This window comes from Urocitellus parryii, chromosome 12, assembly GCF_045843805.1.
Source record: "Urocitellus parryii isolate mUroPar1 chromosome 12, mUroPar1.hap1, whole genome shotgun sequence".
Taxonomy (NCBI): domain Eukaryota; kingdom Metazoa; phylum Chordata; class Mammalia; order Rodentia; family Sciuridae; genus Urocitellus; species Urocitellus parryii.
In genome coordinates, this window is record NC_135542.1 from 29,360,774 (window position 1) to 29,432,862 (window position 72,089).

Consider the following 72,089-nt stretch of genomic DNA (forward strand, 5'->3'; position numbering starts at 1 on the left):
TGCTCAGAACCAAGGTGGTTCCTGAAGGATTCTGGGCTACTGCAGGAGGACCCATGCCCTGATGCTTCAGCCGTCATCCAAGACCATGGACTAACACAACCTGTACAAGGATGAACTTGGGGAATATGAGACACAACAGATAGTTTCAGGGGGTCTCAGCAGAGAAATAGCATCATGGAGAAATTGATGCCAAATGGGGAGGTGGTAGCATATTGGGGTCAGTACCACTCTTAGTCTCAGGTCAGGTCCAAGAGCCTTGGTCCAGAAAAATTCACCAAGGGTGCAGTTGGCCCTATACAGAAAGCAGCCTTTCCTGAGCAGCTCAGGATGTCTCCTCACTGCCCAGCAGCTGAGAGACCTCCCTACCATGTGTTCTCGCCTGGCCCTAAACAAGCTTGCAAAGCCAATATTACAAAAGAGCAAAGAGAAAAGGCTTTTACAAGGGGCAGGGTGGCCCTGTGACTCACTGGAAGAGATAATTTCCACCTAAGATGGAAAAATGTACATCAGATGGAATCATCACTGCTGTGGACCAAATTATCACATGCTAAAACTTGTGCATGGCATGAAAAGATCTCAGTACAGGTAGCTAAGTCAATACTGTAGAAACAGGAAAAAGGACATAATCCAACACAAGTGGACAGGGAGGAAAGGACCAAGAAGAAGATATAGTACCCAGGAGTATGCCCACAGTGACATACTTTCATCAGCCATGCCCCAACTTCCTCCAGTTTCCACAACTCCCAGTAGTTTTTTTTTTTTAGTTGTAGTTGGACACAATATCTTTATTTCACTTATTTATTTTTATGTGGTGCTGAGGATCGAACCCAGGGTCTCGCACATGCAAGGTGAGTGCTCTAACTCTGAGCCACAACCCCAGCCCTCCCAGTAGTTCTTTCACCTATCAAAGTATGAGTCCACTGATAAGGTCAGAGCCCTCATGATTCAATCAGTTTCTACATTTCAGCATTACTCTATTGGGAAACAAGACTTTAACACATAAAACTTTGGGGGCACATTTCCACTCCAAACTATAACCAGCTCCAGGCCAAGTTGGGACACTCTGGAGTCCAAGGCACTTGTAAAAGAAGAGGCATTTGGTGTGTTCAGGGCCTCAGCACAGTCTGTTTTAAGGCAGGAGTCAGTGCAGGTAGCAAGCCAGCAGGGGTCTTGGAGCTGGATTGGAGGAAATCTCAGGTCAGTGGCTCAAACCTGTTCTTAAGGAGGTTCTCAGATGTGGTATAGATTGTCCTGCAGAGTCCCCAGTGAGCACTACTGACTACCTTCTGCCCCAGTCCCACCAAAGCAGAAAACTCGTGAAAATGCTAACATATTCTATGCCATGAACTCTCATGATAACTATGATTTTTGCCTGAAGAAGTAGACCTTCACCTGGGGGTATGAAGGTCCAGCATAGAGCCAGTTCAACCCTCCCTCACATGAATCAGAGACAGCTCAAGATTGTCAAGAGCATCTTCTGATGGACATCTCACTGGGGACTGGATGGCCAGTGGTAAAGCACTTTCAGATTATAGTGTCCAGGTCAAGTAGGCTCCTTCTGACAACCTGCCATTAAAGGTGATATACTAATTAATCTGGTGGGTAAAATTTCAAGGTAGCACAGCATTCAGGTAATGTCACAGATATTGCTGGAGGCTTTTTGCCAAGATTATTGTGAGAATCAAAAGAAAGCAGAGCAGAAAGATTTGAAAAACTTGTAGTATCCCCCCAAAAAAGTAGAAGTAAAACTGGGGCTAAGGAAGGTGTGATTGTTGAAGATCACAAGCACTAAAGACATGCAAAACACTTTAAAGAGACAATAGGAAAGAAGGCTTGAGGGCATCTTAGGAATTGTGGGAGACAACATCTATCTCTAGCTCAAGGGTGTAAAAAAATCCTTAATAAAAGATCCTGGGAGACCGGAAGAGGAAGCCTGGCCCAGCCCCCATGCAACCAGACTGGAGGAAGCCCATCAACCCTTAAAACCCATCAACCGGGTACGTGGCTACCAGCATGGTTCTACGGCTGATCCAGGTACCTGGTTTCCAACTCCCCCACCCTTAGCTGTGATAACTCAAAATTTTTCCCACAAGCTTTTGGGGGGTGTAGCTATCAACACAAAACAACAACTGTACAGGCACCTGGTTTCCATCTCAGAGTCTAGAGTAGGGAGGCTACAGGTGGAAGCTCATGTCCTTTCACACTGGCTACATCCACCACCCTGACCTCAGGGGCTCAAGCTAGGAATAGACAACACCACCTATTGGAAGAAAGGAAAACAGAGTTCTGAGAGACTTTTTTTTTTTTTGCTTTCTTTTCTTCTCTCTCTCTCTCTCTCTCTCACACACACACACACACACACACACACACACACAACCTCAACATATGTGAAACCAAGAACTGTGCATGGAATAGGACTTTAACAACTGAATCCCCAGAATAATATAATATAGAGGAATTGCATATGCCCCACCTCCCCCACTTTTTTCTTTCTTATTTTCTTTTTCCCTCTCTCTTTTTTCTCTTTTCTTCCTTGTTATTTTTTTCTTCATTCTTACTCCCTCTATCCCACTTTCAACCCCCTAACTTTTACCATCTATATGTAGGGTAACTTTCTAAATACAGATAGGAGGTTGAATCTATACATTCTTCTGTAAATTACCCATCTATTGGTTAGAGTTCTCCAAACTTGCTAAGTTATATTAACCTCATACCCTCACTCCTTTCCCCCTAAGCATAACATCCTACATCTGAAATTCAGTTTTCTATATGCCACCAGAAATGGTATGCCTTTTATGAAACTAATGACTATATTTTTAAATAATAATTGAAGCCAATATCTGTAGACTTAGAGTCTAACTATAAATGTATTAATAGTGAAAACTTGTGCTTAGATGATGTACTATTGATATTGGGAACTGTTAACATTGTCTTTCTCCACAAAAGAGAGATTTTGGAGCTATACAAGAGCAATATAAATATGTAAGGGGAAAATAATTAACACAAAAGTTTCACAAAGCTGGAAAGAAACATGAGAAGTATGAAAAGACAAGGAAAGAAAGGACCACAAACAATGCAGGTCAATTCAACATTTGAAGAGGTAATATCTGCAGCAGATAGAATGTCAGATAAAGAGTTCAGGATATACATGCTTCAGATGATCTAGAGTCTCAAGGAAGACATTATACAGCAAAATCAGACAATGAAAGATCACTTTGACAAAGAATTACATAAAGAAATCCAAGAAGCAAAAGATCAACTCTATAGGGAGATAGAGGTTATTAAAAAAAAAACAGAAATCCTGGAAATGAAGGAAACAATAAAACAAATTAAAAACTCAAATGAGAGTATTACCAGCAGAGCAGAACACTTAGAAGATAGAACATCAGACAACAAAGACAAAGTATTTCAACTTGAAAAGAACATAGACAGCTCAGCGAGGCTGTTAAGAAACCATGAGCAGAACATCAAAGAAATATGGGATAACATAAAGAGACCAAATTTAAGAGTTTTTGGGATACAGGAGGATATAGAGGTCCAAACCAAAGGAATGAGCAATCTGTTCAATGAAATAATACTAGAAAACTTCCCAGACTTGAAGAATGAAACAGAAATCCAAATCCTAGAAGCCTACAGGACGCCGAATGTACAAAATCATAAGAGATCCACACCAAGACACATATAGAATAAGGAGAGAATCTTTTTTTTTTTTTTAGAGAGAGTGAGAGAGGAGGGAGAGAGAGAGAGAGAGAGAGAGAGAGAGAGAATTTTTGATATTTATTTTTAAGTTCTCGGCGGACACAACATCTTTGTTGGTATGTGGTGCTGAGGATCGAACCCGGGCCGCACGCATGCCAGGCGAGCGCGCTACTGCTTGAGCCACATCCCCAGCCCCAAGGAGAGAATCTTAAAAGCCACAAGAGAAAGGAAGCAGATTACATTTAGGGGTAAACCAATCAGGATAATGGCTGATCTTTCAACACAGACTCTGAAATCTAGAAGATCCTGGAACAACATATTTCAAACACTGAAAGAAAATGGGTTCCAACCAAGAATCATGTATCCAGCAAAATTAAGCTTCAGGATTGAAGATGAAATAAAAACCTTCCACGATAAACAAAAGTTAAAAGAATTTGCAGCTAGAAAACCAGCACTTCAAAACATCCTTGGCAAAACATTACAGGAAGAGGAAATGAAAAATAACAATGAAAACCAATAGTGGGAGGTAGTATAGTAAAGGAAAAACTAATCAAAGAAGAAAAACAAATCATATTAAATAACAAAAATAAACAAATATGGCTGAAAGTACAAACCATATCTCAATAGTAACCCTAAATGTTAGTGGCTTAAATGTACTCATCAAAAAACATAGACTAGAAAACTGGATTTTTAAAAAGATCCAACAATATGCTGCCTACAGGAGATTAATTTGATAGGAAAAGACATACACAGACTGAAGGTGAAAGGTTGGGAAAAATCATACCACTCACATGGACCTCAGAAGCAAGCAGGGGTGTCCATACTCATATCAAATAACATAGACTTCAAGCCAAAGTTAATCAAAAGGGATTAAGAAGGACACTACATACTGCTCAAGGGAACCATACATCAACAAGACTTAACGGTCATTAATATATATATGCCACAAACAATGGTGCAGCTATGTTCATCAAACAAACTCTTCTCAAGTTCAACAGTCAAATAGACCACAAAACAATAATCATGAGGATTTTAACACACCTCTCTCACCACTGGACAGATCTTCCAAACAAAAGTTGAATAAAGAAACTATAGAGCTCAATAATACAATTAATAACTTAGACTTAATTGACATATATAGAATATACCACCCAAAATAAAGCGGATACACTTTTTTCTCAGCAGCACATGGTCCTTCTCAAAAATAGACCATATATTATGTCACAGGGCAAATCTTAGCAAATACAAAGGAGTAGAGATACAACCATTCATTTTATCTGATCATAATGGAATGAAATTGGAAATCAATGATAAAATAAGAAAGAAAAATTCCTACATAACATGAAGAATAAACAATATGCTACTGAATGAACAAAGGATTACAGAAGACATCAAAAAGGAAATTTAAAAATTCTTAGAGGTAAATTAAAACTCAGACACAACATATCAAAATCTCTGGGACACTATGAAAGCAGTACTAAGAGGAAAATTCATTTCATGGAGTTCATTCCTTAAAAGAAGAAAAAGCCAACAAATAAATGACCTCACACTATATCTCAAAGCCCTAGAAAAAGAAGAACAAATCAGCAGCAAGTAGAAGGCAAGAAATAATTAAAATCAGAGCTGAAATCAATGAAATCAAACAAAATAAACAATTGAAAAAACTAACAAAACTAAAAGTTGGTTCTTTGAAAAAGTAAATAAAATTGATAAACCACTAGCCATGCTAACAAAGAGAAGACGAGAGAGAACCCAAATTATTAGCTTATGGGATGAAAAAGGCAACATCACAACAGACACTTCAGAAATACAGAAGATAAATAGAAATTATTTTGAAACCCTATACTCTAATGAAATAGAGGATAGTGAAGGCATGGATAAATTCCTTAAGTCATATGATCTACCCAGATTGAGTCAGGAGGATATACACAACCTAAACTGACCAATATCAAGTGAGGAAATAGAAGAAGTCATCAAAAGATTACCAACCAAGAAAAGCCCAGGACCGGAAGGATATACAGCAGAGTTTTACAAGACCTTTAAAGAAGAACTAATACCAATACTCTTCAATCTATTTCAGGAAATAGAAAAAGAGGAGTACTTCCAAATTCATTCTACAAGGCCAACATCACCCTGATTCCAAAACCAGATAAAGACACTTCAAAGAAAGAAAACTTCAGAGCAATATCCCTAATGAATATAGATGCAGAAATCCTCAATAAAATTCTGGAAAATCAGATACAAAAACATATCAAAAAGATCGAGCACCATGACCAAGTGGGATTCATCCACGGGATGCAAGGCAGGTTCAATATATGGAAATCAATAAATGTAATTCACCACAACAATTGTCTTAACACACCTCTCTCACCACTGGACAGATCTTCCAAACAAAAGTTGAATAAAGAAACTATAGAGCTCAATAATACAATTAATAACTTAGACTTAATTAACATATATAGAATATACCACCCAACATCAAGTGGATACACTTTTTTCTCAGCAGCACATGGATCCTTCTCAAATAAGAACCATATGATCAACTGGATAGATGCAGAAAAAGCATTCGACAAAAAATAGCATCCCTTCATGTTCAAAACACTAGAAAAACTAGGGATAAAAGGAAATTATCTCAACATGGTAAAAACTATATACGCTAAGCCTCAGGCCAGCATCATTCTAAATGAAGAAAAATTGAAGACATTCCCTCTAAAATCTAGAACAAGACAGGGATGCCCTCTCTCACCACTTCTATTCAATATAGTTCTTGAAACACTAGCCAGAGCAATTAGACTGACGAAAGAAATTAAAGGCATAAATATAGGAAAAGAAGAACTTAAATTAGCACTATTTGCTGATGACATGATCCTATACCTAGCAGACCAAAAAGTTCAACCAAGAAACTTCTAGAACTAGTAAGTGAATTCAGCAAAGTGGCAGGATATAAAATCAATACCCATAAGTCAAAGGCATTCCTGGATATCAGTGACAAATTCTCTGAAATGGAAATGAGGACAACTACCCCATTCACAATATCCTCAAAAAAAATGAAATACCTGGGAATCAACCTAACAAAAGAGGTGAAAGATCTATACAATGAAAACTACAGAACCCTAAAGAAAGAAATAGAAGAAGACCTTAGAAGATGGAAGGATATACCTTGCTCATGAATAGGCAGAATTAATATTATTAAAATGGCCACATTACCAAAAGCACTTTACAGATTCACTGCAATTCTCATCAAAATCCCAATGGCATTCCTTGCAGAAATAGAAAAAGCAATCATGAAATTCATCTGGAAAAATAAGAGACCCAGAATAGCTAAAGTAATTCTAAGCAGGAAGAGTGAAACTGGTGGTATCGCGATTCCAGATTTTAAACTATACTATAGAGCAATAGTAACAAAAACAGCATGGTTCTGGCACCAAAACAGGCTGGTAGACCAACGGTACAGAATAGAGGACACAGAGACAAATCCACAAAATTACATCTAGCTTATATTAGACAAAGGTGCTAAAAGCCTGCAATGGAGAAAGGATAGCATCTTCAACAAATGGTGCTGGGAGAACTGGAAATCCATATGCAACCAAATGAAATTGAATCCCTTTCTCTCTCCATGCACAAAAGCCAACTCAAAATGGATCAAGGAGCTAGGAATCAAACCAGAGACTCTGCGGGTAATAGAAGATAAAGTTGGCCCTAATTTTCATCACGTGGGAGCAGGCCAAAAATTTCTTAATAAGACACTTATAGCACAAGAGTTAAAACCAAGAATCAACAAATGGGATGAATCCAAACTAAAAAGTTTTTTTCTCAGCAAGAGAAATAATCTATAAGGTGAATAGGGAGCCTACATCCTGGGAACAAATTTTTACCCCTCAAACATCAGATAGAGCTCTAATCTCTAGAGTATACAAAGAACTCAAAAAGTTAAACAACAACAAAACAAATAACCCAATCAACAAATGGGCCAAGGACCTGAACAGACACTTCTCAGAAGAGGATATACAATCAATCAAAAATACATGAAAAAAAGGCTCACCATCTCTAGCAGAGAAATGCAAATTAAAACTACTCTAAGATACCATCTCACTCCAATAAGAATGGCAGCCATTATGAAATCAAACCACAATAAGTACTGGTGAGGATGCGGGAAAAAAAGGTACACTCATAAATTGCTGGTGGGACTGAAAATTGGTGCAGCCAATTTGAAAAGCAGTATGGAGATTCCTTGGAAAGCTGGGAATGGAACCACCATTTGACCCAGCTATTTCCCTTCTCGGACTATACCCAAAAGACCTAAAAAGAGCATACTACAGGGACACAACCACATCAATGTTTATAGCAGCACAATTCACAATAGCTAGACTGTGGAAACAACCTAGATGTCCTTCAATAGATGAGTGGATTAAAAAAATGTGGCATTTATACACAATGGAATATTACTCAGCATTAAAAAATAACAAGATCATGGCATTTGCAGGGAAATGGATGGCATTAGAGCAGATTATGCTAAGTGAAGTTAGCCAATCCCTAAAAAACAAATACCGAATGTCTTCTCTGATATAATGGGGGTGACTCAAAATGGGATAGGGAGGAAGAGTATGAGAAGAAGACTACCACTAAATAGGGAAGAGAGGTGGGAGGGAAAAGGAGGGAGAAGGGGAATTACAAAGAAGATGGAAGGAGACCCTCATTGTTATACAGAATACATGTATGATGTTGTGAGGAGAAAAAGAAAAAAAAAGTGTGTCACATTAGATTGGATAGAGATAATGGATGGGAGGGGAGGGGAGGGGAAGGGGGAATAGGAAGGGCAGCAGAATAAAATAGACATTATGATTGCTGTATATATATAGGTGACTGTATGACCAATGTGATTCTGCAATCTGTACAATCAGAAAAATGAGAAATTATACCCCATTTGATTCAAATGTATGAGTTGCCAAGATCATTGTAATGTCATGTATAGCTAATAAAAAAAGATCATAGGGGCACCCTACTTTCACAGGAGTAACTAGAAATTTTTTCACCAAGCTCAGCCACACAGACACTCAGAGGCTGCTACAGTCATGATCCCAGGAGGCCTGGCTTCTGCACAGGAGGCTGGCAGTCCTTGGCATCAGCCACAGGGTGCTAGTTATTCAGGAATGCAGGATGCAAGGGTCAGGGGGTCATTGAGGCTTCCATTGAGATTTCAAAGGCAAAACTGGGAGGTCAACCAAAGTATAGCAACTTTGGAGTCCTTGAAGTCTTCCCTGAGAAGGTGATGCATGAAGTTGTGAAAATAAAGCCAAATCTGCAGCAGAGACTCCCCAAATATAAGAGATGCCAGTAAATTTGGACACATTCTGAAGACAGCTGCAAGAAGCAAGCCAAAGCAAGTCAAAAGAAAGGCCTTGTGGGCTTCAGCAAACCAGGTCATAGGCACAGAGCTACACAAACCCTTTGGATAGAACATCGCAATGCCTTGTGCCCCAGCTGCAAGACATGGAGCTACAGAACTTGTTTTTCTAGCTAAATTTTCATATTCCTTTGGTTCTATTCCTTATTTCTATGCCCCTATTTCTCCCTCATAAGTGGAAGTGAAAATGTTTACTCTGTGCTATTGTATATTGAATATATATATATATATATATATATATTTTTTGCTTTTCATATTTATAAGGGAAGAGCTTAAAATTTGCCTTGAGCCTCCAAAGAGATTTTGTACTTGGACATTTGGGTCATGTCAGAACTGTTAAGGCTGTGAGGACTCTTGGAAACGGACTAAATGTCATGTTTTGTTTTTTGTTTTGTTTTGTTTTGTTTGGGTTTGGGTTTTTTTGGGTTTTTTTTTTTTTTTTTTTTTTTTTTTTTTTTTTTTTTTTTGGTTAGATGGGCATGAGCTTTTGGGAGCCAGGAGCAGAATGTTATGTTTTGGATATAGTGTCCCCAAAAACCTCATACATGAGATAATGCAAGAATATTCATAAGTGAAACAATTTGATTATCAAAGGTATAGCCTAAATATTGGGCTAATCCATTTGAATTGTTTAAGTGGCTGAGAACTTTGAAAAAGCAGACTATGGATGGAAAAAGTAAGTCATTGAGAGCATGTCTTTAGGGGTTCTATTTTGTCTTTGGTGAGCAAAACTCTCCCTCTGATTCCTGGTTGCTTTCTGTTTACATCTGCTGTGCCCTGCACCACAGTGTCTGCTCACCTCGGACCCAGAGCCATGGAGTCAGCCAAACATGGACTGAAACTTGGAAATAATAAGCCAAAATATACTTTTCCCCTTCTAAGTGGTTCTTGTCAGATATTTTAATCACAGCAATGAGAATACAACTAAAATATCTATGTCATTTCTTACCCAATTTCTTCTTTGGATAATAGAGTTGTTAGAGATCATTAGTAATTTTACTATATATTGAATACATTTTTAGTATACATTGAATACATACTTTGCTCCTAAATTTTTACTGTTACTGGTTGTTACTCCTTCCTCTCAAAGTGATACTTTGATTAAGCTGATCCTGTGTTCCTAGACCAGGGTTTATTTATTATGTTTTTAAAAACTGCTCACTAAAGACCCTCACAAAAAAGAGGAAAATAAGTCCATCACAGCAGATGTCCAAATACAGGACCTCAGAAAACATAGTGAAACAGATCACTAGATACCTCCAAAAGTTTGTAGCTACTCAATAACTGAACCCATATATATTGAATTGAATGAATCCCTAGACAACAACTTAATGACTTAAAATATTATCAAAGGAATTAATGGATTAAAATAAGCCTTAAATAATGAAAAAGGGAGAAAATACAGATTGTTAAGGATCATTTCAATAAAGAATCTGGAGAGAAACAAATATAAATATTAGAAATAAAAGACTCAATAAAATACAGTTGATGATCTCTCCAATGGACTAGAACAACCAAAACACATAATCTCAGATCTTGAAGACATATATCTAGTCTTTTATATTCATATAGTATTTAAGAACAAAAACTATAATTGGAATATATAAGAAGTCTGGGACAAAACTAAGAAACCAAATTTAAGAGACATTGGCATCAAGGAAGGAGTAGAGGTAGGCTATTGGCATTGGTAAATTCATAGCAAAAAAGTTTCCAAACCTTAGGAATTAGATAAACATCCAGCCACAGATTCATTTAGAACCTCAAATAGATAAGACCCCAAAAATAACGTTTCCATGGCACATTATAAGTAGAATGCTGAATATGCATAGTATGCAGATAGTATACTGAGAATGTACCCATGGAATAGTAAAAGCCTCCAGTAGAGAAACATTAGGTCACTTTTGAAGGTAAACCAATAAAAAAAAAATCTGATTTCCTAGTAGAAACTCTAAAAATCCAGGAGTGCTTAGATAAGTCCAGATCATGCTGTCTTGAGGGACATGGGCTTCCACTCACGGATACTGGTACACAGGACAGGCTGGTGTTGACCGTATAAGCCACTTTCTTGTATGTACACCAGGACAGTTGCTCCTTGGGATGTTGATCAGAAACACGCACCTAACAAGCTAATTCTGATGAGTCCCAACATACAAGATCTCTCTATAAATGGGACCAGATGTGGGACTGAGGACACTGTGGAAGGATACTTGTCAGCTGTCCAGCCAGCCACCACTGTACAAAATGCCATGAATAAGGCAGGCACACTTGGCAAAGCACCGTGAGGGATGGGGAGGGGGCTCTCTTTCAGCCTGTGGCCACTGAATTCTCCTTGGAGTGGCCACTGACTCCTCACAAGCTTTCTCCAACAAGCCACAGCTCTCTGGTGCTATCTCCAGGAAGTTTCTCTGGCTTTGTCATTATGTGCTCCACTGCCCCAGCACAACTGGGCTGCTGAGACTGCTTGCCCCACAGGAGCAAGAGGGAAGAATAGGGTGGTCTTTGATGAAATGATACAACCTACAATTTCTAACTGGGATGGAGGTACAGAATTTCCATGCACACATGTGATTAGAGCAGCACATCCCACAACAGCCAAGTTATACAACCAGCCCAGGTGCCCATCAATAGACAAATGGATAAAAAATTAGCACATATACACAATGGAGTTCTGCTCAGAAAAAGCATAAAATTAGGACATTCGTGGGTAAATGGATGTAAGTGGAGAACATGCTAAGTGAAACAGGCCAGACACAGAGTCAAGGGTTGAATGTTTTCTCTCGCATGCCAAAACTACACAGAATAAAAAGAATTAAAAGGGTGATATTGTAAAACAGAAGGGAGATAGAGTAGATTTGAGGTAACAAAAGAGAGGGTGAAGAGAAAGGAAAGGAAGAACAGGGGAATAAAGTCAATCAATTATACTAGGAGTATGTGTGAATATGTCACAATGCATTCCAATTTTATTTATAACTATCATGATCCAATTTAAAATAAACAAATAGAAGTAAGACCAATAGAGTAGAGAAAGGGGGTGAGGGGAGAACGGAGGGGTAGGAAAGGGGTTGTTTCAACTCTGGGCTGAAATAGAGAAAACTATGTTATATGCATTTATGGATGAATCAAAATGAACCCCACTATTATGTATTACTATAATGTATTAAAATAATAAATAGAAATGCAGATTTTCAAGCCAGGAAAGAGGATGGGGCTCAGAATCAACTTGGATCAAAGGGAAACCTGGAGAGTAGAATCCAGGATTATAGCTCCAAGTTAGAAAGCCATCCCCTTTCCTTCTCTGAGTCCCATGGAAGCACTCTGGCTGTCCACCCAACAGAGCAAGGAAGACACAACAGTAACATCAATCACAATACAGATTTTCAATCCTGCACCTACTGGCTCTTGGTGTTGGACAAATTAATTAATCTTAATTAACCAGTGTGCCTGAGCTTCGTTGCTAGAAGGAGCTAGTGGCACTGTGTCAGTCCAGTGCTGCTACATGTGAAACCACCAAGTAAATGGCAGGTCAGTAGGCAGTCACAGGGGCAGACCCCAGGCCAGTGAGAAGGACAGGATCTGCACAGTGGCAAAGGAGATAGCCTCATAGTATCCTGCAAGGGCAACACATTGAGGCTGTCAGCCCACCTCATCAAATATGTACAAACCGTCCTGCAGACCTCTCCATGAAGGTCAGCACCCCCGCAAAACTCACCAAAGCTCAGAGATCTGCACTCCTAAGAGCTGGAGCCTGGAGAGGAAGCTCCCACCCCAGAGCAGTGACCATGGGTATCAAAGAATGAACACTAATGGAGGACTTCCTGGGCAGGTGCCACCTTCTACACAATCCCTTCAGCACCTACTAAGTGCCTGCTCAGTTCTAGGCACTTTGGGTTCCACAGTGAGAAAAGTAAAAATGTCTCCAGCTCAGTTAGTGGAATTGGATGCAGCACATAAGATACTGATAGATGAAACATGATAAATAGATTCATAAATGATAATTGATGATAGATGACGGATATTTTAGATGATACATTGATAGCAAATAGAGTATTAGAAGAGTGGAGAGTGATAGATGATGGATTGATAGATAACTAACAGGTGACTAAAAGACAGAAGATAGATGGTACCACAGTTCTCCTTCCTTCCATTAGCTCAGCCTAGGACTTGGGGGCCTTTCTCCACCCTTCCTCTTTAACCAACTTCACATCCTTTCATCAACTAATCCTCTTGGCTGCTTCCACAGCTCTTGTGGGACTGGTCCCACCTTCCATCTCACCACTGCCTTGGCCCAGGCCACCCTGCCTGCCCCAGGATCCTGCTGTGGCCTGTGCTGGCAGCCCTGCCTCTGCACATTGGGGTGTCCTCCAACAGGGCAGCAGATGAAGAGACAAACTTTATGGACCTGCTTGACCTCAATGACCAGCAACCTGGCTTCTCTACATAGTGGCAACAGAGGTGGAGTTTGGCCAGCTTGCCTGGTCCTGGAGGGACACAAAACTTCCTGATGGACAGCGGGCACATCCTCATGCCAGGAGGCCTCCCAGGTGCCCCCAGGCTTCTGTTGCCAGACCAGCACTCCTCCGCCTCCTTTGCTTCTGTGACAGCAGCCCTGTGCAGCCTCACCTGCAGCCCCAGCAAGGTCCAAGCTGCTGCTTAGCTGCAGTTGGGAGTCAGCTCCTGACAGCAGAGTAAATGGCTCCTGTGCCATCTGTTGTCTGGACCCCAGCTTTTGTCACCCTGCAGAATGAGGACACCATGCTTACTGCTCACTGCTTTTGTGTCCTGAGTATGTGACAACCTGTCTGAATCATGGGGTGGGACAGCCCCTCACAGCCCACTCTGTGGAGCACCACTGGCCAGTGGCTGGTGCCATATGTTCCCCTAGAGCCCCTAGGGCCACCACACTGCTGTCATGGGCACACTTAACGGTAGACACAGAGATAAATCCATGTCCCCAGGTCCCACCACTGCTGGAGCCAGGTTCTATGGTGGGTGGTCTGACTAAAGCTAAGCTGTTATCTGGTAATACAGTAACTTAAAGTGAAGGCCATTCCAGAAAATAAGAGGCTTGTTCTAGTGCTTTGGTTGCCTCCTTGCTGCAACTGTACTCGCACTGGGGACTTCTGAGCAGTCAAACTCTCAGAAGCATCCTGCAGAAATGAGGACAGTGGTCCCCAGGGAACTTCTGGGTGGTCTTAGGCTGTATTGGAACGCTGTCTCCAAGATTGCCACCACAGTTTCCAAGACAAGAAGCCTTCCTCCATGAGGGACACTTGCACTGTGGCACCTCAGTCTGCATTTCCCTGCCACCCTGACCTTGGGTCACTTCTGTCCTGAAGATAACAAGCTGACTCACTCCTGAGACAGGCAGCAGACCCTGAGAAGCCTCCACTTGCGTTTGTGGTACTAGACACGGTTGAGTGGTGCTGGGGGTGAGCAGGGAGAGGTGTGCAAGGCAGGGCTTGTTTCCCTCTTGTTCTATGAGACTGGGATCAGCAATGTAAAGCAACTCCATGTTGTTACGAGGCTGTCATGACACAGGACCAGGCTTGGGAGGCAACGGGCCTGGGAACAAATCCCAGAGCAGACCCAGTCCTCGGCCTGAGGTTGGTCCAGCTTGACTCTGAGCCCCGTGAGTGCCAGCTGGCTGTCAATGAGCAGAGATATAATCATGATGGCACCTGGCAGCTTCATATCTGCTAGGCTCCAGCCCCTGTCCAGGGAGAAACTGTCTGGGAAAACACATATCTCCCTGGGTGAGATCCCTGGGCTCCAGAGAGCTGGGCCCCCAAAAATCAGATTTTCAGGAAGCCCAAATCAGCCTCCACCCTCAGGGTTCCCACTGAATGCAAGTTCCTGGGAGAGAATAAAGCTTTGGGGCTAAGGACAGATGGGCCCTCGCTCAAAATCTAAAGAGCTGGGGCTGTAGCTCAGTGGTAGAGCATGCCTGGGTTCAATCCCCAGACTATGTGTGGAGAGCACTGACACAGATTCTGGTCTTTGGTGGCCTCCTAGCCCCAGCTGTACTTGCACTGGGGACTTCCTATGTAAGGTGCAAAATTGTTCAGCAATTCAATGCATAACACACTTCTAACCTACTGACTGCCACAGCCTTTCCAAGCCTGACCTGAGCACACTGGGAACACACACGGCACCTGCAGTGGAGCAGTCAGCAACACAGCCAACCTCGCCCTGCAGTATTACTCGTCTTCCATTGCTGTGCCAGGGTGGAACTCAGGGCCTGGCACATGCTAAGTGAACTCTACCACTGAGCCTCTCCCCAGCCCACAAAGTGCTGACTATGTTATGCAGAGTGCTAAACACTGACCTAAAAGCAAGCACCAGTGGTTGTGTGGGGACAGTTTGTACCACTGTAAGTCTGGAAAACAGAAGTGAGGAACTACCTACATCTGGTGACCTTTCTGAGGTTTGGTAGGTTCTGGGGTCAAATGCAGAGGCTCTCACACACTGAGCACATTCTCTGCGCCCACTCCTGGCTGAGGTCTTAACAGACCAGATGCTTTTGATGGTGCCCAGAAGTCACTTCCTGACTTCAGCAGTGTGCCTCCTAGGGAGACAGATTTCTCTAGATCATGACTATCACCCTCTCGTGGTACCAGGGATTAACCCAGAGGCACTTAATAACTACATCCTCATGCTTTTTTTAAAAATAAATTTTTTTGAGACTAGGTCTCACTAAGTTCCTGAGCCTGTCTTTGAACTGTGATCCTCCTGCTCCAGCCTCCCGAGTCTCTGGGATTACAGGTGTGCCCCTTGGCTCCTGTAAAGAAACCAGTCCTTCCTTCAACTCAACTTTTTCTCCTACTTCAAACAGCAGCAGGAACCACAGGCACCCCTTCCCCTTACCTGTCACTCCCCACTCACCCTCCTGCCCGTAGGCCCTGACAGCCACTCCCCTGCTCCGTCTCTACAGATCTGCCTGCTGGGAACTCTTCCTGTAAATGGCATCTCAACATCAACAGTCTTTCATGACTGACTTCTTTCCCTTTGCATAATGTCTATGCCGTTCCTCCAGTAGCAGCATGGAACAGTTCATAATGTCCTTGCCCAGTACTACTCCATTGCAAGGACCTGCCACATCTCACCTGCCTACTCTTCAGCTGATGGGAACCTGACTTCCTTGCTCTTTATTGATTCCATGACTACTGAGAGCCTGAGGCTGGCCTACAACGGACTTCCATTTGGCCATTGTCTGTTTCTGAGTGTTTGTGATTATTATGGGGGTGGTTTAACTATGACCTCATGGTGTCCCTCCCGTTTAACCTTTTTCCCCAATCTGTGGTGTGAACTTCATCTAAAATTCATGTTTTGAAATTTAGTGCCCCAAGGTGGTATTAAAAGTGGGACTTCTGGGAAGTGGAGCCTCATGAATGGATCAGCACCCTAATCCATTAGGGAATTAAGAAAAGCAGTGTAGGCCCCTTCCCTGTGCCCTGCCACCCCTCTGCCGTGAGAGGACAGTGTTCACATCCCCATGGAGAACCAGCAACAGGCACCCTCTCAGAGGGAGAGACCAATGCTCAACAGATACTGGCTCTGCCAACACCTTGAACTTGGACACTCCAACCTCCAGAACTGTGAGAAAACTAACTTCTGTTTTTATAAATTACCTAATCTCAAGTATTTTCATATAGCTACACAAAAGAACCCAGACATCTATTAACCCAGTACATTCAACTTACATGTCAGAGGCCAGATATGATGCACAGCTGTAATGCTAAGTGGCTGGGGGAGGCTGAGGCAAGAGGATTACAAGTTCAAGGCTAGCCTCAGCAACATATCAGGGACCTAAGAAACTCAGTGAAACTCTGTCTAAAAGCAAAAAATAAGAAGGACTGGGAATGTGACTCAGTAGTAATGTGCCCCTGGGTTCAATCCATAGTAACCAAAAAAAAAAAATGTAAAAAAACATTACCCAGTGAGAATGCCTCCCTGGTGCCACAAGTTTCCCACCCATAACCCTCTGAAGGCCCACTGGCCCTTGTTCTGCCCTTCCCCCTGCCTTGGCCAGGCTCTTTCAAGTGACTTTGTGTGGGCATCTGTGCACACTGTCCCCTTCTGCTGGGCGCTCTGAGAGCAACAAGCACTTTTACTGTGTGTTCTTCTCCAAGTGTGATTTTTAAAATTATTAACATTATATTTCATGTTATAATGTTAGTAATAAACCACATTCGAGGTAGAACAGTCTCTGCATTTTAGGAGCTTATGAGGATATGAGATGGTTAAATGAAACAAATATCACAAGGGACTAGCCAAGAAACCAGGGTGGTCTTAATCATGTATTCTTGATATGATCTTATATAAATGTTAAAAGTGATATTCACATTATTCAGAAATTTTAAATTTGTTCTTAATCAAAGTAACATATGCATATAGTTTTTAAATTCCGATGATGGCTAAAAGTGCATAATAAAATCACTGATCTGCTTCCCTTCTTTCCTGTTTCCTCCCCTCCTCGACTCCCCAGAGGCAGCCAAGAGAGTCGAGAGTCATTTTAGTTTTTAATTTACCTGCATTTCTGTGTTTTCAAACGCCCATTCTGCCCCCTCCTCACAGCAGGTCTTATTGCTATTCATTCCCGATGGCAGGAGAGGGTCTGGCAATCTTCCTGCCTCCCGCTCCAGCGTGGGTTGACCCCAGAGCCTCACCTCTGAGCCGCTCCCCAGCCCTGTGTTTGGCTCCGAGAGCATGGGCTGGGCTGCAGGGCTGGCCTGACCCGGCTGCCCGCGCCAGGTCCTCGGTGGAGCCTCTAGAGCCCACTGTCCCACCCATGCCCAACTCTGCAGTGGGCCACCTTCTTGGTGAAATCCTCCCTCTGTCTCCGTGACCGGGCAGGGACACTGCTCCCACGGGGCAGGTGGGCGTCTGGGAGGGGGTAAGCACAGCGCCTCATCTCCCTGCTCATATAAATTACAGCTTCCCCGAGGATTTCTTCTGCTCAGCCACCCTGAATTTGGCCATGCCCCCTCCTGATTAAAATGACTGTTGAAGTGATCTATGCTGCGACTATGCGGCCTCAGGGCACCACAGTGAGGCCACTTGATGACCCTCAAGCCTAGTATCCATTGTAGTCCCCAAGGAGCATCTGATCCTCAAATGAGCTGATGAGCAGGCCAGGGAGACACCTTCCAGCTCCCTGGAGGTCACTCAGCACTGAGGCCTCCAGGGAGAGGTGACCTGCCTCTGGGTCTCCCAGAAATTAAGTCAGGAACAGTCCAGTTCCAGTCAAACGAATCTTGTTAACCTTTTAAATCATCATTTTCCTGCCCCCCCCCGCAAAAAAAAAAAAAAAAAAAAAAAAAAAACCTCAAAAGCAATGGACATATAAAAAATAAAGATATGTGCATGGAAATAAAATTCTTGCCCTGGTGACAGACTTGATTAGAGTGTTTTTTTTTTTTTTTTGGTCTCCTGGGGCACCCAGGACCCCACTATTTCTAGCACACAAGGCATGGAACAGCCCACAGGCTGCTCTGCCCTATGCCTCCAACACATCCTAAGGTGTCCATGGAGGGCTGTGTAGCAATGGGAGTCCACTGGTCCCAAGGCCTCTGCTGAACCAGTGTACCAAGAACTCACTGGGGCTGCTCCTTCCCTGAGGGATGATGGCTCTGTCAGCTCACATTCATCAGAAGTTCCTGCTGCCTCCTCAGGTGCATACTGCACCAGCCTTACATTTTCCTGGAGCACATGGGATAAGAAACTAGTGTGCAAAGTCCTCTTTTTCCGAAGTATGTCCCCACGTTGCTGGGGAGGTGTCTGGGCTACGCCTGTCCAATTCCTGCACAGTGAGAAGTGCTACAGGCAGAGAAGGCAACACTTTATCTAATTCTCCATAGTACACCGCCTATCTCCAGGGCACCCTGGGTTTCTTCACCAGCTGTGAGTGTTCTGCAATCATTGTCTCAGGGAGGGTGGGAGTGACAAAGGCCAGTCATTCCATCTCCTCTGGAGAGCAAACACTGCTGTCCACCCCAGTTCCAAGGGTGCAAAGCCCACGATGCCAGGGGGTGTTTCTCTTCCCTCCTGGGCTCCTCCTTCTAAAAGCCTCATTGCAAATTCAGTGGGGACAGAAATCTCCTCTGCGCCCTTTGTAAAGGCCTGGGAGTTAGACCTGGTTGGGAATTTGTTTTATTTCTACAGGTGAGCCATCAAGACACACAGAGTCAAGGTCGCTTTTAATGATGTTTAATTCAGTGCCAGCTTAGGTCTCACACTATTTTATGTCTGGGAGTGTATGTCAAGTCCTATAATGTATTTCCCACTCTTCTCCTTTTCTTCCTTCCAGTATGAAGGAAGGTGACTGGTCTTGTTTATAATGCTAGGCCTTAAACCCACAGGCACTCTGTCCCTGAGCTCCATCCCCAGCCCTCTTCATGTGTTTTATTGACTCAGAGGGAAACACAGTCCACATTCCAATTATACAAGTTCAATGTCAGGTTTGGGATGGTTCTGTATCCTATTGGAGGTCTGTCAGGGAGTGGCAGTACCTTGTCCCAAAAGAAATTATTCTGCAGGGCTTAAGGCCTAAGGAATGATTTTCTTTGGCAACTAATGAGCATTATTAGTAAAACTGGGAATCATGAAAATAACGCAATGCTGTTCTCTTTCTGGTGACTGTAGTTTATGTGTTTCGGCTCATGTGTTGAGGAAAGGTTCCAAGGCTCAGCTGGGAGTTGTATCAGGTTACACTGTTGCTCAGCTTTTCCTGGACACAAGGAAGGTATAGCTGCAGAAAGTCCCTCAGGCAGCAAAGAAGCTGCTAGAAAATAAAACAGAATCTTTGTGCCATGGGCAATTCTACATTTTACCCTATTTAATTCAGCGATTGTGATATTGGGCCTGGCCACACACACACACACACACACACACACAAAAAAAAAAGTACAAACAGGAACTATTATATTTAGCAGCCTCTTGAAGTCAGCCTTTTTTTCCTACTTCAAGAGGGAAGCAGGAGATAGGGATAAACTTTCAACCTGGTGTACAAACTAAGTGCAGATAATAAATGAGCAGGAAGGTGACAGGAATGCACTCATCAGGGGCATATGGAATCTTGCAGGAGGACGGCTAGGGAGATGAATGATTTTTACATTCATCCACAGAGGACTTACATTTAAGAGAAGAAAAAAATATAAAGACAAGACGGTAGAAGAGGGAAAGTGATGGGAGGGAGGGAAACATGGAAAAAAGGAAGGCAGCAATGCTGACAGAAAGAAATTTAGATGAACAGAAAGAAAGAAAATCAAATGTCCTCACCAAGAAAGAAAGAAAGGAAAAAAAAAAAAACTTCCCTCCCTGTGGGTCAGCAGCCCTGCAAAACTGCCCACATGGGAAGGTGGCTGGTGTGGGGTTAGTTGCTACTGAAATGCGTGGCAATCCAGGGCTCTGGGCACTTGTAGCATGTGCAGGAAAGCCAGCAGGTGCTCTGGGGTGCTATGGTTGGGACTTCCATTCTCTCCTGCACGAACACTCTGGTGTTTAGTAAAGGACAAAGGATCCTTAAAAGCTTTGTTAGATTCCTTATATTTGTAGGGCTTCTCTCCATTATGAATTCTCTGGTGTCGAGTAAGATGGGTTCTTCGAGTGAAACCTTTCCAACACTGTTCACATTTGTAGGGCTTCTCCCCTGTATGAATTCTCTGGTGTTCAGTAAGATTTTGTGTTTGAGTAAAACACTTCCCACATTCTTCACATTTGTAGGGCTTCTCTCCTGTATGAATTCTCTGGTGTTTAGTAAGGTCTGAGGTTTGATTAAAGCCTTTCCCACATTGTTCACATTTGTAGGGCTTCTCTTTAGTATGAAATCTCTGGTGCTGAGGAAGGTAACCTCTTCGAGTAAAACATTTGCCACATTCTTCACATTTGTAGGGCTTCTCCCCTGTATGAATTCTCTGGTGTTGGGTAAGGTCTGAGGTTAGATTAAAACCTTTCCCACATTCTTCATATTTGTAGGGATGCTTTCCGGTATGAATTCTCTGGTGTTGAGTAAGGCATGCTCTTCGAGTAAAACCTTTGCCACATTCTTCACATTTGTAGGGTTTCTCTCCTGTATGAATTCTCTGGTGTTTTGTAAGGTTTGAGCTTTGATTAAAACCTTTCCCACATTCTTCACATTTGTAGGGCTTCTCTCCTGTATGAATTCTCTGGTGTTGAGTAAGGCAAGCTCTTTGACTAAAACCTTTGCCACATTTTTCACATTTGTAGGGCTTCTCTTTACTATGAAATCTCTGGTGCTGAGGAAGGTAACCTCTTCGAGTAAAACATTTCCCACATTCCTCACATTTGTAGGGCTTCTCTCCTGTATGAATTCTCTGGTGTTCAGTAAGGTCTGAGGTTTGATTAAAACCTTTCCCACATTCTTCACATTTGTAGGGATGCTTTCCAGTATGAAGTCTCTGGTGTTGAGTAAGGTGTGATCTTTGATTAAAAGCTTTGCCACATGTTTCACACTTGTAGGGCTTCTCTCCTGTGTGAATTCTCTGGTGTTGTGTAAGGTATGCTCTTCGAGTAAGAACTTTGCCACATTCTTCACACTTGTGGGGCTTCTCTCCTGTATGAATCCTTTTGTGTTGAGTAAGAGTTGAAAACTTCTTAAAAACTTTTCCACATTCTTTACATTTGTAGGTTTCCTCATTGCTATGGCATCTGAGGTGTTTAGAAAAGTTTGAACAATTTTTAAAGGATTTGCCACATTCTTCACATTTGTAGGGTTTCTCTCCAGTATGAATTCTATGGTGCTTACCAGGGGATGGTTCTTGACTAAAAGTTGTGCCACATTCTTTAAATTTGTAGTGTTGATCACTGCTATGGTACCTGTGGTGTTTAGAAAGGGGTGAGCAACTCCTTGCTTGGACACACTCCTTAAATTTGGGGGGCTCCCTTCCAGGAGGAGCTCCACTGTATTGAGGAAGGCTAGCCACTAGGTTAGAAGCTCTCTCACATGCCTCACATTTGCAAGGCGCCTCTTGGCCCTGAGTACTTGGATGGGTCATCAGCTTTGAGCACTGAGGAAAGACATTCCCACATTCGTCATCTCTGTAAGGGTTCTGTGCACAATGACCAAGCTGATGTTCTCTCATATTGCAACCAGAGCCAGAGTTCTTCTGTGTTTTGCTACATTCACAATTGTTTTCTTTAACAGAAGCACACTGGTAATTGCTTACAGTAGAGACCTGACTAAAGGTGTTGCTTGTTTCATTATGTGTGTTGCACACTTTCCTGAAATTTATATCTGAATTTAGATTAAGCAATAATGAGTAAACAGGGGCCTCTCCACAATCCTTACAGATGTATGTTTGGGCACAAGAAGACATTCTTTGTTCATTGCAGAGTAATGGATGGTTTCCAATGAAATTTTCTAAGTGATCACTTTTAGAAACTTGGCCTTTAGTTATAAATTGAATACTTTCTTGAGCTATTAAATGTTCTTCAGTTCTGTTGACAGTAGAATTTTCATTATGGACAGTCACTACTAATTGGTCTTGTTCTTTATAGTATGATTTCTGACCTTCATTCTCACCTGCAATGTCCCATACTTTCTTTTGTTGTAAAAAGTCAAGGTCACAATTTCCACATCTTCTCTGTATGACTTTTTTAAATAAATGTTCTATGCCAGGCTCTGGTGAAATTTTCTGGGTATGATGAGAGGTCATGGCTGAAATAAATAAAAATGACAATTATTTTACATATTGGATTGGAAATAAACTTTGTAAATAAAACATGAAGTCATAGCAGTTGGGACATCAGCAGGGTGGCAGAGGAGTACACTGAAAGCCATCCTTACTCCAAATATATGTGAGTGAAAGAATAACAGACAGACAAAATTACTTTGTGAGAATTAACAAAAACATCTGAGCATTTACAGTATTCAAGATGAGCATATAATTAAGGACCATATATATACCATAGAAAAGGAATGCATGTTACTTTTATCCACTACAGGCCTTCCTACTCCAGAATACATTATCATACAATTGGGGAAAATCCACCAACTTCCTTCATTTCTCAATAAAAAAAGGGAAATGTGAAACATGAACATTTCTGGCTTTTTTGGAGACTGTCTGAAAATCATTTTCTGTCTACCACGACAGAGACCCAGATATAAGAGATGGAATTTGGATGACAATAACACAGATATTCAATAGGGCTAAAGAGCATAGGGTCCATATGGAGAAATATGGATAAATCTTTTTAATGAAAAAAATATACACATCCATGCATGCACCCACCCACACAGCCTATGTCAGTATTATCAGAACAAAGTAAACACATGGCAGTCAATAAAAATGATTTGTCTTTCATTTTTATAATTTTGGTTATTTACTGAATCATTTAATTGACAAAATCAATTTTATGTATTTAAGTATATCATGGTATTTTAAAATTTAAATAAGTGGAGGAATGACTAAGTCTAGCTAATTAATAAATGCATTATTTTATATAATTATCACATTATATTATCAGTGCTAAGAAAACATTGCATTCATTTCTATTAGCATTCACCAAGAATATAATACATTAGCCAGTGCAGTGAGACAAGCCTGGAATCCCCACACGTTGGAAGGCTGAGGCAGGAGGATTCCAAATTCAAAACCATCTCAGCAACTTAATGGGAGACCATAAGTAACTTAGCAAGACCCTGTCTCAAAATAAAAAATAAAAAAAAGAACTGGGGATGTTTTTCAGTTTTTCAGTGCTTCTAGTTTCAATACTGGGTACCCCCCTGCAAAAACAAAGATATAATACATTACACTCACCATGAGACCAATGGATCTCTTAACTTTATGTCCATTACAATAATATTTTGCAGACTGAACAACACTCCCCAAAGCACAACAGCAGGTAAACATTTTACTCTCTGCACTTTTTAAGTTTCACATTGAGTCAAATGAGGCTGCAAATTACTGTGTCTATTTCACATAATTCCCAGTTCTACATATTCATCTCATGTCACTTTAAGTGTCAGGATATCTTTTCTAATGTTAAATTGTGGATTAGAAATATCATATCGTTTACTCACTCAATCACTGATAGGCAAAAACTTTGAGTCCTTGTCTTGACTACTGTAAACAATGCTTCCAATGAAATGGTAGTGGAGATATCTCTTCCATGTGCTTATTTAATATCCCTGGGATACTTCTTTAAAATGTGCATTTCTGGATCACAGGGTCATTCTACTTTTAATTTTTTATGTGTGATGCTTAAGATTAAGCCCAAAGTTGTTGTACCACTGACTTATAAAATAAGCCCTTTTAAAGTGGTTTGAGACATGGTGTGACATACCTCAAACATTAAATTCTCTTGAACATTGTCCCAATTACCTGAAGATATCAGAATGCAGAACCGTGCTTCCCTATTTCTCAATTCTTTACTAATTTCCTATTGTTTTACAAAATGAAAATTAATCTACTAGAGACTCTTTTTTAAATGGACGAATAAAATATAATAAGTACACAAAGAAAAGGGGGCACTTGACTTAATCCAAGAATCAAATAAAACACTAGGCATTGAACATCAGGAAAGTAAGAGTTGTGAATTACCCAAAGAAGCTAAATAACCATTTGAAATAAATTTAGTGAATTATACCAGAACACAGAATGTTGACTAAAACACGGACCAAAATCATTAGTAGAAATAAGTAAAAGTTATGTACTTGCAGAAAGTATTAAGTAATAGTGTTCAGTCAGGGGTGGTTGTACATAGCTATAATCCTAGCCACTTGGGAGTCTGAGCCAGGAGGATCCCGAGTTTCAGGCCAGCCCCAGCGACTAAGGGAGATATGAAAAACAAAAAGCAAAAAGGCCTAAGAAAAAGGGCAGGGGAACGGAAAGTCTCCAGTGGTAATAAAAAGTTGGAGATGTGGTGAAATGAGCAATAAATAGGATAACAAAATTCAAGAAGCTCATTATCTCCCAAGTAGGAAAAACACACACACACACACACACAAAAAAAAAAAAGACTCAAAGCACATTTTACTCAATTTTTCAATATTCACAAAGAGAGAATCTTGAAAGCACCAAAAGAAAAAGATGTGCCACTGAGAAAGGCACTTGAATATGATTATAAGTCAATTTCTTAGTTGAAGCCTTTCAACTCAAAAAGGAACTGGGTAATAGTGTCCAAAACATCAAAACCAACTAAGAACACTGCAACCCAAAATACTAACCTTCAAAAAATAAGAAAACAAAGACTTTAAAAATATATAAATTTACCCAAACTTCATAGCTACTGACCTCTCCTTCAAAATATAGTAAAGTGCACCCCTCATATTGAAAAATGAAATATATGTGCACAGCAATAGAAGTTTTATGAAATTTTAAAGTTCTCCTAGCAAGGAAAACCCATATAGCAATATAGAATTCAATTTTACTGGAATGATTGGGCATAAAGCACTCACTTTTTTCAACAGAATTTGAAAGAGAAAAACATAAAAGTTATCATAAACCTTTTAATGGGTATGCAGTATAAATAAAACTGCCATTAATAACATAATGTTCAAAGGATAAATAAATATACTGACTTTTGTTATGAAATTGAAGAAAATTTATTGTCAGTTTGCTTTTTTGTTTTTAATATAAATAGTAGTTTTATTGATTACATATAATTTTAGCTATACTGATATATATTGTAACTTTAAGAATTAGAAATAAATCATCCCAGCTTGACTGACAATATAGTTCCCCACACACTGAATCATAGAGAAACAAGACAGGTTTCCTTCTCCAGTAAACACTCCTTTTTGTCATAATGACATTCCCCAAATAATCTTACCTATACAATGTACAAAACTTAACTTTTTAGCCAGAAGAGTTGTCTCAAGTAGCTTTCATTTTGGAAAGTTATAAAGGTATAAGACAGCAGCAAAATGACCCTTTGGACTTCATTCTTTTGAGTTTTTGTTTTTGTTTAGAACACCAATTTAAAATTAAAACAAAATCATTCCCACATTATACTCATGTAGGAAGTCTTTCTATGTATAAGTCAGAAAATGTCAAATTACGCCTTTTTATTATTTTTTTTTTTTTTTGGCAAATCACTGAAATTAAACAGTGTCATCAGAAAGAAAAACATTTGCTTTAGTGGTTTTGTGTTTGTTTGTTTCTTTTTTAATAACCAAAGAGACTGATGAGTGTCATTCAAATTTCTCCTCTCTCAAACTGAGTACTTCCAAAGCACCTTTGCCTTTTGTTTCCTTTTTTATTAGCAATTTCTCGGAAGCAGCCTTGGTCAGCCCTACACACAATTTCTAGCTGCTGGCTGTAGTTTTCACTTTCTATAACCTTGACCAAGGGCCTGCACTCTCCTTCAGCTTCTTCCCTTCATTCACTGGAGGAAAGAACCTAGGCCTCATGTGACCACCTTCCATCTTCGTTTTCTCCTTCAGCTGCCTTATCCCTTCCAAAGCCTGATGTGTTGTACTCTTGTTGGGTTTGACTGAATAGTGGATGTCCTTCATGGCTCTCCCAACAAGGACAACGGTGTAAGGTCTTTTGTTTCTGGGTTGACACACCTGTCCGCCAAAATGGTTGAAATATCCCTGAACATCTGCTGCAGCTGTATGGTGCCTTCTTTATCTGATATCTAAACCTCTCCTTTAGTCAAAATCTGCTTACAGATTTCAGGTTGGGCATCTGTTCCAAGTGGACTAATGAGATCCTCCTCCTTTGCAACCTGACCTTCACAAACAATTACAAACACAGGGTAGGTTTGCAGGACATCATCTAGGTCTGTTTCCCTGAGGAGGGTAGGTGAGAAAGTACCATGTGAACACACATGCAAGCTTGTTCTTGTAGCAGGCAATCTCTAAGCACTTGCCCAAGCACTTCATGCAAACCACCGCTGGGCTGGTCAGGCAGATGGCGTGGAGATGGTGGGTGTGGCGGCCTGGGAACCAGGATTCTGTGCCTCACAGTCAAGGGCCCCACCTCCAACTACTCCAAGCGCACAACAGTAACGACCTTGTTGCCAGTTTAAAATGTAATGTAAGCTTAAAATGATTTTATAAAATGCCAAAATAAATTTTAAAATGTTCATAGAATGAAGGAAATTGAAAGAGGAATCAAAAGAATGTCACCATAAAAATGAGTGAACCACAAGTTAAAGTCAGAAGAAAAGGAAGAAACAGAAAAGAAGCAAAGGAAACTTATAAAAATAAAAAACAATATATGCAGTCTACAGGAGATTAAAAATCTAAGGATGCAAGATGAAGACAAAAATATGTAAGAATGACCAGAAACTGGAGTGGCAATAATTTTCATATGCCAAACATGCTTTAAAAGAAAAATTTATGAGGTACATTTTATCTCAAATATGATTTTATTGGCAATAAAAGCAAAAAATAAAAATATAGAGGCAAATATAATTTACTGGCAATGGAAGCAAGGATCAGGCTTATCTTAACTTCATCTTACATTGCCCTAATTTGTGAAATATTATAAATTGCCATTGAATCATAAAATGTAGGTTAAAAAAATAAAAATATCATTAACTGATGTGAGGAAAAAGCTATACTACAATGTGAAACTTACCCTGGAAAATGAAACACAGAAAATAAAAAAGAAAAGGAAAATTTAGCCAACAAAATTTTAAATAACCATGGTTGTATTATTTTACAAACCTTTATATAACTACAAAATTCACCTTGACCATATACCCAAAATGAGCAGCCACTGTGAATCACTGACATTCATTTTATATCAGAAAAATTCCACAAAAAATTCATTGTAAGTATTCATAATAAAATCTGATAAGAAAATTTCAATGAATAAATATATATGTGATATTAGAGAAACTTCTTTATGAAACTAATAAATTACAATGCCTCACCTAGAGGTATCCAGATTTCTGAGAGATGCCCCAAATAAAGAAAATGCTGTCGGATCATGATGACCCTCACAAGCAAAGGGGAGTGTTTGGGCTGCTTATTTCAATATATTGGGGCATCCCCACAGGAGGAAGAGACTGAAGAAATCAAAAGCATGCTAAACATAGGGCAGTACCTGTCCTTGTAGGATAGCAAGAGAAACAAACCTAAGCTTCTGGAAAACCATTTATGTGGCATGACTTCTCCCCCAACATTTGGAAGTTTGGCTACCTCCATGACCTTTGGACCTCTCAACTGTATCCTCTGCTTCATTAATTTTTACCCACCTCTGCTCCATAGGAAGGTGCCCAAACATGGCTTAGATACAATGAGATGTGTTCATTGGAAAATGTAATGTCTATTTGTTGGGAATCTCCCTGTGAAAACAGATATTCTATTTTGGTACCATAAAGGGGAGAAATTGGACTTTGATGTGTAGCTCACATCATTCCATATCACTGAATTACTGTAAACCTGAAGGGTATATATCACCTCAAGAAAAGGCAAGAATAAGGACTAAAAACAATGGCATTAATATTTTCTTCTCTGTAACAAAAACAGCCTGAGCCTTTTTCTTGAATGACAGAATCTGAAACTTATTCATTAAGAGCAGAAGCTCCCAAAAGATATTCTGCAAAGGAAGAAAACTATATAATTAGGAATTCTGAAGGGAAGCTCTGCTCACCCAGGAAGACCAGGTTTCTGTAGGTCTCTAGCATCACGTCTCTGTATAAATTCCTCTGAGAAGATTCCAGGCATTCCCATTCCTCTTCAGAGAAATCAATGGCCACATCCCTGAATGTCAACAGTTCCTGAAATAAGAATAGATAAATTAACAGCACATTGACCATTTGATCATTCACACAGCTTGTAAGTTGACTGAAAATAAAATGAGAGTTAGTAGAACTGGTTCTCAAGTTGGTAAGTGACTTTAATTATTCAAGAAAATACCTGGTAACACAGTGATACTCTCTAACTCTGAGGAAAGAGTATCATAAGTCAAAAAAAGTGTATATACTCCACTTGTAAAAAGAGTGATTCTCAAATTTTTAAATGCACAACCATGAATCAGAGATTCAGACTCAGGTTCAGTAGTTCTGGGATGGAACTGGTTTTCTGACTATATAGCAATAATCCCAATCTACTGATACTAGGGCCAGTGGGCCAAGATAATTCTTCTATTTTTTTTAGTATATATTTTTTAGTTGTGGGGACACAATATCTTTATTTTATTTTTATGTGGTGCTGAGGATCAAACCCAGTGCCTCATGAATGTGAGGTGAGCACTCTACCACTGAGCCACAATCCCAGCACGCCAAGAGAATTCTTGAATAGCAATGAGGTAGACAACTCTAGGGAAAACATCACTGATGAATTTAAGTTCAAGTATTCTAAGTGATTTATGTATTTTTATTAAAATAGCAATGATCAATAACAATCTTTCTTGACCGTTTCAAATATATACTTCTCACTGTAAGAGTTTTTCATGTTTTTTTTTTTTAAGAGAGAGGGGAAAGAGAGAGAGAGAGAGAATTTTTTAAATATTTATTTTTTAGTTATTGGCGGACACAACATCTTTGTTTGTATGTGGTGCTGAGGATCGAACCTGGGCCACACGCATGCCAGGCGAGCGCGCTACCGCTTGAGCCACATCCCCAGCCCAGTTTTTCATGTCTTAATGGAGAAAACCAAAACAATATGATAGCAGTAATTGTGTTCAATATTTATGACATTTTGTCAAACACCCAAAAATAATATAGCCTAATTTTTACCCACTTTTATTTGACCTCTAACACAAAAAGAGAGGAAAAATTAAAGTCAAGATAACATGTGAACACTAGAAAAGTTTTAAGAACACAGCATTTATTGTAAATGAGAAGACTAATAGAAACATATTAGGAAGAAACAAGATCAGGTTGATCAATGATATTTATGATCCATGTATGCACATAGGAATGTCAACTTTTTCTTCAAAGTAAGGATCTAAAATTCATTCACTAAGAAAATAAGCTCCTAAAAGATACTCTGCAAGGCAAGAGAATTACATAGTTAGGAACTCTGATTAGCTGGGGACTCTGGAGGGGAACTCTGCTCACCCAGGAAGACTTTCATGGAAATAAAGACAAGTCATTCCACTTTGTAAAATGTAGACTTCAACTTGGATGCATATTATCTTAGAGGACATTGTTGAGATTTACACACTTAAGGGTAGGTGATAAAATAAGAGCCATAGTTACTGAGTCCTGTGTATGTAACATTTTCCCTGTCATTGAAATTTTATTTTGAGGTACACTTTATAATTTTCAGACTCCTGGAAAGATGTGATTCTTGTTCCTTTCACTGAGAATCCAAGGACGTTATGAGGTATACAGCTGTGAGCTGCAGGGAGATGAGATGAAAGCCTCCAGGGCGGTGGTCTCTCCAGGAGATCCACAATAGAGCCAGTGTCTCTGGTGACAAGGCTGAGGCTGCTTTCCCCAAAGTAAGGTGAAAAAAATATTAAGAAAGAAGAGTTTCTGTTTCAAATATGATGGTTTATGTAGATTATTTAGAAATATTCTACCAAGATACCTAAAGACAAAGAGAAAAAATTAACTTTAGAGGGAAAATTAGGCAGACAGTATTAATTCCAACAAATAAGGTTAAAACAGCTGTAATGGAACATATTTATATGAAGTGTCAATAAACATAAAAGGACACATCACTCCTGTGACATCAGTGGGCAAATCAAACAAAATGTCATAATAGTGTACATCAGTAGATTTTTCTTAGAATTCTAGAGTTACAGTTTCTTGTAATCATTCTGGGTTTTTTTAGGACTTATTAAGATATTAGGGGCAATGAATGCACGTTTTATTAACACTCGTGCATTTGTAGATGATAGAGCATTCAGATGGGAAGAAAACAAAGCATGGCTCACTTTTTAACAAATTTAATGATCCAAAACCATCAACAAATCTAGGAGACCAAGATTTTCCATTGTTTATCTGTCAAAAAGAAAACCTTTTGAAGCCTGCAGCTCATGCATACATAGCGTGGCTCAGAAGAAAGTGTAAGAACAAAGCCCCAAACATAGGAGGCATATATGAGCTTATATATTTTAAGGAGTTAAAGTTGAATATTCACAACTTAATGGGTAAAAGTATTAATACTCAGTGGGATTTTGTCTTGTAGTTAGGATTGAATCCAGGGACTAATTACAGATTTACCACTACCAACAATCATAACATTTTTTTTACTTTTTATTTTGAGACACGGTCTCTCTTATCTGCCAAGGCTGATCTCAAATGTGCAATTAGCCTCCTGAGTAGCTGCCTTCCCAGGCATAAACCACCCACCATGCCCATCCAAACTCAGTGTTATGTCCACAGGAGGCAACAAATATGTAAAGCACTTACATTCATGCCACAATAGGAAAACCAAGACCATCCATCTTTTTTCAAAAAATAAATGTGATATTTGGTTGCTATCTCCATGATAACAAATCATTTACTAAAACATAAATCCTGTGTATAATTCTAGGATTTGCCAAACCTCATCTCACATGTCTTTGTATTAAACTCCAACATCCAGATAATAAGATCTATGGTTTTTAAAAAATATTTTTAAGTTGTAGAGGGACACAATATCTTTGCTTATTCATTTATTTTTATGTGGGCTGAGGATCAAACCAGTGCCTCACATATGCTGGGCAAACACTCTGCCACTGAGCTACAGCCCCAGCCCCAAGATCTATGACATTTTGACTGTCACAGGCCTCCATGGACAAGGAACTAATGACTTGGTGAATCTGAAATTCATCTATGCACCTAACACTCAATTTTGAAAAACTGCAGTTATTTTTTCTTAGTCATAATGAAAGAGAGACTTTCCCTATTTATTATTTCTGGTAAAATTTCCAAAACTAATGCTATTTGAAAGCACTTCCCAAAACACAGAGCACATGAGAAACGTATAAAGGATACTCCAGAAAAGAAGATGAATAAAACGTTTAAACAAAGTAACATAATGCTGACTTCCTTTTCTAAAATCCAACTCTATCCTGTAACTTTTCATATGTTTGCTTATGTTTGAAGCTCTACAAATAAACACATTTTACAGATAGGGAAAAGTTGAAGCTGAAGTAAGTAAAGACATCTTTTCAAAGTGACAAGCCCGGGAAGAGCAGAGCTGACTGTAAAACAGACAGGTCAGACCCAAGTTTTTATGTCAGCTTGGACCTTCTCCCATCCCTATTTTTACTCACAAGGTACATTATGGATTCCTGTACACCTGAAGAGTGAGGGTTTTCCTTTAACTTTGGGCTGTTTTCCTTACACTCATAATTCAGAGAAAACACAGAGAGGAGAATGAATTCTGTATTTCCCCTTCAACACCATGAGCCAATCTGTAGGCCACCAAAAATCTCCATAAAGTGGAGGTTATGGGGAAAATACTCATGTTCCAAGGAGTTACGGGTATAGATAAAATGGACAAAGGAGACGCCTCTCTCATTTATTCTAGGACAACCAGTTTTTCCCTCAAGGCTGCACCACAATCCTCAGTCTGTCATCTAGGAAGAGATGGCCAGAAGGTGATGCTTTATAGACGATCTAAGAGATCTGTAGACAATCTAACACCCCCTGGGTACCAAGTGCCATCCCCAGGCAATTCTGAAATCCAGCACTAGTGAAAAAATAGGACAGTGGATAAGGACATGCCACCTATTAACATTTCCATTATAGTGAGCTTTTCATTTTGGTGACCTAAATAGCTAAAATAACAACTTAGGAGTGGAAACATTTATTTCAGCTCACAGTTTCAGAGCACTCAGGCCATGGTAGTCTCACTCCAAGACAAAAACATCAGGGAAGAAAAACATGGCGAAAAGCTGTTCGGCTCATGGCAGCCAGGCAGCAGAGAAGGAGGAAGGTGCTGGGAGAAGATGATTCTGTTCAGAGCTACCCCAGTGATCTATGTCCTCCAACTAGTTCTCTTCCCAGTAGTCCAATCAGTTGTTAGTGGACTGGTCCACAGAAGAAGTCAGAGCCTCCGTGATAGTCATAGCATAAAAGCTCATCTTTCCACCTTGCTGCATTTGGGGACCATGTTTCAACAGGTGAGATTTTGGAGACAATCCTGTTATAAGCCAGAATACTTGTCAAAGATATGGGGGAAAGATGACTGTGCCTAAGAAAAGAGGAAGGCACAAAACTTTTTAAAAAATTATTTTTTATATATGACAACAGAATGCATTACAGCACAAAAATTCTGTCAAGCAGAGTCTGGTGATTATTCTCTGCTGTCTTCTCATGTTAAAAATTAACCTCCTGAAAACAAACATTTTCAAAGGTATCATCCATTACCTAGGAGTATATGGCAATTAGAATACTGGATCATCTTCAAATACTGCATGGGTAAAAACTGTTAATAACTCTGTAAACTGCAAAGGAAAAATTGATATTTTGGAACCTGTGAAAGAAACTAAAAAATGAAGGATTTGTTATTAGCCCTGTGAGCTGAAGAGAACCTGAGAGAACCAGGTCTAAGTTTTGAGGTCCTGCCTCTCATCTTGTGGAAGAATCAGAAAAAATGAACAACTCTGGGGAGAAAGGAAGAGCTGATGTCTGCAGTTAAGACAGTGCCTCCCACACAGGAACCATATCCACGAAGGAGGCTTCTCCCAGGACGACGCTTGTGTACTCTGCACAAACTGGGGAGACCTAGAGATGCCCAACGGTGGCTCTTGTGGGGACACAATGCCCAGAGGTTCCAGCTGCTGGCTAGTCTTTCATTCCATGGTCCAGAGGAGTCAAAGGTCCACAATGCCACAGCAGTGCTTAAATCACCTGCATCGGGAGCTAATTTTAGGCAGGACACAGTCCCTCCGACAGTACCAAGTTGAGAAGATTCTACATTTTCTGGCATTCTAGGAATCCCAGCACCTTCCTAGAATTCTTGCATGACTTTCAGTTCAAAGGGTGATATAGGCCCCAGCAAAGCCACTTGGACCTCACAAGAGCTCTGGAGGCAGGACAGATACACCTGTCTAGGGACAGCACCTCCTTTCTGACTACAGGCCTGATTGAGCAGATCCCACCCAGAGTCCATGATTGGGAAGAGTATCAGGCCCACAGTGGCACAGAGTGCCAGAAGGGACATCCAAACCCTGGCTGAGTGGCGTCAGAATGACAGAATCTTGGCTGCAGCATTCTCAGCCAGTTTGCTAATCACAGGGGACCTGTGCATTTTGACACAGCTTCACTCTGGTCTTCAAAAGCTGGCAAAGCCCAACCCCCCACCCTTGTGTCTTCTTTCTGGACACGGAGTCACAGGAGTAAGTGCACTGTATGTTCCTATTTCACAGTGTGCAAATGCTCCCTCTTCCAGGGTCACAGTTCTCACCACTGACCACATAGCTAGAGTCAGCTTACCATCCTGACCAATGATATCTTTTTTGTGCATCCACTTTTAACAAAAGTATGAATTTGCAGAACATCAACCAATGTTCTAACAATGCATTATCCCATAATTCAATTTCACACTCTTTGGTGGAAATATCATAAGTTTGGGGCTCAACCCTGAAGAATTTCATCTAATTGGGAATCCAGTTACAAGATTCAGGATATCATCTACACCTCTTGTCAACATCCTATAAAATGAGGGAACCTACAACTATCTAACATGTTCAATAAAGGAAAACACTTGACTATGTGTACCAGCTTCTCATAACTCAGGAAGTTAAGCAATAGAAAAGATGCACAGAGCATAGAAAGAGCCAGAAGAAGATGTGGCAGGTAGGTAATCCTAAGAGACGAGTAAAAATATTCTCCCATCCTTCTTCTACAGCAGCTTACTAGAGAGTCTTCCCTTCCTGAGCCAAGAGTTGATGGCTTCAGAGGCTGAGGAAGGAGGATTATGAATTCAAATCCAGGCTCAGCAACTTAGAGAGGCCCTAAGCAAGTGTATGAGACCCTCTCTCTAAGTAAAATATTAAAAAGCACAGGAGAAGTGTCTCAGTGGTTAAGAGCCCCTGGGTTCAATCCCTGGCATCCAATTGGAAAATAAACATTATTCTTTTCATTATGAGTTTAATGGTCCTGTCTTAACAACCCCAACATTCATAATTAACTGACCAGTTCACTTTTAGTGGTAAGAAATATTTGTTAACTGAAATTGGCTTAAGAGTCCCTCCTCCTACAGCCCCAGGGAGTCTGACTCACCTCGGCCTCAGACAACACACTCTTTTCCATGAACCCTCTTAAGTACATGCTGGCTTCATGTTAAAGGATTCTTTGATCTGACATTTGAATTTTTTTATTTATTTTTTTTTAGTTGTAGATGGACACAATACCTTTATTTATTTATCTTTATGTGGTGCTGAGGAGGAAACCCATTGCCCCACACATGCTAGGTGAGTGCTCTATCACTGAGCCACAACTCCAGCCCCATGACATTTGAGTTTTTTTATGTGGTATTAAAGACTTAACCCAGGGGCACTACACAACTGAGCTACATCCACAATCCTCCTATAATTTTGATCTTTCATGATTTCACTAAGTTCCCTGGGCTGACCCTCCACTTGTAATCACTTTGCTTCAGTGAGTCCCTGGCTGGCTGGCATCCACCAGAATACCCAGCTGGAACTGAGTTTTCTATTCTTCATCAACCCCACCTCTCCCTCCTGCCAGGTGTTTGATTTGCTTCTCTCTGGGAATGTAAGAGAGTTCACTCTATGCTTTAAACATAATTGTTGCTGCTCTATGATGGTGGCTTATTTTAAAACTCACTTATTTTCTCCTTTCTCTTCTCCCTCTCTGCCTCCCAAATTATGGGAAAATTTAGATTAAACTTTTGTCTTAAGTCAGGACTTAAGCCAGGTGTATGTCCTTTAGCTCATGCACCACAGGAACCGAGAAATCCAGACTTCAAGGCTGGCACAATAAGTTCTAAGAAATAACTTTCTCGAGGCTACAAGAGAATTGTGACTCCTGGCAGGGCACAGCTAGAGGGTAGTCTATGATCCACTGCATTAAAGGTCCTCTATTTACCTGGCAATTGGAATCACAGTCTCTGGGAAAGGAGTCCCCTGTGTCTCTCTTTTGGTAGCAAAGCAATAACACTTTATTTTCCTTTTTCTCAAAACCTTATAATCATTATTGGATCAGAAATGGGGAAAGGACTAAGGTTTCACTATCAAACTTAGTCTCCAGGAGGAAAACGGAGAGTGCCCTCCTCCAGCCCTCCTGGGCAGGTCTGGCGCTCTGAGCAACCCCACTTCCACACTGAGGAGTTGGAAGCTGGCTGATGAGCTCACTGACAGCTGAGCCTGGAGAATTAGGAGACAGGTGAATTGCCTCAGGTTGCCCTGGAGGAGCTGTTCCAGTAAGTAAAGGGAGAGTCTGAGGGGCCTTCCCAGCAGCTGCCAAGGCCCCTTGGCTTCAGGGGCCTCTTGCTCTCCCTGAATGGTGTGGGGCTCCACCATGGGCCTACTCTGGGAAAAGGAAACTGAATGCAGTGACGATCCTCCAGTGTGCACACGAAGACCCTAGATTCCACACTCCAATCCCTTACAGGGAAACACCTGGTTCTTCTTTCTGTGGACATCTATGGTATCAATGCTGTCAGACATTTGGTTAAATGGGAGCAGGTGACTTGAGAGACTTCCCCCTACCTGACCTATTTTAAAGGTTCCCTTCTGTTGGTCCTGACTGGGGGCATCCACTCTGGTTGTCTCTGTGTTTCTGAGTGAATGTTGCTGGCCCTCTAAGACATAGGCAATGCTTCATTGATCCCAAATAGAGACTCTTGGGAATAATCTGGGCTGAGAAGGCCACAAGAAAGGTATACATCTGTCTTAAAAAAAAAAATGTTTTACTGTAACAATCAGGCCAAGATTATTTCATAATCTTCCTATAGGAATTGGTCTGTCAGAGGTAGGTAAATGGAAGAAATTCTACATGTGCAGGTAATCACGCAGTCGCATGAGGCGTCTGACTGGCCTGAGACTAAGCAGATGGTGTAAAAAGACACTGTCTCTGGTGGGCAGGGATAACAAGAAACTGGAAAACAAAACTTTGCCCAGTACTGTTTCTTAGCCCAGTTGCAGACAACCACAGATCATGCCACTGTGGATCAGGAAAATCAGCCCTCTGTCAAAATAACAGTCCCAGAAAATGCGCTGAGGTTTAGAAAAGTGAAGAGGTCATGATGTCCACCTCCTTTGCCCAGGCTAGGGAAAGAACCAAAAGGACACGGAAGTGGGTCTTAGAACCACTAGAAAGTAACTTGGGGACAAGGATGGTCTCCTGTTTAAGATTGAGAGGACAGCCCATGTACTCTGGGGACACTCAGCACAGTGCAGAGCAGTTTTTCCTATGCCAGTATCCCTAACCCTAAATGTACAGGAAGAACAGGATAAACAACTGCAGTCAGGCGAAACACAGCTGTGGATAACAGCAGGTGGCCAGAGAAGAGAGAAAGGTGCAGCTTCACAGGCTCTGGACAAAACCAGTAGCTAAATTCTGACTACAAAGGGTTACAGTCCTGGGTTACCCATGAGCGCCATCCGTGAACTTTATGTGACCAAATCAGCAAGGAAGCCCATTAAATAGGAAAATCTGGTATTTGGGAACTTCCAGTGGAAATCTCACTGGTAAGATTGCCCAGATACATGTGAGTCCTATTAGTTCTGCCAGGTCCCACACAGCACCAGAAATGGGGTGACCTATGTAGCCACACAGCCTCTCTGAGGTGGGTGTAGCCTGCCAAAATGCCAATCAACCTGTTGACCACAAGACATCATGAAGCAAGACTCCACCTCTGAAACCATATCTCTGCCTTTGATATACCCCCTTAAATAAATCACCACAGCCATTTTCTAATAGTTCATCTCCAGTTCCTGTGTAGGCTGGACCTATCAGGTACTCTGTCCTTAAAATCATTTTTCTGACTTTATCTTTTAATTCTTCACTAATAATTTCAGACTTTATTTTCAAAAGTGGCTCACCCCCTCCTGAATAGGAAAAATTACCCTGGCAAGGAGCTGGCTGCCTTGTGATAGGCCACCTAAGCTGTACTACAGCTGCACCAACAGCAGCAGGGCTCATGTCCATGTAGAGATAAACAGGAGCCACCTGACTGGCCTCAGAGCCCTGGTCAGACCCCCATGGCCCTTTCACCCAAGGCCAGGGGAGCTGAGAAGAGGAGGCAAGGCCTTCAGCACAAGCTCCCCTACCTTGTACAACCTAAACCTCTGAGTTTTGCCTAAAAGCACATGGCTCTAAATGGAGTCCTTCCTTGCACACAGAGATCAGCAGGTACAGTGGCCCCCTGGAGTCCCCCTTGCATGCAGGCACCTGCTTCTTGGCCCTGCTGGTTTGTGCAGAAGGAGGCCACTAAAAAAATCTCCATATGAATTAGGTGTGGTTGTGCATGTTAAAAAAAATAATAACCTCACATCAGGCACAGGACAAAACCACCAGGGACCTGACTGCCAGTCCAGCCTCACCATGAGGTCACAAAGAACACAATATTAAGATGTCCCAGCTTTGAAATAGAATTCACACTTAATACCTGGCCTTAGAAAAGCCCAGGTCCCCAGAGCCAATTCTATCTGCTTCCAACCAACTCTAACCCCCTGTACACCATTTTATGGCTTCTGCTGTGTCCAGGCAACATCTGTACAAATCCTCCAGCACCTGAAGGTCAGAGTGAAAAAGCCACCCACATATCAGAGAACCTGAAGATGGACTCAAAGCTTGGGTTGGGCTAGAGACAGAATCTTACACATTAGAAATCCACCCCGTTACCTGTCTGTGCATCTGATTTGTAATTCTCATCCCATCAACACTGTGTAGACAGAGCTCCAGACCCAGATTCCTCTAGCCCTGAGTGGCAGGTGAAGAAATTCAGTCTGGCTGCAGACAGAGATTGACAGATTCTTGGCTACAATCCTTTTTAGACAGTGCTAACTACCTTGAAGAATAGCTGATCTTGCACAGGGCATGTGAAGTTCATCAAGGTTTTATCAATAAAAATATCAATAACATAAAAGTATCAATAATATATATTTGCAGGTGTAAATAATATAGTGAGAATTAGTTTTAATTTGCAGGTTTTTATTAACTTCATGTTTTGGTTATGTGTGTGAGTGTGTGTGTTTGAAGCCAGAGGCACTTTGTCACTGAGCTGTATTCCCAGTTATTATTAAAATTTATTTTCAGACAGGGTCTCACTAACTTGTTGAGGCTGACCTCAAACTTGTGATCCTCCTGCTGTACCCAAGCAACTGGGATTACAGGCATGAGCCACCACACCCTGCTCATCCTCTCATGATTTGAAGAGGCAGTCTGACCTCTGCAGAAGGAGGCAACCTACTAGAGCAGTACTGTCCATGAAACAGAAATACAAGCCACATGTATAACTGTGAAATTTTAGTGGTCACATATTAATTGAAAAGATAGAAGTAAATAGTATGTAATAATTTCTTTAACCCAACATATCCAAAACATTTTCATTGTAATGTGGTCAAGGTAAAATTATCAATTAATTATACCTATATTTGACACTAAACCTTTACATCTTGCTCTGTTTTAAGTTTCTAGGACTTCTCAACAAAAACCAGCTCTATTCAGGTGCCATACCCCAGGTGACAAACTGCTGCCACATTACAAGTGCAGATCTGAGGTCTCTGACCAGACCCAAGGGAAGTGAATGACCTGAAAACCCCATTTCCGTCAGAGGTGAGGAGACATGATTTCCCTCTCAATATCAATTCTTTGGCCAAGCAGGGAAGAGATAGTGCCCTGAGAGAAGAAAATCCCCAGAGTGTCACATCCCCCTTGTAAACATCAGGCAGTAAATAAAGGATGATGTGGACCCAGAAGGAATGAATCCCCTGTAGACCTCAGCTCTGTTCCCTCCTTGAACACCAGGGTTCAGATGTGAAGGGAACAGACTAGAGACACACTTCTTATTTTGCACTTTAGCCCTGACCCTAATCTTCAGTTATGGTTTCTGTTTCGTCCTTGGGTGTGGAGTACTGTGTGAGTTCAGCACTCTTCTGTGGTTTGCATCTTAATTTATCTAATGCTGAGAGAGGAAGGGACTAAAACACACAAGTATCAAGATCACAGGAAAAAGTGATAATTTAAGGACATGCTAACACTTCCATGGGTTTCATCACCTGGACCAGGGAAGACAATGGGTTAAATCTCAAAGGTGTCAGTTTATCCCCAGAAGGGCTCGGGGTCTGGCAGCCTGAGTGGGAGTTCGGCGCTTCCTGAGCTCTCTCCCCCACTTCACCCCAGTAATAACTCCAATTCTTCCTACAAGGAGTCTGCCCATGCACTGACAGCCTCAAGTTCAACACCTTTTCTTCCTGGGTCTCCATCCCAGCCTCCTGAGTTCTGTGAGCAAAGGTAAGTGAGCATGAGCAAATCTCCACAGATCAAAAACAAGTGGTTTTACATTGAAGGGCAAGTACTTCTTCAGGCACAATCCCCACCATTAGTGACAAAGAGGTTATAAAAAGCACAGATTTCAGAAAAAGTCACAATGCACTCTTCTAGTGGCAACTAGACAGGGTGGATTCTAATATGCATCAAGGACTTAATGCACCGGTCAAATAGCAGACCTCCTGCAGAATGAGCGGTGCTGTTAAAATGGCCACTGTCAAAAGTTGCAAGATAACAAGTGCTCCAGAGTACACACCTGTGGGAAAAAGAGAGACTAGAATATTGGTTAGAATATAAACTTTATATGATTATTTTAAAAATAACAGCATACAGGTTCTTCAAAAAACTAAAAGTAGAACTACTATGTGATCCACTAACAATAATTCTAGGTACATATCTAAAGGGATTGGAATCAGTATGTCAAAGAAATGACTGTGCTCTCATTTTCATTTTAGTGCTATTTATGTAATGGTACCCCCTTTCTCCACAAAAAAGTCTTAATTGGGCTTCTCCAGAAATCTTCACCATAGCTGATTTTAGGACTGTAAACTAAAGAGTCTCTACAAAAGAGTTCAATGTAGATAAACTTCCTATTTTCCTGTTGCCCAGTCTTACTTGGCCACTGGCTGGGAAGAAATCAGCACTCCAGGTGCTGGATACCCCTTACTCGTTTTTCACAAACTACTATCCAGTATAGTAGTTTGAAGAAAATGTGTAAACAAGGCCTCTGGCCTTGAGCTGGGTTTCACAGAGATGTCTACATTTTAAGATAAGTTACCAACTGGGCTCCATGGCAGGGGGAGAAAAGAAAGGGGAGAAGAAGCTCTCCCCTTCTCAGGTGTTGTCCTTGAAGGGTTAACTTGCCCAGAACAGTGAAAGAAAAGCTGCTTTTATGTGAACTTCTACAGACTATGAACTTCTGAGCCCCTCCACTTAAATGCTGAGTATAAAATTCTGAAACTACATGAACTTGGGGTTTAGGGGATTGATTACAGCAAAAGCTGTGCCCTCTGAACCTGGCTGCAGCCATATAAAACTGTTTCCTGCTATCTTCGGTGCTTTGCCTCATCTATCCCTACAACATTTTTGGCAACCCAGATGGGACAGAGGAGGTATGGATGTCTGTTCTGCCTCTCTTATCTCCAGGGACTGGCTTCCCCAGGGTGGTAGTGGTCAGTGTTTCCCCTTAGTGCACACAGGCAAATCTTGGCCTGAAGAACGATCCACTCACCTGGTGCCCTGGAGCTGCCACCCCAAAGTACAACGGAGCCCACAGGCAGCAGGAACCAGATTAGGGTTTTGGAGCACCACCCAGCTGAACAGGTAGGACCCGGGTCCATTTGTTTTTGCAGCCCACCCGATTCCCCTTAGAGACCTAAGAAGGTTGAAGAGAGGCTTGATCAACCTCTGTTGGGTCCCAAGTACCCTCCAAAGTGGTTGAAGCTCAAATGAACCTGGGGAGTCAAACCCGGGGAGTCGCCCAATTTAGTCTCTGTTCGGGGTCAGCAAGCAGAGGGGAAATCGGGACTCCCTTTTTGTTTGGTTTGGAATTATTGGAATTTGGGCGGTATAGAAATTCTGTCCTGGCCATGTCTGTGTGAAAGTGTGTGAAAATGTGTGAAAGTATGTGAATGAGACGGACAAAGGGACGGATTCCGACCCAACCTGAGGCCGAAGCGAATACAGAGTCCTGATCCGTGGTTCCGTGGCCCCTCAGACAGTCTATGGCGGAATTTCACCAACCAACATCTAGGTGAAAGCTCCGCAAGGCTAAGAGGGCCCTAAGTCCCCCTGAAGGGAAAGGCCGGAGGTGGACGAAGTGACTCTTGTCCTAAATGTGCAACATGTGGAAAATAGGAGGCACAAAAGGAAACTGAGCCTTTGACATGTGTGTTAGAAATCTTTAGGAAGGTTTTCCTGGTAACTGTGGTGTGAAACTCACTCCACAAAGGTTGCATACTCTCTGTGAATTAGAATGGCCCACATAAGGTGTGGGGTGGCCACCAGAAGGATCTTTAGATGAGAGAGTCATTGCTGAGGTCCTTTTGATTGTGGTTGGAACCCCTAAGCCAATTCTCTTATATTGATTGCTGGCAAGAGATAGTACAGAAACAGTCCCCTTGGTTGAGAGCCTGTCTAGATGGACAGTCCAAGCTGATGTTAGTGGGAAGCATAGTGGTCTCTAGGACCTAGCGTAAAGCAGCTAGACAGAGAACCTGACAGAGGGAAAAAATAGGAAAGAAAACATTTTTCCTGTGAGCCAGAAGAGGACCCACCACCTTATGTGCCATTCTACCCAACTTTGCCAAGGCCACTGAGTCAGCAAACTGTCCCCTCAGCCCCCTCGTCCTCAGAGGCAACAAATGATGGTCCCCAATACTGGCTATTCCTTCCTCTGTGATGTCCTCAGAGCCAAAGGCTTCCTAGAACCAAAGACTCTTTCACCTCCCAAGATTAAGGTGGGAGATTTGTCCCAAGACCAGAGCCACAACCCAGATGAGATTTCTCCAGATGTCCCTCAAGGGCATAAAGAACCTGCCCATGTTGACCAGAAGGGAAATGTCTGAGGAAGACAAGGCAGTTTTGTGTGCCAGCCTTTCACCACCATTGAGCTCATAAGCTGGAAAAATCATCCTCCCTCTACATGAAGAAAGCCTGGGCCATGTCTGATCTAATGCAGCCTATTATCCAGACCTAGGACGGGGCCCCAACAAAAAAGAAGGTCTAAAAGATAAAGAGATATCAAAAAGCCCTCATAGGAAGTTTAAGAGAAGGGAAAAAGAGAACAAAACAAACTGTCTGTGCCCAAGAGTTAGAAGGAATTGGAGCCAGCCCTGAACCCCTGCCTAAGCCGGAGGTCATCTGCAGACAAACAGAGCTGAGCTAAGCCTCCCACTGCTCCAGCATCTCCCTCTCGCACCCTTGGTAGCCCTGAACATTTCTCTCAGCCCCACATCTGCCTAAGGCTCCTCTGCCCTATGAAACTGGCAGCAATGATCAAAAGAGATGTGCCCAACTGACTCAGAGCTGAGTGTCTGGGCCACTGCCACTGCCGCCCCTCTCCCCACCCAGAGGCATCCAGAGGAAGAAGAGCACTATGCAAAAGTAGCAGCCACCGCACAAGTGTGTCCATGAAGAGATGCAGAGGTTTAAACAACAGGTGATCAATGCAGCCTTTGTGGGACAGGCTCAAAGTGGCATTTGCCAAAAATTACAAAAACTAGAGGGTTTTACTGAGAAGTGTGCCAATGAACTGATTAAGGTGGCCACCACAGTTTTCATCCATTGAGACCCAGAGGCTCAAAGACAGGCAGACCAAAAAGATAAAAAGGAGGATAAATCTCCTTATAGCTGCTCTCACCAAAAACCCAGAGGTAACTCAAAGGGGGGGTCTCACTAGAACAAAGCCAATGGTCCAAATGTTTATGGGGGTGGCAGGGGGACATGGCCAGAAAAAGGGTAAAGCCTCCAAGTGGCCCCAGCAGGCAAGCACCCACTGCCACGCTCAAAAGCTAAGCCTTAAACAGAGAAGGAGCAAATATTTCCCCCTGCCTTTGGCCCCAGCCTCTTCTTTCAGTTTCTCCCCTCTTGCTCGGAAGTTGATGATTGATGAAAATGGCAGACACACAAAGATATATCAGATGCATGGGACCCCGGGCCTCTCAAGGACTCAGCCGCTGCAAGCCCAAGAATACACTGGGAATAAATTCATGTTAACAACCAATAGTGGGCCATAGAGCACTCACTACAAAAGGACATTCCACCCTGGCTCCAAGCCACGTGCTATGAGCTACCAGCAGGAAGGACCAAAGAGCCCCATGCATTCAGGCATACTGAACAAAAACATAAGCTGGACAGCCTCTATATACAATTAAAGCAGGCTCCTACCTGGCAGGAGGAGAAAGCCCCGCAGTCAAAGAGCAACACCTAAGTTGGCACCATGTGGCTGCCACATCAGGACCTGCATGGAACCTGCCCTCTAATCTCGGCAACTGGCCCATGGAGAGATTTACATCAGTGCCTTTTATACAAATGATATCCCAGGTCATCAGTCTCTGCTACAATTTGCATTAGATTTAAGAGTTGGAGAATCCCAGCAGCCAACATCCTGCACTGGGAGATAACAAAAAAATCCTGCATCTTAAAGCACCAGAGGCTCTGTGTACACCTCCCTTCCCTAAATGACAGTTCCTCTCAGGGGTTTGAGTACACCATCTTTGGGACAGCATGAACTCTGACTTAAAAGCTCACATCTATCAAGAAAAAGTCAAATACCTTGGTTACCATCTGACTGAGCAACAGAACAGACAACAGCAACCGGGCCTCTAAAGAAACAGGAGATCTGCTCAATTCCAGTCCCTTCAACCTGCCATCAGACTAGAGAATTTTTGGGGGCTGCTGCATTCAGCCATATATGGATCCCCAACTTTTAATTATGGCAAAATCCGTCTACGAAGCCACAAAGGGGAGAGAATGGGATCCTCTAATATGGGGGCAAACTAAGCAAAAGGCCTTTGAGAACATTAAACAAGCACTCCCAGGGCATCTGGACTAGGGCTCCCTGACCTCACAAAGCTTTACTTTCTTTATGTCCATGAACAGTCTGGAGTGGCTATAGGAGTCTTGACTCAGGTAATGGGGACAAGGACATCTATCCAAACAGCTGGACTCTGTACGCCAAGGCTGGCCACCTTGTTTATGGGCCCTTGCAGCCACAGATCTTCTGGTGCTGGAAGCTGATAAACTGAATAGGGGACAAAAATTGGTTTTCAGGGTTCCTCATTCACTTTTGACATTGTTAGAGTACAAAGGACAATACTGATTTACTAACGAGAGAATGGTCAATACCAGGATATGTTATGTAAAAACCCATGTGTCCATGTTAAAGTCATCCAGACTCTAAACCCAGCAACTTTGCTGCCCCTCAGACCTGGACAACCTGATCACAATTATATTGAAGTCATGGATGAAATGTTCTCCAGCAGACCAGACCTGGCAAACCAGCCCTCAGGGACCCTGATGTGGAGTACTTCACAGATGGAAGCAGTTTTATAAAAGATGGGGTATATTTTGCTTGATATGCAATGGTCACTCTGGACTCCACTGTTGAAGCATAACCTCTGCCTCAGGGAACTTCAGCACAAAAAGCAAAACTTATTGCTTTAACTCAAGCACCTCAGTTGATAGCAGGAGTCTGTGTGGATAGATACATAGACTCAAAATATGCGTTCAATGCCCTTCATGTTCACAGAGCTTACATAAGGAAAAGGGGCTAATTAACTCAGGGATTTAAAAAATAAGTATAATAAATGGGCAAGAAATTCTTCAACTTCTGGATGCACTGTGGGCTCTCAGGAAGGTTGTGATTATATATTGCTAAGGTCATCAAAAGGGAAACACTGTGGTTGCTCAGGGCAACCAGAGAGCTGACAGAGAAGCCAGGTTAGCTGTCTGCAAGAAACAAGGAGGAAAATCCAGTTCTAGGTTTAAATGCTCCACTCTGCCTGACTGATCATCTAACAGAATGGGGGCCAACATATTCCCAGCATGAAAGTAAGTGGTTTAAGGCTGAAAAAGAAAATTTTCTCCCAGGTGGATGGTGGAGATTTTCTGATGGCCAGCATAGCCATCCCGGAGATTCTAGCCCCAGCCTTTATCAGACAGTTCTACAGGAGAACACATGGGACATACAGCATTTGAGACAGTTCTGAGTCAACATTTCTATGTCCCCTGGCTCACAAACATAAACCCGGATGATCTGTAAATAATGTGCTTACAACAATCCTTGTCAGTTGCCAAAGCTCCCACCAGGAATCCAAACTATAGGAGGAGCACCTTTTGAAGACTTAGAAGTAGACTTCACTGAACTATCACACTCACAGGGCTATAAATAACTTTTGGGTTTTGTGTGTTCCTACTTTGACTAGGTGGAAGCCTTTCCCACCACCACTGGAAAGGCTAGGGAGATACTAGGATGCTTCTCTGGGAAATTATTCCCAGATTTGGTGTCCCAATAACTATTGGCTCAGACAATGGGCCAGCTTTTGGGTAGAAGTGATACAATTACTGACCAAAAGTTTAAACATCAGATGGAAGTTACATACTGCCTATAGGCCACAGACTTCTGGTAAAGTTCAAAGGATGAACAGGACTTTAGGCTCAATTGGGTAAGCTGTGTCAGGAGACTCACATTGTGATGAACTTCTCCCTATTACACTGTTGAGGATTAGATTCACTCCCATTAAGAGGACTGGATTCTCTCCTTATAAGATAATGAACATGAGGCCCACCTCTTATTAGGGGACTATTGGGAGACTTAACAAAGATAGGAGAATTAACCCTGAGACTACAGCTTCAGGCCTTGGTGAAAACTTTACAGGTTTTCAACCAATGTGTTAGAGAAAGACTGCTAGTAAAACTGACCACAGATGCACACTCCTTCAAGCCTGGAGATTGAGTCTGGGTCAAAGAATGGAATATTCAACCCCTAAACTTCTTTGGAAGGGCCCTTTCACTGTTATTTTATCCACCCCAACTGCAGTAAAGTTTGCAGAGATAGGTCCCTGGATTCATTACACCAGACTCACCCCTGCAGCTGCAGACTGGGAATACTCTCCAGATACTGCTATGCCTTTGAGGCTGACCATCTGAAAAAAAAAAAAAAAAAAAACAGAAAAAAAAATGAGCACTGGAGAAGCTTGAGGGACAGAAGGACAACAGTCCTGCTCCAGTCACTCTGGAAGCTGACTGGTCTATGCACGGCTGAAGCTTGAGTAGATTACAGCCCTGTTTCAGCCACACAGGAGGGACTGGCTAATGAATGCATGATGAAAGATAAACTTCCCACCAGGACTAATGAACTCTTTCAACCTCTAAGATAGTTCTTATTCTGTAATGCATTGCCACTCCTTGCTTCTAGAAATATACATAGTTCTCTGGTTTTTGCTACTGGTTTGATAACAGTAACTTCTACTGACTGAACTCTGGGTAACAAAATTTCATTTATACTTTTTTATCTTGCTTATATAAGTTTTCTAGGGTTTGTTTGGTGTTATTAGTTTGGCTTTGTTAATTTATACTGTTTAACCTATGCTATCCAAAATGTTACTCTATCATTTAGCTTGGTTTTCTTTGATAACCTTAAGGGATTCTGCCCTACTCCTATTCTAACAGTAGAGATCATGTAAACCATGTGTCAAGCCAATCTACTATAAACAAGAGGTGGTAAAACATATATTTAGGACCTGTCTCACCAGAGGAATGCTATAGATGAATAACTGGAAAGAAAAAAGAGGTTCAGTGGGAAGGAACTTGATTTAGGAGGTCACCAATCTTGGCATGAAGGGAACTGGCTACCCCAGAGCACTACTGCCACTTCTCATCCCGATACCTGGGCACAAAATGGCAGTTGAGACAATAGAACTCCTATTTACATGCTAAACAGAATTGTTCACTTACAAGCTGTGCTAGAAGTTATTATTAATCAGACTGCCACAGCCTTTGACCTCCTAGTCACACAACAGACCCAGATGCGAGTAGCTAACTATCAAAACCACTTGGCATTAGATTACCTACTGGCTGAGGAAAGAGAAATATGTGGAGAGTTCAACAGCTCAGATTGTCGCATCCATGTGGATGACAACAGATAAGCAGTTAAGGATAAAGCCAACAACACAAGAAAACTAGAACACATGCAAGTTCATACCTATAAGGGTATTAAAGTTTGGGTCCCAAACACGCTGTTGGGAGATGGTTTTCAACTCTTGGTAGATTTAAAACCTTAACTGGTATAGTGGGTATTCAGCTGTTAACCTGTTTATTGCTCCCATGTTTGGCTCCACTGTGCATTAAAACTATTGGGTCCACTGCAGAAGTTGCTGTTGAAAGGATGACAACAACTAAGGTTTTGGCATTATATAAGGCTTTAAGCCAAGATAATGGTAATGATGCTCTTAAATTTAAAGGATTAAATTATGGGGAGCATCATTAAAGGGGGGGAATTGTAGTGGAACCCCTTTCTCTTCAGAAAATTCTTAACTGGGCTTCTCCAGAAATCTTCACCATGGGTGAATTTAGGACTGTCAGCAAAAGAGTCTCTACAAAAGAGTCCAATGTAGATAAACTTCCTATTCTCCTATTGCCCAGTCTTACTTGGCCACTGGCTGGGAAGAAATCAGCACTCCAGGTGCTAGACACCCCTTATTAGTTTTTCAAAAACATGTATCCAGTATAGTAGTTTGTATAAATGTGTAAACAAGGCCTCTGGCCTTGAGCTGGGGCTTCACAGAGATATCTACATTTCTAAGATAAGAGAAGTTACCAATTGGGCTCCATGTAACAGCTGGCAGGGAGAGAAAAGAAAGGGGAGAAGCTCTCCCCTTCTCAGGTGTTGTCCTTGAAGGGTTAACTTGCCCAAAACAGTGAAAGAAAAAGCTGCTTTTATGTGAACTTCTGAGCCCCTCCACTTACATGATGGGTATAAAATTCTGAAATTACCTGAACCCAGGGTTCATTGGACTCATTGATTATAGCAAAAGCTGTACCCTCTGAACCTGACTGCAACCAAACAAAAGTGTTTCTGGCTATCTTCGGTGCCTTGCTTCCTCTGTCCCTACAACATTCACAGTAACTAATAAAAGAAACACTGAAATGCCTTTTAGATTTAAAAAGAAAAAAAAAATGGGAAACAGAACATTCAGCTACTCCCCTGAGAGGCTCCACACTCGCACCTCCAACTCCTCTCTGGGAGCACAAGACCCAGGGAATGGAGTACACTAGACACTCCAAGAGGATTTAGACATGGAGTTCTGACACCTTGTGTCAGGCAGTTCTGAAACCCAAGGCCAGGAAAAGATGGGAGAGTGGGGTGAGGACATATCACACACTGACGTCGGCAGAGAGGAATCTCAACTCAAAAATTGTGGTAAGTTTTTGTACAGAGGAAACACAAAGCGTAAAGCACACACATTTCTTTCCCCAAATGGTCAAGCAATTCTCTCCTTTCCTCTCATGAAAAATGCTCAAAACAGAAAACAAAATTTTTAAAAAGTGCCATTCAGCACTTGGAGGATAAAATTAGGGGGAAAAAATGATGTGTCCATTTGAAATGTAGCATGGGAGACAAATAGTTCACAACCTGGAGAGGAGAATTCGGCATTGCAATAAGGACAGGGAGCTGGAAACCTAGGCGTTTATCTATAACTTAGGCATTTATGAAGAGCCAGGCTGCAGGACAGGCTCCTCTGAGTTGGACGTGCTGCTTCCCGCACATTCTGGAGGCTCAGAAGGTGACCCCAGCCATCCTCACGGAGGAACACCACGCACAGAGGTGGACCCTTCCTGAGGATGATCCCTGGTCTCACCGCACAGCTGGGGCGAGGTCGGGGTGCTGGCAGGCTGCTGCCCAGACAAGGCTTCAGTCAGGGCCGATGCGACCACGCAGGGACCCAAGAGGGGGCTGGGTTCCCGCCGCGGCGGACCTGCGCTCCGCTAGGACGGCCAGAGAGGCTGAGGGCGGCGCTGCCCTGAGGAGGACTCGGGGCTGCAGACTGGAGAGGACGGGGTGTCCCACCCACCGTTTCAGGTTCCCGCCGCAACAGTCCTGCCAGTTCCACGCAGCGCCCGGGCTCCAGACGCCCCGGCTCACTCACCATTTCCAGGCGGTCGGGAGCGCAGCGCTCTCCGGTGGGTCCCCAGCGCCTCTTGATGGAGCGACGCGGATACCAGGAGCACAGCGGAGCGAACGTGAAGACACGTCAGGACAGCTGCGCGCTGCGGGGACCACAGGCCCCGGATATAAAAAGCCCGCCCCCTCCTCACGGGCTCTGCGCTGGATTGGACAGATCTCACCCATGTGCCACTGATTGGGCAGGCCTTCAAGGCCCGCCCCCTAGAACGGAGCCCATTGAGCCAACGCTCTGAGTGACAGTAGATTGCACCCAACCTAGGATGAATGAGAACAGAATGGCAAGTTCTTGGGGACCCTTTGGTTTTCTTGTCTTTTGCCTCCAGTACTAGGGATTTATCCCAAGGACAGTCTGTCAATGGGTAACGTCCCAATCCTTTTATTTTTTTTTTTCTTTGAGACAAGGACTTTCTAAGTTTCCAGGCTGGCCCTTAACTTGGAATCCTGGGAATTTCAGTCATGCCCCACTTGCCTATTTTCTTTTTATTTAGAGGTTATGGACATTGAACCCAGACCTTCAACCTGCAGCTATTTTAAGGCATGGCTTCTGATGAGTAGCGGGATTGGTACTATTCGGGAAGAAATTTGCATTTTAACTTGTCCTTGATCCTATCAATTTATTAATTACATACATGTATTATTTATGAATGTAAATAACATTATATCAATTACTTTAAATTTTTACTTTTCTGCTCTCTAGTCTTATCAGGAGGTAGCTTGACCTTTGAACTGGGAAACAATACCCTAAGGCAGCAATGTCCAACACAAACAAATTGTGAATCACAGTGTTATTGAAGATTTTCTTACATTCAAATTAAAAATTGAAAAAACATGTTTGTGGTGGTTTAATCCCAGCGTCTTGGGAGGCTCACGCAGAAGTATCACAGGTTCAAAGCCAGCCTCAGGAACTAAGTAAGGGCCTAAACAATATATGAAGAATATATGACCAATATAAATTTTTTAATGAAGTGGCATACATATGTGGAGCTATACCTTCAAAATTCACTGTATATTAAGTCCCCAACACATCTCAACTCACAGCAAATACACTCCAACTTGCAGATTTATAGTTTCCTTGACTTCAGGAAGAAGGCGCTGACAGCCTCCTTTTTATGCCAAAGGAAAAGAATACACTTCCTTACCAATATTCCTGCTTGAGGCCAAAGCCCAGGCAAGACACTACCTTCAGAAAGAGCAAGAAGCTCTGACTAGGAGTTAGTGCTCAGTGTCCAAAGTAAACCACTCTTTCTCCCACTATTTCTCAGGTGATGCTGGGCACAGAGCCATTTCCCTTTCAGATATCACACAGCAAACAAAGGAAGATGGGTGTCATCCTCAACAGTTAGGCTTTATTTCAAGAATATTAAAGGAAATCTTATTTTGCAAATTGGACCTAATGGCCAGGCTGTTTCCTCCTGTGGTACAGGAACCATGAGCGTTTTAGCACCAATCACATGCATATATATCTGCTATATTCCTGTAAACTTCAATAGCATCTACCAAGAAACTCAACTTTTAAATTAGGAAAGAAGAAAATCAGCACCAGTAGGACACCTCTTGTTTGCTGCATAACTGCTAAGACACATGTGATTGAATCTTGGCAGCCTGTCTATAGTGAATGAATGTATTAGTTAGTAATCATGAATAAAAATACTCTAAAATGTTTTCACTCATGATTGGGCTGATCATCCATCTAGGTTGGGCTCAGTTGGGGTCTGAATGCTGCCTATGGATGGTTGATTGTTAATAAAGTTACTGAATTTCAGAGGGAGAGCTGGCTGTCCCTGGAGCACCTTGATCCTCCTCCTCATGATATCACATCCTCTAAGGCTAATATGGCTTTGTCTCATAGACATTACAGGTTTATGAAACCAAAACAAAAGCATTCAATGAAATTTGATCCTAGGTACCCAACTAATACACTTTCATGATCACATCTTTATATGGGCCATAATAAAATGAGGAAAGCCCCAGATTCAACGTTTGGGAAAGAGATTCTGTGCTTTGACAAGAGTAGGAGTAAAAAAATCTTCAAGGTTGTGGATACATTAAGGCTGAAGAATTGCCTACATTTTGACCCTCAGTATCATTCTGCATTATCTTACAAATGAGGTTCATATAACTGTTTAATATAGAGGAACATGTCCAAAGCTTTATAACTATTGAGCAATTTGGGCTGGCATTTGAAATCCACTTTGTCTTATTTCAAAGTCAAAATGCCTCCACTAAACCATATGACCCATGTTTTTTTAAGCATCTTAAGTCTTTGATAGTGACACTTACTCAGAACATCAGCACTAGAACAACACCTAGTGCTCTTCTCCAGTGGGACTAGTAACCTCAAGTATATGCCTCTGGAGCTTGTGGGAAGTTCCTGGAAAATCTTTGGGAAATGACTAAGGACTGAATTAAGAAAACCAAGAAACAACAATATATTTTATTTCCTCATGAAAAGAGAAATTTGAAAACAGGTACAATGCACCCACACGCATGGTGATAGAAAGCATCATAAGGAAACTGGAGAGGACTACAATGTATAACTACAATCCTAAAAATGGACAATTTGAATCATTAAATAAGAAAGTATAGGATGTCAAAGAGTAAGACAGTATTATTAAATCATAGATCAAAGGATTCATTAAATCTCCCTTGTGAAAATATTACCATGGAACATATCTACAAAGAGGCATGAAGGCCAATGCAGCTTGCTTCAGCTCAGTGGGTTTGTAATACTCTCCTCTAGGAGGAGATTGCAGTAAGGTGACCACAATGCACTGATGGAACACACTCTCAGACTGAAGTGCAAGTAATTAATCTAAATACATTTGTAGGGAATTATCTCCAAATATGAGCTATAATGAAAACATCAAAAAGAATAAACATAATGGTAACACACATATATACATGTATAAATTTGAATAAAATAAATGCTGACAGAAGCCAGTAGTATGCATGAATTACAGATAGAGAAAGGTTAAAAAAATGACAAGGGTATTTTAATAGAAAAAAATTCATAACCATGAGGCATGAAGTAACACAGGAATTGAAGTGGCAACCTTTTCTCCAGGGAAAAGTCTTAACTGGGCCTTTCCAGATCTTCACCCAGATTAATTTTATTTTATTTTTTTTATTGGTTGTTCAAAACATTACAAAGCTCTTGACATACCATATTTCATACATTTGATTCAAGTGGGTTATGAACTTCCATTTTTACCCCATATACACATTGCAGAATCACATCGGTTACACATCCACATTTTTACATATTGCCATACAAGTGTCTGTTGTATTCTGCTGCCTTTCCTATCCTCTACTATCCCCCCTCCCCTCCCCTCCCATCTTCTCTCTCTACCCCATCTACTATAATTCATTTCTCTCCCTTGATTTTTTCCCTTTCCCCTCACTTCCTCTTATATGTAATTTTGTATAACAATGAGGGTCTCCTTCCATTTCCATGCAATTTCCCTTCTCTCTCCCTTTCCCTCCCACCTCTCGTCCCTGTTTAATGATTATCTTTTTCTCATGCTCTTCCTCCCTGCTCTGTTTTTAGTTGCTCTCCTTATATCAAAGAAGACATTTGGCATTTGTTTTTTAGGGATTGGCTAGCTTCACTTAGTATAATCTGCTCTAATGCCATCCATTTCCCTGCAAATTCCATGATTTTGTCATTTTTTAGTGCTGCATAGTACTCCATGGTGTATAAATGCCACATTTTTTAATCCATTCATATATTGAAGGGCATCTAAGTTGGTTCCACAGTCTAGTTATTGTGAATTGTGCTGCTATGAACATCGATGTAGCAGTATCCCTATAGTACGCTCTTTTAAGGTCTTCAGGGAATAGTCCAAGAAGGGCAATAGCTGGGTCAAATGGTGGTTCCATTCCCAGCTTTCCCAGGAATCTCCATACTGCTTTCCATATTGGCTGCACCAATTTGCAGTCCCACCAGCAATGTACAAGAGTACCCTTTTCCCCACATCCTCGCCAGCACTTGTTGTTGTTTGACTTCATAATGGCTGCCAATCTTACTGGAGTGAGATGGTATCTTAGGGTGGTTTTGATTTGCGTTTCTCTAACTGCTAGAGATGGTGAGCATTTTTTCATGTACTTGTTGATTGATTGTATATCCTCCTCTGAGAAGTGTCTGTTCAGGTCCTTGGCCCATTTGTTGATTGGGTTATTTGTTTTCTTATTGCTTAATTTTTTGAGTTCTTTGTATACTCTGGATATTAGGGCTCTATCTGAAATGTGAGGAGTAAAGATTTGTTCTCAGGATGTAGGCTCCCTATTTACCTCTCTTATTGTTTCTCTTGCTGAGAAAAAAACTTTTTAGTTTGAGTAAGTCCCATTTGTTGAGTCTTGTTTTTAACTCTTGTGCTATGGGTGTCCTATTAAGGAATTTGGAGCCCGACCCCACAATATGTAGATTGGAGCCAACTTTTTCTTCTATCAGATGCAGAGTCTCTGATTTCATATCAATCTCCTTGATCCATTTTGAGTTAACTTTTGTGCATGGTGAGAGAAGGGGATTCAGTTTCATTTTGTTGCATATGGTTTTCCAGTTTTCCCAGCACCATTTGTTGAAGATGCTATCCTTCCTCCATTGCATGCTTTTAGCCCCTTTATCAAATATAAGATAGTTGTAACTTTGTGGATTAGTCTCTGTGTCCTCTATTCTGTACCATTGGTCCACCCGCCTGTTTTGGTACCAGTACCATGCTGTTTTTGTTACTATTGCTCTGTAGTACAGTTTGAAATCTGGTATCGCTATACCTCCTGATTCACCCTTCCAGCTTAGAATTGCGTTTGCTATTCTGGGTCTTTTATTTTTCCATATGAATTTCATGACTGCTTTATCTATTTCTACAAGAAATGCCATTGGGATTTTGATTGGCATTGCATTGAACATATAGAGAACTTTTGGTAATATCACCATTTTGATGATGTTAGTTTTGCCTACCATGAACAGGGTATATTTTTCCATTTTCGAAGATCTTCTTCTATTTCTCTCTTTAGGGTTCTGTAGTTTTCATTGTATAAATCTTTCACCTCTTTTGTTAGGTTGATTCCCAAGTATTTTATTTATTTATTTTTTTGAGGATATTGTGAATGGGGTGTTTTTCCTCATTTCCGTTTCAGAAGTTTTGTTGCTGATATACAGAAATGCCTTTGATTTATGTGTGTTGATTTTATATCCTGCCACTTTGCTGAATTCATTTATTAGTTCTAGTAGTTTCTTTGTAGACCCTTTTGGGTCTTCTAGGTATAGAATCATGTCGTCCGCAAATTGCGATAATTTAAGTTCTTCTTTTCCTATTTTTATGCCTTTAATTTCTTTCGTCTGTCTAATTGCTCTGGCCAGTGTTTCGAGAACTATTTGAATAGAAGTGGTGATAGAGGGCATCCCTATCTTGTTCCAGACTTTAGGGGGAATGCCTTCAATTTTTCTCCATTTAGAATGATGCTAGCCTGAGGCTTAGCATAGATAGCTTTTACAATGTTGAGTTAAGTTCCTGTTATCCCTAGTTTTTCTAATGTTTTGAACATAAAGGGATGCTGTACTTTGTCAAATGCTTTTTCTGCGTCTATCGAGATGGTCATATGGTTCTTGTCTTTAAGTCTATTGATGTGGTGAATAACATTTATTGATTTCCATATATTGAACCATCCTTGCATCCCAGAGATGAATCCTACTTGATCATGGTGCACAATTTTTTCGATGTGTTTTTGTATTCGATTCGCCAGAATTTTATTGAGGATTTTTGCATCTAAGTTCATTAGAGATATTGGTCTGTAGTTTTCTTTCTTTGAGGTGTCTTTGTCTGGTTTCGGAATCAGGGTGATGTTGGCCTCATAGAATGAATTTCTAAGAGCTCCCTCTTTTTCTATTTCCTGAAATAACTTGAAAAGTATTGGTATTAATTCTTCTTTAAAAGTTTTGTAAACCTCCGCTGTATACCCATCTGGTCCTGGGCTTTTCTTGGTTGGTAGTCTTTTGATGGCTTCTTCTATTTCATCCATTGATATTGGTCTCTTCAAATTGTGTGTATCCTCCTGACTCAGTCTGGGCAAATCATATGACTTAAGAAATTTATCGATGTCTTCACTATCTTCTATTTTATTGGAATATAGGTTTTCAAAATAATTTCTAATTGTCTTCTGTATTTCTGTAGCATCTGTTGTGATATTGCCTTTTTCATCCCGTATGTTAGTAATTTGAGTTCTCTCTCTTCTTCTCTTCATTAGCATGGCTAAGGGTTTGTGGATCTTATTTATTTTTTTGAAGAACCAACTTTTAGTTTTGTCAATTTTTTCAATAGTTTCTTTTGTTTCAATTTCCTTGATTTTCACTCTGATTTTAATTATTTCTTGCCTTCTTCTACATTTGCTGTTGTTTTGCTCTTCCTTTTCTAGGGCTTTGAGATGAAGTGTGAGCTCATTTATTTGTTGGTTTTTTCTTTTTTTGAGGAATGACCTCCAGCGATGAATTTCCCTCTTAAAACTGCTTTCATTGTGTCCCATAGATTCCAATATATTGTGTCTGTATTTTCATTTATCTGTAAGAATTTTTTTATTTCCTCCGTTATGTCTTCTGTAACCCATTGATTATTCAGTAACATATTGTTCATTTTCCATGTGATGTAGGATTTTTCCTTCCTTCTTTTATCATTGATTTCCAGTTTCATTCCATTATGATCAGATAAAATGCATGGTATTATCTCCACCCCTTTATATTTACTGAGGGTTGCCCTATGGTATGATATATGGTCTATTTTTAAGAAGGATCAATGTGCTACTGAGAAAAAAGTATATCCACTTGATGATGGTTGATATATTCTATATGTCAGTTAAGTCTAGGTTATTGATTGTGATAATGAGTTCTATAGTTTCTTTATTCAACTTTTGTTTGGAGGATCTGTCCAATGGTGAGAGAGGTGTGTTGAAGTCACCCATAATTATTGTGTTGTGGTCTATTTGATTCTTGAACTTGAGGAGAGTTTGTTTTATGAACATCGCAGCACCCTTATTTGGTGCATAAATATTGATAATTGTTATGTCTTGTTGGTGAATGATTCCTTTTAACAGTATATAATGTTCTTCCTTATCCCTTTTGATTAACTTAGTCTTGAAGTCGATTTTATTCTATATGAGGATGGCCACCCCTGTTTGCTTACGAGGACTGTGTGCATGGTATATTTTTTCCCAACCTTTCACCTTCAGCCTGTGTATGTCTTTTCCAATCAGATGTTTCTCCTATAGGCAGCATATTGTTGGATTTGTTTTTTTAATCAATGATACCAGCCTATGTCGCTTTATTGGAGAGTTTAAGCCATTAACATTTAGAGTTACTATTGATATATGGTTTGTACTTCCAGCCATGTTTGATTATTTATCTTTTTTTTAATTTGGTTTGTTTCTCGATGATTAGCTTTCCCCCCGCCCTCTGGCTTTACCGAGGCACTTCCCACTGATGGTTTTGGTTATTGTTTTTCATTTTTTCCTCGTGTAGTGTTTTGCTCAAGATGCTTTGCAATGCTGGTTTTCTGGCTGCAAATTATTTTAACTTTTGTTTATCATGAAAGATTTTTATTTCGTTGTCATACCTGAAGCTTAATTTTGCTGCATACAAAATTCTTGGTTGGCATCCATTGTCTTTCAGTGTTTAAAATATGTTGTTCCAGGATCTTCTCACTTTCAGCGTCTGTGATGAAAAATCCGTTGTTAACCTTATTGGTTTACCCCTGAATGTAATCTGCCTCCTTTCTCTTGTAGCTTTTAATATTTTCTCTTTGTTCTGTATATTGGATATCTTCATAACAATGTGTCTTGGCGTTGGTCTACTGTGATTTTGTATGCTCGGTGTCCTGTATGCATCTACAATTTGTACATCCGTTTCCTTTTTTATTTCTGGAAAGTTTTCTATAATTATTTCATTCAGCAGGTTGCTCATTCCCTTGGTTTGAACCTCTATACCTTCCTCTATCCTGATGACTCTTAAGTTTGTTTTTTTTATGTTATCCCATATCTCTTGGATGTTTTTCTTGTGATTTTTTACCAGCCTTTCTGAGTTGGCTAGACTCTTTTCAAGATGATATATTTTGTCTTCATTATCTGACGTTCTGGCTTCTACTTGCTCCACTCTGTTAGTGATACTCTCATTTGAGTTTTTAATTTGGTTTATAGTTTCCTTCATTTCTAGAATTATTGTTTGATTTTTTTTATAATCTCTATCTCCTGATAAAGATGCTTATTTGCTTCTTTTACCTGTTTATGTAATTCATTTTCAATGTGTTCTTTCACTGTTTGAATTTGCTGTCTCGTATCCTCTTTAAGATTCCATTCCATCTGTCTAAGGTATTCCTTGAGTTCTTTATTTGACCATTTTTCTGATGCCTCTAGGTCCTCCTGAATATTTAGGCTGTCCTTCATTGTTTGTACTCCTTTTCTTCCTTGCTTTTTCATGCTGCTCATGTTACTTCTTGTTCTGTTTGACTGCTGAGTTACTATTTACTCCTATAAATTTATTTGATGCTTGGGAGGAAAGGTATTAGAAGGGAAGGGAAGAAGTCACTGTTGCCACCAGTTTCAATGAAGTTATCTCCTCCGTTGCATTCTGGTGACATCAGTTCTCTGCCATGGTGGTATCCCATGCAAATGGCGACAGTTCGTTCCCTTTGCCGGGTGACCAATGCAACAGGTGGGTCCTGACTGGCTCTCCCAAGCCCCGTCTCAATCCTGTGGCCACTGCCTATGAAGGCTCGGTTGGTATTAACCTCCGCAGGTTCAGAAGGGCCGACCAGTTGTTTCAGCGGGATCTTTTAGTGCTGAGTCACAGCGGTTTGTCTGCGAGACACAGGCGAACGTGAGCTTGAATTCAGCCTATCCGGGCTCGGTATGTGTTCTGAGAGGCGCAGACTGTTCGCCCCAAATCCACGTCAGCTCAGCATTGCCTGAGCAAACAGCATTTAGACAGTTTAAGACTCCCTATGCCCACGCAGCTTAAGAGGTCAGAGACTTAATCTCTCCGTGCCCTCCGCCATGTTGGATCTCATAAATATCTTTCTCTGTTTAGAAATATTTATTTTGGATTGGGGTTGTGGCTCAGCAGTAGAATTCTTGCCTAGCATATGTAAGTCCCTGGATTCGATCCCCAGCACCATCTAAAAGTAAATAAATAAAATAAAGATATTGTGTTCATTTACAACTAAAAACAAATATTTTTTAAAAAAAGAAATATTTATTTTGCCCTTGATATCTTTCTACTCAAACTTATTTTAGTTCCTTGGTTTCTTGTTTTTTTTTTTTTTTTGCTTTGTTTGTTTAAACTTGTATTATATAATTTATCAGGGTTATTCCCACATAATTTATTGAAGTATAATTGATTTATAATATATTGCACACATTTTGGTTGCACCCAATGGACCTTCAGAACAACCAGGATAATAAGTGTATGCATTCTCAACAGTAGTTTTCTTCCACCCCTTTATTACTTTCTTGTATGCAAGAAACTACTGCTTGGGCTGAGGTTGTAGCTCAGTGTTAGAGCACTTGCCTGCACGTGTGAGGCATTGGGTTCAATCCTCAGCACCACATAAAAATAAAAAAATAAAATAAAGGTATTGTGTTCATCTACAACAAAAACAAACAAAAAACTACTGATTTTCTCACTATAAATAAATTTATAATACATTACATAATTATACATTCTATATGTTCTTGTCCATCTTCTAGAATTTTTTGAAGTTGTATACTTTATGTGTCTCAGTTCTTCTCTTTTTAGTGCTGAAAATTCTTTGTATATATTAAAGTTGTTTACCCATTCACTTGGTCCCATTGGATGTACATGCAGAATTCAGCTCTCATCAGCACAGTAGCTGCCAACGTTTCCCCATGGTCTTTGTGTAGAACTGTACTTGCACCTCTCTTCCTGTTGCCCAAGAATGGAATGTGTGGACCATGAGGTGGGGGTGCACTTAAAGAACCTGCCAAGCTGTCTGCCAAAGTGGAACCCTTTACATTCTTGCCACAATGTAGACTATCCCTGCTGCTCCACATCTGCTCCAGTACTGTGTGTTTCTATTGTCACACAATGTAACATAAAATTTGCCATTATAACTCTCAAGTGCATAATTCTGTGACATTAGGTTCGCTTACAATGTTGTGCAGCCACTTGTATCTTTCATTTCCAGAAATTCCTAATCATGCCATTATTTACACTACTGCTGCACTATTGTTAAAATAATTTAAAGAATAAGAAACAGTGATTTTATGATTATCCCTGTAGTCCTGTGACCAGTGGTCTTCGTTACCTCATGTAGAACCTGTTTCCTTTCCACACCATTGCTCTCCTATGAGGAAGGCTGTCATGTTGCACGTGGTGCAGCCCTGCAGAGGGATCTGTGATCCAAGCTCAGTCCTTGCCCCCAAAGCCAATCCAATAATGAGGACGTGATTTTGAAAAAAAAAAAAAAAGGGAAAAAGTTTTATTGACCTGTTAGCAAAGGAGAAACTCAGGGGATTCCTGTCCCAGAGACTGTGATTCTGCCCATTGGAGGAAACAGAGGGCTTTTAAAGGCTCCATTGCAGGGTGCCTTATCAGGGGTTATAATTCACTTATAAATTTCGAGATAGCTGTTTCTTAGGTCTTTTGGTGCTGTTCCTGAAGTCTGAATTTCTGGATTCCTGTTGTGTATGAGCTCAAGGAGAGAGAACTGCCTAGGATGGGAAAAAAACTGACCTTGCCTTCCCCAAGGTTAGTGATGGGCAGGAAAGAAGAGAAAAGGGAACAAACCATGTCAGATTTAAAATAAGCCACAGTGGCAGAGCAAAAAGGGTTATGTTCACACCATGAAGTGGACTTGTTACAAATCCAAAATTCTGTTTAGTGATAAATGTATACCAAAAACTCGCTAGTGTAAATTATGATTTCAACAGTTTATGAATTGTAACTTGTTACCCATTCAAAAGGGTAGTACTTACCTATGTATGTAAAAGAGTATAATTACAAACCATGACAAGTGATTATTCACTCATGCCCGTAGTGTTTGTGAGTGTCAAAGAGTCGGGTGGAACAGCCAAGTATTTCCCAGGCTCTGTGGACTGAATGAAAGCAAAACCGCTTCTGACCACTAGGTGGCTCCAGGCTCCGATGCAGTTTTCCCAGGGCAGTCTGTGCGAACTTGTGAGAGTTTTACAGTTGCGTTTCTTGTATGCCAGCTTGTGCTATTGTATGGTGAAATGTAATTGCACATTTGTCCACTGCCTACTTCATTTTGAAACATTGGATTTCTATTCCAATTTGAAAAGCCTCTTTCATAAGATAATAATGATTATGTATGGGGCATTTTTTTTTAAATGCTTTCTTGGGAAATGAAGGCAATAGCAACCTTATGTTCATTCCAAGATGTTTTGTTAAAATTTTTCTATCTGGGAGAATTCTAAAGCATGGTTGGAAATCACTATGCTGAACAGTGGAAGTCTTTCTGCTGACAGAGCCTGGATTTCCTCTCTCAGTTCCTTGCTTGCCTGTCACAGCCTGCCACACATGACTTCTCCTGCCTTCTCAGTCCCCTACCACCAACAGAACCCTAAGCCTTTCTTCTGTCTCAGTGTGATTGTTGTCTCTCCCATGACTTTAGGGAGACTTTCTGGGAGAAGGAAGAATTTTATTTATTTATTTATTTGCTTATGTGTTTATTTTTTGGGAACACAACTGGCTCCCTCAGCCTACAAAAGGAGTAAGAGCAAGAGTGACTGGGTTGACACAGAGGAGAAGAACGAGATGAGTGCTGAGTCTGAAGCCCAAGAGACTGCACAGAGAGCAGGTCCAGACCTTTGCACACCTGCAGGGACCCCTTCTCTTGGTGTGTTTGTGAATTGTGTCCCTGCAGGGAGGCTGAGTTCAAGACCTGCTCTATTTGTTGGCATCGTGAACTTAGCCCCAATTTATCATCTATAAAATGGATGTAAGTCCCTCCAGCCACTCTTGGAAACTGATGGTTAGATGCAAGACACCTAAGATCAGTGAACTTGTTTTCCTCTCTTATCTCTAGAGCTGTAATTCCTAATAGGGGTGATTTTGCCCTTTGTGGGAACATTTCACAATTTCTGGAGACATTTTAGAGTGTCAAAACAGTTGCAGGAGGTTTGCTCTAGCCTTAAGTGGATAGAGGCCTCAGAGCTGCTAACGATCTTGCAGTGTACAGAACGCCTCCCATGGCAGGAATGGCCTATCCCAAGTTTCACAGTGCTGAGGTGGAGAAGTCTTGTTCTGGAGTCCACCAGATAGTGCACAACTGGACCCTATAAAGATCTACATCTGGTATGATGTATTTGCATTAAATCACTTAGAGTGAATGTATCTTTAAGGATTAACAACATCTATGAGTTTGTATGTCTAGAAAAAGTGAAAGAATGTACAAAGAAATACTTTGGTAGGATGGAAGAACTTTTGTGTTCTTTGTAACCTTCTGCATTTTTATGTCTTTTAAATGGTGATCTCACATTATTTTATAGTTAGAAAAACAAAAGCAAATGGTAAAGCCATTTGCCTTGATGTGAGGAGTTGGGCTGGACTGTAACTAATGGTGGTCTGCCTCTCCTAGGCTGCCTGGGCCCTTCCAGCACCAAGTACAAGTGACTAGCAGAACCTCAGCTTGGATGTATCCATCCCCTTGACCCTGGCAGCATGCTGGGCTATGGACTGGGGACTCCATCTGGCCCTCCCTGGAGGAGAAGGAGGCCTGCTTACTTTTATGAGAAATAAGTGGAACCTGATGTTTCGGGGTGTGGGGGAGAGCCATCCAGGGCTCTTGCTGCCCTACCCTGCCGTTCCCTCCACAGCCACACTGCAGACACAGTCCACTTGGCCCTCGCGAGCAGGGGTGCTGTCTCATATTTCCTTCCCTTGAGTCTCCTCCTGCCTGTTCCTTTAAGCCATACTCTAAAACCCAGGCTTGATGCCTCTCTTCCCCTGAGCTAGAAGCAAGCCCTACTGGAGACTGTGTCCCCTGCTATCTGTGCCCGTGTCTTCCTTGTGGAGGTGACATGGGTCGGCAGCACACCGTGTGGGGACGCTCAATGCAGATGGAAATATGACAGCTCTGCTCACTGCCGGTGAGCATGGCAGCCACACCCCCTTCTGCTTATTGAGAACCCCCAAGGCCAGCATCAGTACAAAGAGATCCAGAGGCCTCGGGCTCATGCCCGAGGGTGTGGTGGTGCATAACTGCAATCCCAAGGGCTCAGGAGGCTAAGGCAGGAGGATCGCATGTTCAAAGCCACCTTCAGCAACCTAGCCAGTTCCTAAGCAACTCAGCTCTAAAATTTTTTTTAAAAGAGCTGGGATGTGACTCAGTGGTAAAGTGCCCCTGGGTTCAATCTCTGGTACAAAAAAAAAAAATAGTTTGACATATGAGTAAAAGAATGGTGGCTAGTCACAACCTCTACAATGGCTTTTTCTGCACTGAAGTCTGGGTGGGTAGCATCCACTGGCATCTAGAGGGACCATGTGAGAGGGTCAAGAGCCAAGGTGAAGGTCCTAGAGGAAGGCAGCCTTACCCACACCCAGTATCCTCTGGTAGAGGGTCCCGGTCCTACCACCATGTACTACAAGCTTGAAATCCAGCCCAGGAACCACAGAGATGGTGATTTTAACATATTTCCCCTCTAGACTCAAGAAAAAGGGGGTTGGATATGGTACAGTGGCACAGCATGTCCCAACATGCATGAGGCCCTGAGCTCACGTCCCAGTACAAGGAAAAGACACTTACAATTATGGAAGGATAACCATACACAGTACTGGAGCAGATGTGGAGCAGCAGGGACAGTCTACACTATGGCAGGAATGTAAAGGATTCCACTTTGGCAAACAGCTTGGCAGGTTCTTTAAGTGCACCGCCACCTCATGGTCCACACATTCCACTCCTGGGCATCAGGAAGAGAGGTGCAAGTACAGTTCTACACAAAGACTATGGGGAAACGTTGGCAGCTACTGTGCTGATGAGAGCTGAATTCTGCATGTACATCCAATGGGACCAAGTGAATGGGTAGACAACTTTAATAGATGCAAAGAAATACTCAGCACTGAAAAGGAACCGATATACACAAAGCATGACACTGCAAAAAAAAACTGCTAGAAGATGGATGAGAACATATAGAGTGTATGATTATGTAATATGTTAAAATTTATTTACAGTGAGAAAAGCAGTAGTTCCTTGTAAGCAAGAAGGTAAAAAAGAGAGCAGGAAACTACTAAGGAGAATGCATACATTTATTATCCTCGTTGTACTGAAGGTGCCTTAGGGCACAACCTAAAGGTGTGCAATTTATTATATATCAATTATGCCTCAATAAACTATGTGGGAAAACAGTTGCTGAACAGTGATGGGTTACAATCTGGCAGGTCAGGAGCCCTGCCTGTTCTCCTGGCACCTCTCACCAAGTGCCCCAAGAAGAGGCTTTCAGAGCAATCCTTAGCCTTCCTCCCAGGCTTTATACATATCATCAGCCACCCGATTCCTCTTCTGTAGCAATGGGCCCCAAAATCTATTCTCTCTGGCCCCAGGGAATTAGATAGAGAGTAAAATGTTCACACTGTCAGGATAATGAGCCCAAATTTAAGGGTTTTTTTTCTTTCTTTCTTTCTTCCTAATGCAAAGGCTACTTCATGAAGTCAGCCGGTAGAAACATTACAAACATTCCAGCCAAGCCTCTATGCCAGAGCATGGGAAAATGGAAGTAGGGGCTGACTCAAATGGAGGTTACAGGTAAGTTCAAACTCAAGGGCTAAAAAGGCACAGCTAAATAGCCTCAATAATTTTCCAAAGATTGTTTCATACAGATTTTAACCAACAGCCTTGGTAATTTTACAATACCTGTTTAGCACAGTTTCTGATCACTGTCCCTACCCAGAAGAGACATAAGCCCCTAGACTAGTACATGTAAGTAAAAACCTACTACCAGGTTCCCTTTTGCCTTGCAAGACTTCTCTTTTCTTCTCACTTAAATAAATCCTACTCCTTTCACACTTGCCTTCCATTGTTATCCATGGATTTCATTCTTCAAATTTATCAGAAAAGAACTCAGAAAGAAATTGGTGGTCAGCTGCTAGGTCCCCCATTAAGAGCTGCAACGTGCCACTCCACTTGGAATCCCCAACTCTATCACAACCCTGTGCTCAATATGGTCTCGAAAGTAAAAAAAGAAAAAGAAAAACAGACGAATGAGTCCATCACCCAGCCTCTCTGGACAAAGACGGTTCCTTCACTGACTACACAGAGGCCCAACCCATCTCTGCCAAAAGTACCTTCAAGCCTCATTGATCACTTGGACTTTGTGCAATCAGCAGAACTTTGGAATCAGATTTCTGAGGAGGCCAGTGGTTCAGTGTTGCTCCAGGACTACAGGAAGCTACGGGGGGGGGGGGGGGGGGCGGGGACGCGGTGCTGGGGGGGACGGGGGACGGGGGGAGGGGGCGTGGTGGGGGGGGCAGTGGAGGCATGCCGTGGGAGGGGACGTGGGGGGGGGAGCCGAGTGTCAGAGGAGAAGCGCAGACTGAGAAAGACAACAGCCAAACCAGCTGCGGCTGAGTGATCACCCTATGCTTTCCCAAATGCACCCGGGAAGGAATATCTCCAAACTGCACAAACCGCTGTTCCCAGCGCCCCTCACCCCGGGAAGGTCCAGGCTGTCCCTCTCAGGCCCCACTGGGGCTGGGAACGTGGAGTCCCAGTCCGCTCCACCACACAGGAGTGCACGTGCAGCAGCTCTGGGGTCAGTGACCAAGCTCAACCCAGCACAGCCTGCTAAGGGCAAGAAGTCACGGAGAGCAGGGTGGTCCGGCGTGTTCCTGACCTTCTCCAACCTGAGCAGGACGCAACGGGCCCTCGCCTTGCAATTGACGTGAGCCCAGCACCAAATCGCGGTCCGCAGTGGACGCGGATCCCCGCAGCCGCTCCCACGGGAGGAGTTTAAGAGGTGCCATCACCACCCGCCAGGTGCTGGCAGACCTGCACCCCCTGGTGATGCCACCGGCCTGCGCCACAGCCGCTGCGCACCGCTGCTGCCCCAGCCCCTCCAGGAGGCCTTGGGGTTCGCCACCCCGACGCGTCAGAGGATAGTGGGGGCTTCAGGGGACTTGTCAGGTCCCGCAGCCCCTGCTTGGAGGAGTGCCTGGGGGTGGGGGTGCTCGTGTCAAATACCAGCAGCTTCAGATTTAAAAACCAGCCCTGTGGCTATCTGTGGGCGCCCAGCCACAGACACTATGTTAAGAGTGGAGATTGAACAGAGCACTTTAAAGGGTTAACGGGTAATAGAAGAAAACAGGGAAGAAATTTTTAAAGTTCTTAGCATCGCGGGGCCTGCTGAAACACTCTTGTCATCCCAGAAGCTGGGGAGGCTGAGCCAGGAGGATCATAAGTTCAAAGTCAGCCTCAGCGATTTAGTGAAGCCCTACGCAATTTAGCAAGACTCTGTCTAAACATAAAATATCTTAAAAGTGCTGGGGATGTGGCTCTGTAGTTACGCGCCTCTGGGTTCAATCTCTAGCCAAAAAAAAATTATTAAAATTTAATGAGACTAGTGATATGATATAGCCCCCCCCAAATATCCCCCAATCAGAATCGTAATAGGTTCTCTCCTTGTCAATAAGATTTTTACAAAAAATGTCAGCAGGGGCTGGGGTTGAAGCTCAGTGGTACAGCGCTTACCTGGCATGTGTGAGGCACTGGGTTCAATTCTCAGTACCACATATAAATAAATAAAGGTCCATCAACCACTGGGAAAAAAATAAATATCAGCAGGATTTGAGGTTTGAGGTTTATTCCTTCTTGTAATAGCTCCCACAGTGCCCATACCACAGGAGGACACTGACACCACAGCCTGGCCATGAAGTCCAATTTGCAAAATAAGATTTTCTTTAATCTCGAAATAGAGCCTAACTGTTCAGACATCTAAATGCATGTGACCCCCACCTCCTAGGACACCCATCTTCCTTTTTTTTGCTGTGTGGTATCTGAAAGGGAAATGCCTTTTTGCCCTTGCATCAGGTGAGAAATAGTGGGAGAAATAATGGCCTACTCTGGATACTTCTTGTCAGAAGGCCTTACTCTTTCTGAAGATAGTGTCTCTCCTGGGCTTTGTTTCTGAGGAGAGGTATTACTGAGGAAGTGAATTCTTTCCCTGTGGCATGAAAAGGGGGAGGTCAGGGTCTACTCTCTGAAGTCAGGGGAGCCAGACCTCTGCAAGCTGGAATTTGACTACTGTGAATTGAGATCTGTTGGGGGCTTAAAATAGAGTGAGTTTTGAAGATATAGCTTCAAAAATGTATACACTTCATTAATAATTTTATATTGGTCACAAATGATATTATTCTGCATATATTGCTTAAGCCTCACTTTGTTGTTGAGGCTGGTTTTGAACCTGTGATCTTCCTGATTCAGCCTCCAAAGTCACTGGGATTACAGGTGTGAATTGCACCCAGCTTTTAATTTTTAATTTGAATGTTAGAAAAATCTTCCATTACAATTGTGACTCACATTTTGTTTGGGTTGGACCTTGCTGCTTATGGTATTGTTTCACAGTTCAAAGCTCAAGATTCCTCTTGATAAGACCAGAGAGCAGAAAATTAAATAAAATTTTAAAGTAATTGATATTATATAATTTACCTTCATGAATAATCAGGCACATACAATTAATAAACTGATATGGTCAAGGTGAATAGGAGACAAGGTTAAATGCAAATATCTTCCTGGATAGGCTAGATTCCACTACTTAGCATGAGTCATCCCTTAAAGTAGCTCAAGTCTGAAGCTCTGGGTTCAATGTCCAGAACCATTAAAAAAAGAAAAGAAGCCTGGTGGGGAATGACTGAAATCCCCATGATTCCAAGTTGAGTTCTGGGGTGACCGCTCAGAAAACACACTAAGTCCGAATTTGAAACGAATCGAAGAATTTTATTTTATCTATGTTTTCCTGGTCAGGGACGCTTCTGTCATGTCCCAAACGGCCTTCTGATAGAAGCGCGCCAGGCTGTCTGTGGTTCCAGTATTTAAGGAAGAAAATCATATCCTGTGGAATCTGCAAATTGCAAGCACAGGGTCTAAAGGCTGAAAAAAGCAGTGAGCAGAGCTGAGTCAGACAACCACGTCTCGGGGTCGCGCACAGTTGTGGTTGTACATCCTGGGTTCGAGCACATTTGCAGATGTATGAATCACAGAAAAACAATTTTTTAAATACTTTTTAAAAACAGTTATATAACAGTTTCACATGGGAGCCATAAATATGGAGTCACTGTGGCTATACTTATTATTTTATTAATCTATATTTTTAATCTATAATTTATTAATTGTATTGATCAATTCAGATCATAACAGTTAGAGGCCAGCCTGAGCAATTGAGAAAGACCTGTCTCAAAATTAAAATAAAAAAATTAACTGGGGATGTTCTCAGTGACCTTGGGTTAAATCCTTAGCACTGAAGGAGAAAGACAAAAGAAAACAAAACGGTACCCAAGAACCTGTGGTTCTCTTCTCATTCATTCCTTGGTTGGGTGCAATCTACTGTCACTCAGTCCATTGGCTCAATGGGCCGCGTTCCAGAGGGCGGGCCCTGAAGTCCTGTCCAATCAGGGGCACGTGAAGGAAATCTGACCAATCCAGCGCAGAACCTGTGAAGAGGGGGCGGGCGTCTGCCTCCTGAGCTGCTCTGGTCTTTGGAGTCCGCCATTCTTCCGATCCACCTGCAGCCTCACTGTTCTGTGTCCTGCCGTCCACGTCGCTCTACCACGGAGGCGCTGGGGACCCACCGGAGAGCGCTGCGCTCCCGTCCGCGGGAAATGGTGAGTGAGCCGGGGCGTCTGGAGCCCGGGCGCTGCGTGGAACTGGCAGGACTGTTGCGGCGGGAACCTGAAACGGTGGGTGGGACACCCCGTCCTCTCCAGTCTGCAGCCCCGAGTCCTCCTCGGGGCAGCGGCGCCCTCAGCTGCCCTGGCCGTCCTAGCGGGGCGTAGGTCCGCCGCGGCGGGGACCCAGCCCCCTCTCGGGTCACTGCGTGGTCGCCTCCGCCCTGTCTGGGCAGCAGCCTGCCAGCAGCCCGGCCTCGCCCCAGCTGTGCGGTGAGACTAGGGACCATCCTCAGGAAGGGTCCACCTCTGTGCATGGTGTTTCTGCGGAAGGATGGCTGGGGTCTCCTCTTGGGCCTCCAGAATGTGCGGGAAGCAGCACGTCCAACGCAGAGGAGCCTGTCCTGCAGCCTGGCTCTTTATAAATGCCTACGTTTATAGATTTATCCAGGTTGTGAACTATTTGTTTCTCATGCTGCATGGACACAGTATTTTACTAATATTTTTTTCCAAGTACTGAATGGTACTTTTTAAAGATCTGGTTTTTCATTTTGAGCATTTTTCATGAGAGGAAAGCAGTGAATTTTTTGACCATTGGGGAGAAAATTGTGTGTGCTTTTCCTTTTGTATTTCCTTGGCACAAAAACTTATCATGATTTTTGAGTTGAGATTCCCCTCTGCAGATATCAGTGTTTGAGATGTACTCACCTGACCCTCCCATCTTTTCCTGGCCCTGGGTTTCAGAACTGCCTGACACAGGTTGTCACAACTCCATGTCTAAATCCTCTTGGAGTGTCTACTGAACGCCATTCCCTGGGTCTTGTGCTCCCAGAGAGTAGTTGGAGGTGCGAGGGTGAAACCTCTCAGGGGAGTAGCTGAATGTTCTGCTAGATCCCCGCCCTCCACCTAAAAGGCATTTCAGTTGTTTCTTTTATTAGCTACTATGAATAGCACTATAATCAAAATAAGAGCACAGTCATTTCTTTGACATACTGATTCCAATCCCTTTAGATATGTACCTAGAATTATTTGGCAAGTTTTGACAGTGGCCACTTTAATTGCACTGTTCAGGCTGCAGGAAGTCTACTATTTGTGCATTAAGTCCCTGATGAAAATTAGAATCCAGCCTGTCAAATTGCCACTGGAAGAGTGTGCTGTGACTTTGTGTGTATGCTTTTTATCCTTTTCTTCACTCCTGGTGGGAATTGTGCCCAAGGAGGTACTTGCCCACCAGTGTAAAACCATTTGTTTGTGATCTGTGGAGATTTGCACATGCTCAGTTACCTTTGTTTGTAGAACTCAGGAGGTTTGGATGGAGACCCAGGAAGAAAAGGTGTTGAAGTTGATTCTGGCTATATAGGAGCTCAGTCATCTGCAGCAGCAGTTGGCAGAGTGAACTGGCAGACCCAGAGCCCTTCTAGGGATAAACTGACACCTTTGAGATTTAACCCATTGTCTTCCCTGGTCCCTGGTGATGAAGCCCATGGAAGTACTTGCATGTCCATAAAAAATCACTTTTTCCTGTGGTCTTGATACTTGTGTGTGTGTAGTCCCCTCCTCTCTCAGCACTAGACAAATTAGGATGCAAACCACAGAAAACTTTAGAGTTAAGATATGTAGAGTCCCAATCTTCCTCTCCTGGGTCTCTCAATTTACTTATGACATGACTTTGTCTAAGGACTTGAAACATGAGTAGATATTTATTCAGTGTATCCATAGATGGAGGGAGAGTCAGGAGCCTCCTATTCTGCTGAATTTCCAACATTATCCTCCATTAATACCTGCCTTTTATTGTGGTACTGGAGTTTGAACCCAGACCTTGCACATTCTGCATGCACACTCTACCAGTGAACTATGCTACCAGTTCCTGCACCTACCTTTAGATTGGGCTGACCATGCATTGAAATCTAATGTAATTCTTCATGTTTGGATTCATATTGCCTTTCTGTTGCTCTTGGCAATAGAAAATTTGCATACACATGAATTTAGCTATGTATTTTGTTTGTGTTATGAATTCTTATTATTAATGCAATATTAGTTTTATACATTAGTGTCAGGTAATGATAGCTACTTCTCTTTTTTTCTAATTTAGGAGGAATTTTTTTATTTGTTCTAATTATTTATACATGACAGCAGAATGCATTTCAACTCATTGTACACAAATGGGTACAACGTCTCATTTCTATGGTTGTACATGATGCACAGTTACACCATTCCTGCATCATGGGTAATAATATACATAGGGTAATAATGTCACTCTCATTCCACAATCCTTCCCACTCCACCTCCATCCCCTCCTCTCACTATCCTCTGCCCACTCCCAAGTTCTTCTGTCTTTCCATAGTACCCCACCCCCATTATGGATCAGCATCTGCATATCAGAGAAAACATTTGGCCTTTGGTTTTTTGGGTTTGGCTTATTTCACTTAGCATGATATTCTCTAGCTCCATCCATTTACCTGCAAATACCATAATTTTGTTCTTCTTTAAGACTGAGTAATATTCCATTGTGTATGTATATAGCACAGTTTCTTTATCCATTCATCTATTGAAGGGCATCTAGGTTGGTTCTGTAGTTTAGCTATTGTGATTTGAGCTGCTATAAACATTGACATGGTCATGTCACTGTGGTATCCTCATTTTAAGTCCTTTTGTTATAAACCAAGGGTAGGATAGCTGGATCAAGGAGTGGTTCCATTCCAACTTTTCTAAGGAATCTCCATACTGCTTTCCATAGTGTTGCACTAATTTGCATTCCCACCAGCAATGTCTGAGCATTCCTTTCCCCCCACATTCCCCACCAACACTTACTGTTGCTTGTATTCTTGATGATTGCCATTCTGACTAGAGTTAGGTGATATCATAGAGTAGTTTTGATTTGCATTTCTCTAATTTCTAGAGATGTTGAACATTTTTCCATATAATTGTTGATTGGTTGTATTTCTTCTGGAAACTGTCTATTCAGTTCCTTAGCCCATTTACTGATTGGGTTATTTGGCTTTCTGGTGTTAAGTTTTTTGAGTTCCTATATTCTAGAGATTAGTGCTCTATCTGAAATGCATGTGGTAAAGATTTTCTCCAATCTGTAGGCTCTCTCTTTGTGTTATTGATTGTTTCCTTTGCTGAGAAGAAGCTTTTTA

The 72,089-nt window shown here is 41.8% G+C and overlaps 1 protein-coding gene and 1 pseudogene across 1 annotated transcript; both read right to left on the reverse strand.

Annotated features, from left to right (window-relative positions):
- Positions 1-20,481: 20,481 nt before the first annotated feature.
- Positions 20,482-50,110, reverse strand: LOC113200621 (uncharacterized). The gene is made up of 4 exons (XM_077791730.1): positions 50,074-50,110; positions 47,011-47,070; positions 28,668-28,798; positions 20,482-21,925 (listed from the first exon to the last, which is right to left on the reverse strand). Exons 1-4 carry the CDS (start codon positions 50,074-50,076, stop codon positions 20,482-20,484), a joined length of 1,638 nt encoding a protein of 545 aa, XP_077647856.1. The 5' UTR covers positions 50,077-50,110.
- Positions 26,256-28,302, reverse strand: LOC113200622 (ribosome maturation protein SBDS-like; annotated as a pseudogene).
- Positions 50,111-72,089: the final 21,979 nt, after the last annotated feature.

What these genes read in the sequence shown, in the direction of transcription:
- LOC113200621 (XM_077791730.1), bottom strand. An exon ending in CCCAGTCTGCAGCTGCAGGG is followed by an intron (nt 28,799 to 47,010) that starts GTGAGTCTGGTG and finishes TTCTTATTTCAG; the next exon opens with GAACTGTTGACATTCAGGGA. An exon ending in AACCTGGTCTTCCTGGGTGA is followed by an intron (nt 21,926 to 28,667) that starts GCAGAGCTTCCC and finishes GTACCATAGCAG; the next exon opens with TGATCAACACTACAAATTTA.